The sequence below is a fragment of the Salmo salar genome, chromosome 06 (assembly GCF_965601325.2).
Source record: "Salmo salar chromosome 06, fSalSal1, whole genome shotgun sequence".
Classification (NCBI taxonomy): Eukaryota; Metazoa; Chordata; class Actinopteri; order Salmoniformes; family Salmonidae; genus Salmo; species Salmo salar.
In genome coordinates, this window is record NC_138296.1 from 64,837,105 (window position 1) to 64,889,627 (window position 52,523).

At 43.4% G+C, this 52,523-nt stretch overlaps 2 protein-coding genes across 18 annotated transcripts; one reads left to right on the plus strand and one right to left on the minus strand.

Moving 5' to 3' along the window:
- Window positions 1-23,200: 23,200 nt before the first annotated feature.
- On the plus strand, window positions 23,201-28,362 carry hddc2 (HD domain containing 2). The gene is made up of 6 exons (XM_014205108.2): window positions 23,201-23,309; window positions 23,473-23,594; window positions 23,792-23,894; window positions 23,997-24,065; window positions 27,584-27,722; window positions 27,834-28,362. The coding sequence occupies exons 1-6, from the start codon at window positions 23,238-23,240 to the stop codon at window positions 27,965-27,967; spliced, it is 639 nt and encodes a 212-aa protein (XP_014060583.1). The 5' UTR covers window positions 23,201-23,237; the 3' UTR covers window positions 27,968-28,362.
- A 6,964-nt stretch (window positions 28,363-35,326) lies between these two features.
- tpd52l1 (tpd52 like 1) lies at window positions 35,327-50,415 on the minus strand. Of its 17 annotated transcripts, none has more exons than XM_014204718.3 (11): window positions 50,262-50,402; window positions 48,834-48,896; window positions 48,067-48,093; window positions 42,683-42,798; window positions 41,791-41,939; window positions 40,028-40,129; window positions 38,706-38,720; window positions 38,112-38,126; window positions 37,876-37,914; window positions 37,318-37,378; window positions 35,327-36,678 (listed from the first exon to the last, which is right to left on the minus strand). In XM_014204718.3, the coding sequence occupies exons 1-11, from the start codon at window positions 50,278-50,280 to the stop codon at window positions 36,547-36,549; spliced, it is 738 nt and encodes a 245-aa protein (XP_014060193.1). In that variant the 5' UTR covers window positions 50,281-50,402; the 3' UTR covers window positions 35,327-36,546.
- Window positions 50,416-52,523: the final 2,108 nt, after the last annotated feature.

Here is a 52,523-nt window from a genome sequence, read left to right on the forward strand (position 1 = left end):
CCAGTGTAGATTTGGCCTTGTGTTTTAGGTTATTGTCCTGCTGAAAGGTGAATTCATCTCCCAGTGTCTGGTGGAATGCAGACTGAACCAGATTTTTGCCTGTGCTTACCTCCATTCCGTTTATTTTTTATCCTGAAAAACTCCCCAGTCCTTAGCGATTTTAAGCATACCCATAACATGATCCAGCGAACACTATGCTTGAAAATATGGAGAGTGGTACTCAGTAATGTGTTGTATTGTATTTGCGCCAAACATAACACTGTATTCAGGACAAAAAGTGAATTGCTTTTGCCACATTTTTTGCAGTATTACTTTAGTGCCTTGTTGCAAACAAGATGCATGTTTTGGAAAATGTATTATTCTGTACAGGCTTCCTTCTTTTCACTCTGTCAATCAGGTGAGTATTGTGGAGTAACTACAATGTTGTTGATCCATCCTCAGTTTTCTCCTATCACAGCCATTAAACTCTGTAAGTGTTTTAAAGTCGCCATTGGCCTCCATCCAAAGTGTAAATAATAACAACACCATGCTCAAAGGGATATTCAATGTCTGCTTTTTTACCCATCTACCAATAGATGCCCTTCTTTGCGAGGCATTGGAAAACCTTGATCTTTGTAGTTCAATCTGTGTTTGAAATTCACTGCTCGACTGAGGGACCTTACAGATAATTGTATGTGTGGGGTACAGAGATGAGGTAGTCATTCAAAAATCATTCAATAATCACTATTATTGCACACAGAGTAAGCCCATGCACCCAGAGTATTGCACACAGACTGAGTTTGTGCACAGATTGAGTCCACTTGTTCAGCACATTTTGACTCCTGACCTTGCAGTATTTAGGCTTGCCAACACAAAGAGGTTGAATACTTATTGACTCAATACATTTCAGCTTTAAATGTTTAAATAATTTTGAAAGATGTAGAAAAAAAAGATCAACATTTAATCAATTTTAAATTCAGGCTGTAACACAAAAACATGCAGAAAAAGTCAAGGGGTGTGAATACAAATGTAAAAAACATATCAAACATCCTTCCTCCCAATGAAGTTTCTATGTGAGAATTGCCAGAAAAATCTGAGATACCCCCCCCAAAAAATTGCACACATATTGAGCCAGTGTGTTTGAGCCCACTAAGTCAGCTTGCTGACTCCTGTTTGTTTATTCTGACTGCTAGGCAGACAGTGTGTTGCCTTGGCCCCTCAGTGAAGCCTGGCTCCCACTATGGCTTATGCTATTGTACCACAAACGCAATGTCCTCTATTCTCACTCTTCCCATGTAATGACGTCTGTAGAGGACAGGTCTTGAGAATGAGAGAGAAAAGAGGATGAGAAGAGAGGGAGAAAATGAAGAACAGAATGAGAGGGAGGCACAGTGTGAGAAAAGAGGGGGAGTAGAGAGAGAAGAGGTGTGGAGCTGGCAAGGGGTTAAGTGCGATGGGTTGGGAGGAGGAGGGGGGGGGGGTCATCATGTGAGAGGTTCTGCCTGTGTTTGCTGTCCTCCAGGACGCCCTCTCCCCCAACTCTCTCCTCTCCACAGGACCATTCTCATGGCTCCCCAGCCTGAGACTCCCAGGGAGCGGGGCCGTCCGTCAGTGACTTAAGCTGCCCCTCCACCCAAATCACAGAGGCCTTTTTGTGACAGGGGCCCACGCCTGTCACTAGCATTCGCTCCCCTCGGACACGGTGCAGCGGCAGCCCACTGAGGTCGTCCCCGGAGCATGGATCAGGTGACGTTCCCACTGCAGCTCACTCCACGGCTTGCTGCGCTCCCTGCACGAACAACAGCAATGTCTCTGGAGACACACTTGCTTTCTCCCACAACACACTCTCTCTTTCTCTCTCTTTTTGAAAAACAGACACACATGCAAGCAGACAGAGACTGGCTTAAACATAACACACACACACACACACACACACACACACACACACAAACACTGCAAGCTCCTTTTCTAAATGAGAAAATAGAAAGTATATTTAGAAAATCTCCTCATCAAAAAGTATATATTTATTGGAATCTGTGTCTCCAGCCATCCAGATCCTTAACATGTCTGGGAATCTTTCAAACATGTTTTTAATCTGCCTCTGAATGACAGTAAATGTAGCCAAATTAACTAAATCAGAGACCCCGCTATCTTGATTGACTTCCTATCTATTAAGTTTTTTCTGGCTTCTTATTCTGTGACATTCTCCCATGTTCATGTGAATGGGTAGTGGCGAGGCGGCCAGGCGCTATCTTAGGGTAAGCCCTTTGAGCCAGGACCCTGGGGGACAAATGGGACGGGTAATGCCATCCCCATGGGCACCCAACCAGAACCAGACCCTCCCTGTACATGAGAACACTGCTCCTTCTCCCTGTAGTGTAGGCTATCAGAATACCTTACTGTCTGGTGGTTATTACAGTACATGGCCATCAGAGGAGGCTGGTGGGAGGAGCTATAGGAGGACTGGCTCATTGTAATGGCTGGAATGGAATAAATGGAACCCCCCCCCAGTAGAGCAATGTTTTCATGTCCTGGCCTCATGGGGTGCAGAGAGGCTATGAGATGCCCTTTGGTCCAGATGATCATTTATTAGATACAGCTGCCCTCTCACATCTCCCATCTGCATTAGTTCCACAGCTGACCGACCTATAGATACAGTAGCTGCACACCGTAGCGTTGCTGGAACCAGGCCAGCAGCACACAAACACCCATGTAGAATGACTAGACTAGGCCATGGTATTACTACTGTACTCTTCACACCAATGACACTGAACTGTACCTCACCAACCCAATGCCCCAACCAGGCCTCTGTCAGGCCTCCAGGTATTCATGGACACATTGGCCCTATGGTGAAAAGCATGCAAGTCCCATTTACATATGCTGACTCATGGTGTTCCATGCCATTTTGAACGTTTCATAACTTCGCTTGGCACTACATCACTGTTGCCCGTTGCCATGGCACTCGGGCTGAGGCTGGGGCCTGGGGCCGGAGCAGCACAATGGCCCTCTAAGTGAGCACGCTCAGAGCCCTTCCCGCTGTTGTGCAGGGTGATCCCCTCGGCTGATACCAGGCGACCCCTCCACCTTCTCTCACCGCTATCAAGATCTGGAAGCGTTTCCACGGCACTTCGGTTCCCACATGGCTTTGACACACACTTCCTCTGTTCCAATGAGACCTACGCCCCTACAGCCACAGCATACAGCCACAACATACACAGCATACAGCCACAGGCCAGGCCAGGGAAATGGGGGAATGCCAACCTGACCAGCGGGAAAGGTTACATGTTGCAGTACATTTGGGTGCATGTCTATGCTATGGCAAATGGCAGAGGAATTGCCCAAGACATTGCTCTGAGAGAGACTGACTGTCAAGAAGGTCCATAGATTTGTGTTTGCAATTAGTGCAAGAGACAAATCATTAATGAGAGACTAGAGAAAATGTAATCCTATTCATTAGTTTTAGAATATGTCCCTTGATATTGGAAATGGTTTTGTTGTGGAGTTTCAATTCTCATTTCCCATACTAGCAGATTGATTCCTTGTGTGGGTGAGTGGCTGATAGAAGAAACACAATTTGAATGGATCTGAAAGAAATGGTTTGGAGAATCTTGAAAGGAGCATGGTCTTGTGGGTGAGGGAGAGACAGAGAGAATAACATAATATATATTTTTTTCATTGATGTTGCTTGTTTTGATCTGAAAAAGTATTTCAAAGTGCTACAATAGAGAAATTAAGACATTAATTTTGCCTATCAAAATGTCAGTGTTGCAATCAAATCTCTAAACATTAAAGTAACTGTCCAACAAAAATCAAATTTTTTAAAACCTCATATTCTTGTTGCTCATACCCAAATAATGTTAATGACTCGTCATTTACTTGTAGTTGTGGCCAAAGCATAAATTACAGAAAAACCACTCAGTCAAACAAACCCTTTCAAAAAATGCTTGAAATTTGCTTTGATGATGACATAATTCTCTTTGGCCGAGACAAGCCCGTGTGTGATTGGTCCAACAGCTTTTTATTTTTTTTTCAAATTCTCCGCTGGGGAGGATCCTTCTTGAGACTTGGGAGACATGGTCTCAGGAGGGCACACATAAAAGGAAAATAGAGCTCTTTGGCCAAGCACATATCAAAATCCACAAAGAAATGGTTAATTGGCAACAAAATCAGTCTCCGGACTTGAAACCCATTGAAGACATGTGGTTTGAATTGGAAAGGGCAGTCCATAATCGAGGGATATCAAGGATCTGGAAGGATTCTGTATGGAGGAATGGTCTAAGATCCCTCCCAGTATGTTTTGCAACTCGTAAAACATAGACACAACTCCAGAGTGCACAGTCCACTGCACCAAGGTCTGCACCCTCGTCAGCCAGCGCCGCGACTAGCAATAGTTAAGGCGACTCTCGCTCCAATTGTGGAGCCACAACCGGTTGCTGCCATGGGGCCTGTTCTGGTTGCCGTTGCGGAGTCGTCCTAGTGGGGATCCTCTGCTAGTCGAGGCAGACACTCGGGTTCGACTGTCTGCTGCCCTGGAACCACAAAGTCTCCACCTCCCTCTCCCGCTCCTGACCTGGAGCCCAATCCAGCGGTGGATGCTTCGCCTGCTCCTAAGATGGAGCCACAGCCTGCAGCTACTGCAGATGTCAAGTACAGCCAGGACATTGGGGCCTCTCCACCCCTGCCTGCCAGCACCATGCGAGTTCCAGCCCCGAGGGTCCAGGGCTTTCAGACCTCGCCTCAGGGGACCCGCTAGACATCACCCCGGGTGACCCAGTAGAAGTCCCCCTGATGTTTCCCCTGACCTAGATGTCCAGTTCCCTGCCACCACGACAAGGTCACAGTTCCTTTCTTTCCTGGTAGGTTCAGAGTTACCTTCCCTCCAGGTAGGGTCGAGTTCCATACCCTCCCGGTAGGGTCAGAGTTCCCTTCCTTCCTGGTAAAGTCAGTGTTTGAATTTCCTGGCTACCTGGAAGGTGTAAAGTGTCCAGCCTTTGAGTGTCCTGCCCCTCAAGTTGGTCCAGTGTATCTTGCCCCCGTGGCCTTCAGCCTCCTGCCCTACTAGGTCACAGGTAACCTGCGCTAGGCCCTCAGTCCCTAGCACCAGGTCATCAGTTGTTCTAGCTGTTCTAGGTCCACAGTCTCCTAGTATCCCCTAAGTTTGCTGCTCCGACAGGCACTAGGTATCCTACTAAGCTAGGCCACACTTTTTCTTTGCCATCAGGTTTGCAGTCTCCTGCCGTACACGGATCGCAGCCCCCTGCCTTATTGGGTATGCTGCTTCCTATCCTGCCGGACTTAGAGCTCCCTGCCAAGTTAGGTCCTAAATTAGCTGCCCTGTTTGCAGGTCTGCAGCCTCCTGCCAGGCTAGGCCACAAGTTACCTGTGTTAGGTTCTCAGTCCTTAGCCTTTTTTGGCTCTCAGTCCCTAGCACTCGGTCCTCAATCTCCAGTTGTACTAGGTCTGCTGTCTCTAGCACCAGTCAGCCTTCAGTCCCTAGCCCAGGTGGGTCATCAAGCTCCTGCCCACCTAGGCACAGAGTTACCAGTTCCTCCATTAGGTCCGGGGCTCCACCGCTCTCCTAACTCTCAGTCATTGCCCCTGTCAGGTCCAGAGTAAATTTCCTGTCAGGTCCAGAATTATTTTTCCTGTCAGGCCCAAGTTAACACCACTAGGCTCCCAGTCTTCAGCCATCCTAGGTGTGCTGTCCCCCAGCCGCCAGGTTCTCTGCCCCACTAGGCCTGCAGCTTCTGCCCTCAGTTGGTCAGCAGCCCCCAGCCTCAGTAGGCAAGCAGTCAGCTCCCTTAGTGTTACACGGCAAACCTCCTGCCCTAGTTCTAGGCCCTTGGCCTCCTGTCCTGCTAGGCTCTGAGTTATCTGCTCCTCTAAGTCTGCAGTCCATGCCCCTAGCCAGTTCGCAGCCCCCAGCCTCAGCCAGTCATCCGTCCTAGCGCCAGGCAGCTTGAGTCACACTCTTCTGTCTTACTTGGGTACAAGCCTCCAGCCTTAGTAGTACGTTCTGCCCTGTCAAGTCCCATGCCCTGTCAGTTTCCTACCCTGATAGGCCCTCAGCCCCCTGACCTGGGTAACCCACCGTTCCCTGATATGGGAGGCCTGCTGTCACCTGTTCTGGAGGGGCGCCCACCTCCTGCACTGGAAGACCCTCCGGCACTCACACCTAGGGAACCACCTGATTTGTCTCTGGGGCCCAGCCGGCCCCCACAAGATGCTGTGTCAGCTGGACTTTGTAGGAACCCCACCAAGTCATACCTTAAGATCCAAGCCTCCCCAGCTTACAGAGCCCTGTCTACCCCAGCACAGGGGTTACCACCAGAAAAAAAGGTAATCTCCTTCAGTCATGACAGGAGAGCCACCCACAGCCGTGGCCAGTGTGCCTCACCTCCCCACTGGGGTAAACATGCCACTCCCTTCAGCTTCAGCTGTGGTCAGGAGACTACATTTAGTCCCTTGCACCCCTCTCAGTGCCCATTGGTGGGCCCCAGTGGCCCTACAGCCGTGCCGTAGAGACATTTACCACACCCGTGGCCCTGCATAGGGCGGCTAGATGCTGTGCCCTTTGACCGTGTACCTTCCTCACAGGGCGGGCACATACAGCACCCTTGTCTTTGGTGGTGACCAAGTGTTCAGTACGGCCCTCAACATCATGTTCTGACTGGACAGCACTATTGGTCAGATCTTAGTGAATTAGTTCAATGTACAAGCAGGTGAGGGTATTCACTGCCGACCGCTCAGACGAGCTCCAGCTAGCTGTTTTTTCATGGCCCTAGTTCTCGCCGTATTTAGTGACCAACAGTTTTTTTCAAAAAGGTATTGAAAACAGCGGTTGTTTGGAAATTAAATAATGAGACAGAGTCATTTATGCGAGTAACCAGTCTTGTTCAGCCCATTGCGATACACATGGGTATATCAAGCACACAGGTAAAAACACTGGTGTTGGGAGTATTTAACATTTGCATTGCTTCCTGTTTGGGGTTTTAGGCTGGGTTTCTGTACAGCACTTTGAGATATCAGCTGATGTACAAAGGGCTATATAAATAAATTTGATTTGATTTGATTTACCAACAGATCTTACACCAATAACATCTTCCCTTTTATAAAATAGGACAGGAGCTGTCAATTCACTAACAAAACAAACCTAGTAATAATGTCTAACATGAACAGTTTTTTTCCATGTATAAAATAAACAACACATTTTGATAGTCTTTTCACTTTTCCATTTTTGTTTCTTATTTTAAATATATATTTTTTTCTCTGTCTGTCAACAAACCATAATAGAAAACCTACAGATTAAATATTTTACGTGGCTGGGACAGCCGCCCATAGCGTGAAAAGACGGGGCTTTTCTGTGAGGACTGCGGGATCATGCACATGTGTGTCACCTGACTGTCTGAGGGGAGTATTAATGGGCAATGGAGCGTCCACCCTGTGTTCCCTGGCTTTTCGCCCAGTGCCTCAGGCAACCCCTATAACCATCAGGGTTCTGAGTATGTGCTGGCTCAGCAATCCAAAGGTCAACCCTGTTCCGACAATACAGTGATCCCTTCACTTCGACCAAATAGGAGTGTGGTCCGACTTTCTGCATACAGGATCTGAGTCTCCAGAGGCCCGTCCAGTACCCTGGTAGTGGCTTCATCTGCACCGCTTCACCCAACCCTGAGCTCAGGTAAATCCTTTGCTGATTTGTCATTGATAAATTGTCTTCTGTGATGAAGCTTTTCCAGCATGTCTGTCACCACACAGAGCTCCAGGAGAGTGTTGGCTACTGGCAGAGCTGCTTTTAAGCGCCGTGCCATGAGGCGCTGGGCCGGGCTGCTATTCATGCCTTCCATTGGGGTATTGCGCCACTGCAGGACTGTTTTCAAGGCATCCTTTCACTCTCGCAGAGATTTTTTGCATTGGGTGTTGTGGCGATGAGGTGACGTGCTCAAATGCCCATTCTGCAGCAAATTTACAGAACTCAAAGCAGGATTATTGGGGTCCATTATCTGAGATTACCCAATCTGGATGTCCATGGTGGGCAAACCGAGCCTTGCAGCGATTGATCATTGTCTCTGCTGTGAGGTCGGGGAGGAGGTAAATCTCGTAGAAGTCTGAGTAATGATCGACAAACAGAAGAAATGATTTGCCACTGTGCTGAAAGAGATCTATCTGACAGGGGTGCATTGGTAGCTCGTGGGACATCATTGTCTCGCTCTGTTGCTCAATGGTGTATTAATTGCAGATTGTGCATTTACTGACATAGTTTTTTATATCACTCTGTATACCTAGCCAATACAGTGTGTCACGTGCTTGTCTGTAACAGGCCTCACCTCCAACGTGACTTGAGTGCACACACGGCAACATCTTAGGGCGCAGGGACCGGGGAATAACGACTCTCTGACCCTTGAATATTACCTAATTTTGAACACTGAGCTTCTCTTTGACTGGCCAATATTCTCTGACGGCTAGAGCAGTTTCTTCCTTGCAGTCGGGCCAGCCCATCAGAATCACAGACAGACCTCAATGCCTGAAGGTGCTCGTCCCCGTATGTGTGCTGTCTGATTTGTACAAGGCACTGGTTCGTAACATTGAGGTAGTCAGCCTGGTGGATGTGTTCAACATCCACTTGCTCTGTTCGTAAGCTGCACATTGTGTATTGTTCATTCATGGAGCGTGTATGTGTGCCTGATGCAGAAGCACTCCTGAGCGTGTCACTCACATACATCTCCAGCCCTGGATTATACACCGCCTTGAGGTTGTAGCTTTGTATAGCCAGTAGCATGCTCTACAGGTGTTTCGGGGCGTTCAGGAGAGGCTTGCTGAATACAGCAATAAGAGGCTTGTGATCTGTCTCTGCGGTAATGTTGTCACGCCCGTACAGGTAGTGGTGGAAGCGTTGGCATGCAAACACAATGCTGAGGCACTCCTCCTCTATCTGGGCATAGTTCTGCTGTTTGAGTGAGTGTCCTAGAGGCAAATGCCACAGGCTGGCCCTCCACCATGAGGCCACAGCCCAGTCCATATTGGCTCGCGTCACTCTGAATCGTGACAGGTTTTGACACCAGCAGCTTGTGCTGTTTCCACTGATACACCTCTGGAGCCAAGGAGACCCCAAACAGGAGCTGCTTCAATCACCTTTTCCTGCCCCAGGGTGTCCAAAAGGTGGTCATGTCGTTGCTGGGCTCGTCGAGCTTGCACTGCAGGAAGGCATTTCTGGTGTTCACGAGCATGAAGACTCTTGTAGAGCTTGTAGAGAACATCCTCCAACGTGGGCATAATGTAATGTGAACGTCGCAGAGACCGGTTGAGTGTTTAGGATAAATGCGTTTCCGTAGCTTGTCTGGTTTCTTGACGATAACCATATTACTTATCCAGTCTGTAGGCTCGGTGACGGATGTGATGTGGCCATCTACTTCGTATTTGTCAAGCTGAGTTTTCGCAGCTGCTTTCATGGCCACTGGTACATTGCGGGGTGCACACTGGACAGGCTGGATTGCTGCGTCCAACTCAAAGTGGACTTCGCCGGGAACTGACTCGACCGGTGTGTTGAAGACCTCATGGTATTTGCTCAGCAGTGTCTCTTTGCTCAGGGGCCCAGCCTGGACTTTTGTCTATAGTGTTAAGGTCTGCTGGGATGGTGAAGTTAATAAGCCCGAGGCTTTTGCATGTGGACCCTGACAGTAATGGCTGTTGACTAGTCTCAACTATTTCAAACTCAAGGGTGTGTTTCTGGCAACGCACAACACACTCTGTCACAAACAGGCCTAAAGTGATCATCAACTGGCCTGAATAGCTGGCATTGCTTGTAGAGAGACAAACCACTTTTTTTCCTTTGGCCCTCACTGCCCCTATGCACTCACTAGCATATACATCATTCTCAATGCTGTTGTTCCGTTCATCTGTGTTTGTTTCAATTGAGTGCACTTTACCCTCCTTTCTCTTGCTTTTCATGCAGACCCTCACAAAGTGATTAGCTGTACCAGAGGATTTGCACATTTTACCATAGGCTGGGCAGTGTTCTTTTCCACATCCATGAGAAATGCCACACTATCTGCACGTATTGGGGCTGTCTATTGCAGAGTTGGCTGTAATATTAGCATTAGCATTAGCTGTGGCAAAGCTGATTTTCTTTACTGTAGCATTGACATTGTCCATATGCTGCCTTCCTAGCTCCATGGACCTTATCCGTACATCAGTAAGCTCTGCTGCACGGCATATCTCCACTGCCAAGACCAGTCTCAGGTCACGTTCTCTCAGCAAACGTCTGCGCTTGCCCTCATCATCTATACCGAGCACTATCTTATCTCTGATCAGTTCATTTTTTTAAAAGCACCATATTCACATGTAGTTGCCTTTTCCCTTAGCCTGATGACAAAGCTGTCAACGGACTCCCCGTCCACCTGTTTGCAACACCAGAAAACATAATGCTCGTGGATAACATTCTTTGCTCGCTTAAAGTAATGTTCAAGAGCATCAAGAATAGCTTTTGCTGTTACCTTGCTGAGCTGCTTTTAGGTTCAGGTTGTGTTTGTGTACGTGTCGGCATTCAGCTATCATTATAGTTCTCAAAGTGGCAGCTACTATATCATCATCCTTTTCCAGAAGTCCCGTGGCTAGTGCATAGTCCTCCCATTCACCTCTGAACGTATCCCAGTTCATGCTCCAAACTCTGCTGAGCTTCATTACGGTGGGAGGGGAAATGTTCACTGCCATGTCTATCCGATGCTAACAACACTGAAGCTAACTGCTAAATAGCAAACTTACTGTAGCTAAGGTTAATTCCGGTTAAAGGAAGCATTTTACACCCAATAACTTTGACCCCTAAATTTGAGACAAAATATTATTACTTGTTAATACAATCTCTACCTCTGAGCAATCATATTAGTATAAAATAAAAATGAACAACCAATATAGCTCAGGATTTGAGTGATTTATTTTATACAGTAATTTTTGCTCATCTTCATCACGTGTGTCAATAATTTCAGACCCCACTGTAGGTAGCAGCACTGGCTAGCTAGCTAGCTAGCTTCATGACTATCTAGCTAGCTAGCTAACAACAACAATATCAGGAATATAGTGACAAATGACTCACGCTTGTGAAATAATCTGTCTGCATTTATTGCTGTTATAGTAAAGTGCCCTAGTAGTTCCATCATGCGCCTCCAAATCCTGACCGACTCCATACTATTTGACTTGACAGGCTTGGGAAGTCTGCCCCAGTGCTCCCACATGAGAGCTAATTTGAACATCCAAGTGTATGCACGTCTAATTGACTGAACTATCAAAGTCAGCTGTTTTTGACATGCATATATCCAAAGTATTTCTAACAAGCCAAGCAGGGTCACAGAGAAAAGCAGCTTTTTAACATCCTTCATTCTATTTTTTTTGGAACAACATCTATTTAATTAGTATTCTAATACATTTTAGGTAATATTTCATAAAAAATCTGGAACACTAGACAGATATTTTACGAGATAAAAAATGTCTGCCAACAAAAAACATTTGAAGTTAACACAACAAACACTGGTAAAAAAAAGAAGGGAATTGACAAAGAGAAAGAGGGAGGGGAGCAGTCAGTGTCATAGGAATACATCCGTATTAGAGAGTGAGAGAAAGCTCACAGAAAAACGGAGCTCGCTGCTCATGCCAATGATTTAGTGCTATCATTCATCAGGCGAGAGAGGGCAGGCGAGAGGGGGTGGTGGGTGTCTGAGGGGGATGTAGAGACTTGACATGGAGCTTGAATACGTAATGTGGTCCTGCATGGCTCAGTTGGTAGAGCATGGTACTTGGACTGCCAGGGTTGTAGGTTTGATTCCCGGGACCACCAATACGTAAAATGTATGCACGCATGACTATAAGTCGCTTTGGATAAAAGTGTCTGCTAAATGGCATACAGTGAGCTCCAAAAGTACTGGGACAGAGACACATTTTGTTGTTGTTTTGGCTCTGTATTCCAAACAATGCAATGACTATGAGGTTAAATGCAGACGGTCAGCTTTAATTTGAGGGTATTTTCATCCATATCAGGTGAACCGTTTAGAATTCACAGCACTTTTTGTACATAGTCCCCCCATTCTAGGGGACCAAAAGTATTTCATTACAAGTTCACTTACATGTGTATTAAAGTAGTATAAAGTTAAGTATTTCATAGAACTGACTACATCAAGCTTGTGACTACAAATTTGTTGGATGCATTTTCTGTTTGTTTTGGTTGTGTTTCAGATTATTCTGTGCTCAATAGAAATGAATGGTAAGGGCGCCATGTACAAAACGTAATTTAGAAATGGTTCACCTGATATGGATGAAAATACCCTCAAATTAAAGTTGACAGTCTGCACATTAACCTCATAGTCATTGTATCATATCAAATCCAAAGTGCTGGAGTACAGAGCCAAAACAACAACACAAATGTCACTATCCCAATACTTTTGGAGCTCACTGTATATTATTATAATAAATAGAGTGCTGTCGGAAACGGTGATGGGGCTGAGCAGGCAGGCAGGTTGGGAAGTCATGCCGCTGGGCTGCCGGTGCCGGGTGCACGGGGCGGCGAGCGAGCAAGGAAGCGGCGGGTGCTGAGAGCCAAGGGGGAAAGGCTGCATCTGGCCTCTAATGAGCCTTTCAGGACCAGCGACGTTCTCATCAGCTCTGTTTGTTTTCACAGGCTGCTCCGTGTTGACTCACACATTGTTTTCCTTGGTCGGTCTCACCATCATTCTCAGGCTCTGGGCCCTTTTATTTATTAAGTGACTGCCCTTTTTTCTCGTCTGGGGCGGCGTGGACGGGCCGGGTTCTAAATATAACATATTTTCCTTCTCTCTTTCACTGCGACCATGCAGGGCCCCTGGCTCACAGCGGCCGGCAAAGCAGCACAGCACAGAGGGGAGCTGGGGGCCGTTTCCCATTGCTTTAACCTCCCCCTGGCTCTCCTCCAATGAGAGCAACGCCGACAGGATATAGTACACACACACTTCCTCCATGTTTTGTTTGTGTGTGTGTGTGTTTGTGTGAGAGATAGAGAGTTTGGCTTCCACAATATAGACAATGCATCATACTGTAATTCTTCTGTTATAAAGAAGACAACTAACTGATTTACTGTATTTTTGAGAACTATCATACTAAAGATCAGTATTCCTTCCATGAGGATAAATCTTCATATTATTTTGAATGAATATTTTTAAACCAGCAATCCATAAAATAATATTTATACTGAAGTGTTACAAATCAGAGGTGTGGACTCGTCACAAATATGATGACTTGCAACTCGACTTTGACTTTAACACCAATGACTCGTGACTTGACTTGGACTTGAGCCTTTTGGCCGACCTGACTTGATAGCCTCCCCAAGCCCAAATATAAAAAATGATGCTATTAAAAAATGTGTGCAGTGCATCAACTCTTCATTTAACGGATTACAGTTTGAATCGGACAGCAGCCAATCAAATTGTGCCAGCTGAGAAAAAGTTGTGCATGGCAGTGCAGAGGCACGTCGGCGAGTGAATTCAGATGGAGCCCTTGGAAAGATGATACCCAAAATTATTATTTTTGGATATAAAGACGAAAAACAGATTGCAACTTGCAAAACATGCAGGAAGAAAATTACAGACGAAGGCGCAACAATTTCCAACTTTGTTCGACATTTGAAGCTGCACAAAGAATGGTAAGTCGTGGCTAATATAGCCGACAGCTATAAAATGTATAACTTTGCTAGTGTAACATGTAGGCTAACGTAACGTTAAATCAATGAGCCTCCACACAGTCAGTCAGTGCGGGAACGTGATCATTGCACCCAAGATTGCCTAAATCCTGCCTGATGTTACTGCTGTTCCTAAAACCATTGACATACGTTAGCCTACTGTAACCACACAGAGAGTGTGTGTGTGTGTGTGTTAAGGTTGGCCGATTGTGTACAAGCCTACATCGCCCGATTGTGCCCCATAGCGATCCTCGATCACTATTGGGGGGGGGGGGGTTGTCATGGCTACCCATGTAAAACGTTTATTTGGAAAGTAATAAATATATAGATATTTTTAAAATCACTCTTGCAATATTACTCTTGCTAAAAATATAAAATGGTATTACATTTAGTGAAGAGCACATTATGACTTTAGGACTCGAAACTCAAAGTTTAGTACTTGAGACTTGCCTTGATACTTGTCAGTCTTGACTTGAGACTTGACTCGGATTTGCCTGTCTTGACTTGGGACCTGACTTGGGACTTGAGTGCTAAGACTTGAGACTTACAAAACAATGACTTGGTCCCACCTCTGTTACAAATCATACACATGTATTTTGGAGGGACTGCATGTCAGCTTATGAAATAAAGCTTAATGTTTTTCCTAATATGGTATAATTATGACACCCACTTATATCTCCATGCCTGCTTCCTATCATAGCAAACATTGCTGAGATTACTGCAGTATACCTGGTTACTATATGTCATCAGTGGTCCTTTATCATACAGTTACAATGAACGTCAGGTCCATTATCATCAACAGTTAGTTTCTGAGCAGAGCAAATATAGACAGTTACAGACTAAGACTGTGAACTATCACCTGGCACATAACTCGAATTCTTGAAATATCTTTACGCTAATCCAAATGTGACTATCATGTACTTAGCGACCCTGTCTTTCTTTGATGTCCCCACAGGGTTTTTAAATAGCAAGTTGGTGGAGTTATGATCGTTATGTAAGGGGAATTTTCCCACTTCCATTTGATCTCTTATTTAATTAAATAAATGTGGTTACACCCACAGACTGTGAAACGATAACGTATACAGCAGTGCACCCAAATGAAAAGCTTTGTTATCAATTAAGATAAGTCTTGATCATTTGAATGACCTAATTTAGGTGAATTCAAAGGAAAAGCTGGAGCACGTAGACACACTGACAACAACGTTTTCACAAATATTGTAGAGATGCTTATCTGGAAGACTTTCTCATGACTTTATCCTTTAAATAGCATGTATGGTTTTATATTCAGTATAATTAACATATTGACAGTGATGACTTGCAACAGTCATTTCCTGTACTAATTCTGACACAAGATGGTTGTCTTTCTGGAAGGTTCTCCCATCTCCACAGAGGAACTTTAGAGCTCTGTCAGAGTGACCATCAGGTTCTTGGTCATCACGTTGACCAAGGCCCTTCTCCCTCGATTGCAACTATTAAATGATCCAGTTTGGTAAAACTCCTGCTTCCAACACCGTTGTCACCTCAGCAGTGGATATTAACTGGGGTCATCTATTTAGCACGGTTTGAAAAAATAACAAGCCTGTGACTTGTGATCTTTAAATCGTGCTTTTGGTGGACATGTTATGACTTTCACTGCCATAACTCCTGAGCAGTGATCCTGAAATGCTAACGCTAGTTGTTTTGTTTTTGTGGCTCACGGCAGGAGCTCCTTTTGATGGTGACAGATGGAACGCCACAACAGTTTGAAAAGATGAAAGTTGTCCCTGCGACCCTATAATAGACCCTGAATACCCATTCAGGTTGTCTGCACAGGGGGCTCCGGCGCTGTTCCACACTTTGTTATCGAAGGCTGCTGTTCAAATGTGAGAGAGAGACTTCAGACGTTGTCTGATTCAAAGGTTGCAGTCGCCGGCAGCAGCGGCCCATTGGGCACACACCATCACATGCTCGTAGGCTAAATCGTCATGACCTGAGATTTCACCCGCCCTGACTTCCAGCTCCTTTTCCCAGGCTACTCTGACTGACTGGCAGTCCAGTCCCAGCTCTAATACCCATAGTCCCCACACTGAGTCCCCCTTCTTTTTTCCAATCTCTCAAATGTTACCCAACCAGCTTTGTTCTTTTAAAACTACAAAAAGAGCAAGAGAAAACAGTACAAGCAGATAGATTAGCCTGTTACGCAACGGGGCCGGTGGCAGTAGCCAGCCAGCCAGTCAGCCAGCTAGGCAGGCCGTGGGTACGTACGGCAGACAGTGGCGCTCTGTGTGTGCAGCCTGGGAGGAGGCATGGTGGCAAGGGGTGGCAAGGGCTCTCTCTCAGCGACCCAGAGGGCTGGCACTGTGATGGGAACAGGGTGATCTGGTGGAGCTGGAGCCGTGGGAGCAGAAGCCTCCTGGCGCTATGCTCGGCTCCCTCTCTGTCCCTTTATCTGAGACGCAGAGCTGAGAAGTGGGTCACCCACGGCCAACAGAGGTAGAGTTAGTTACAGACAGGCCAGCCTATGTTTTTACGTACCTTTGTGGGGGGTTTTTGGCCCTCAGAGTTGAACATCAACATTCAGGTGTAAAGTTTTATACAGTACACATCATCAAATAATTAGCATTTTGTATCAATTTCAAAATGGATAAATCCTCTGAAATTAAAGAACACTGGATATGCTTAGAGAGACATGAGAATATTAGAAATAAGAATCAACAAGTTTCAAAACAACACATCAACAACAAAAGTCACAGTCATTTTGAAACGGCTGTAAACAGAACATCCATCACACTGTACTGAAATGCCACAAACAGACTCCGTAAATCCTTTTGTTCTGAGGCCCATTGGTGTGATGGTGTTGGGGTGGGTGTTGCTCCCTCCGAGGTATTCAGTGGCACAGGCACAGCCCACTGTGACGCATCGCACCCCACAGAGCAGCTGAAAGGGCTGCCTCGTAAGACCAAACGCAGGGTTAAATGTCCTGTCACACCGCCAATAAATCTAAAAACAATCACTCTCCCCATTCAGTTACCAGTGAATAACAACTCCTAACGACGCCTGGATAGAAACAACAACTTGTTTTCAGTTTCTGATGGATGATTATACATGTCTATACTCCTTCTTGGAAAATACAGGGTTAAAAAAAGATATACAGTGTATTTGGAAAGTATTCAGACACCTTGACTTTTACCACATTTTGTTACGTTACAGCCTTATTCTAAAATTGCTTAAAAAAAATCAATAAATAAACATCAATCTACACACAATACCCCATAATGACAAAGCGAAAACCGGTTTTTAAAAATGTTTGCCAGTTTATAAAAAAAATAAAAACACATATCTTATTTAAAATAAGTATTCACACCCTTTGCTATGAGACTCGAAATTGAGCTCAGGTGCATCCTGTTTCCATTGATCACCCTTGAGATGTTTCTACAACTTGATTGGAGTCCACCTGTGGTAAATTCAATTGATTGGACATGATTTGGAAAGGATCACACCTGTCTATATAAGGTCCACAGTTGACAGTGCATGTCAGAGCAAAAACCAAGCAATGAGGTCGAAGGAATTGTCCATAGAGGTCCGAGACAGGATTGTGTCGAGGCACAGATCTTGGGAAGGGTACCAAAACATTTCTGCATCATTGAAGGTCCCCAAGAACACCTCCATCATTCTTCAGTTGAAGAAGTTTGGAACCACCAAGACTCTTCATAGAGCTGACCGCTTGGCCAAACTGAGCATTCGGGGGAGAGGGGTCTTGGTCAGGGAGGTGACCAAGAACCCGATGGTCACTGACAGCGCTCCAAGAGTTCCTCTGTGGAGATGGGAGAACCTTCCAGAAGGACAACCATCTCTGCAGCACTCTACCAATCAGGCCTTCATGGTAGAGTGGCCAGATGGGAGCCAATCCTCATTAAAAGGCACATGATTTTGCCAAAAGGCACCTAAAGACTCTCAGACCATGAGAAACAAGATTATCTGATGAAACCAAGATTGAACTCTGGCCTGAATGCCAAGTATCACATCTGGAGGAAACCTGGCACCATCCCTACGGTGAAGCATGGTGGTGGCAGCATCATGCTGTGGCTACTGGGAGACTAGTCATGATTGAGGGAAAGATGAACGGAGCTAAGTACAGAGAGATCCTTCATGAAAACCTGCTTCAGAGTGCTCAGGACCTCAGACTGGGGCGAAGGTTCACCTTCCAACAGGACAACAACCCTAAGCACACAGCCAAGACAACGCAGGAGTGGCTTCGGGAATGTCCTTGAGTGGCCCAGCCAGCGCCCAGACTTGAACCCGATCGAACATCTCTGGAGAGACCTGAAAATAGCTGCGCAGCGACACTCCCCATCCAACCTGACAGAGCTTGAGAGGATCTGGAGAGAAGAACGGAAGAAACTCCCTAAATATAGTTGTGCCAAGCTTGTAGCGTCATACCTAAGAAGACTTGAGGCTGTAATCACTGCCAAAGTTGCTTCGACAAAGTACTGAGTAAAGGCTCTGAATACTTATGTAAATGTTACATTTCAGTTTTTTTTAAATAAATGTACAAAACAATTCTAAAAACCTGTTTTTGCTTTGTCATTATGGGGTATTGTGTGTAGATGGATGAGGGGGAAAAAACGATTTAATCCATTTTAGAATAAGGCTGTAATATAACAAAATGTGGAAAAAGTCAAGGGGTCTGAATACTTTCCGAATGCACTGTACGTATCTGTTATCATAACTTTTTGATAACAAATCTATCCTTATTTGCCAACAATGTATTCTCAAATGCATAAATACAACATTTTATGGACATTGCAAGTTCCACCTCCCTCCTCTTTTCGTAAGCGAACTAAGCTGTGCTTTGGGCCTCCTCAATGAGCCTAACATACTCAGCCTCTCAAAGTCTCTAAATCAAAGGAGAGGAGCCATGAATTACAATGTCCCTTTCTTCCTCCTCTCACAGAGAAGAGAGGAAAGCCATGTGTGAGCCCCCAGTCAGTCCTCTTCTCCTCTCCTCTCCCAGAAAAATACAGATTTCCCCGTCTTTCCCTGTGAACTCTGTTTATGACCGGCCCGAGGTCGCTCACTTCAAGGCAGTGCTTTGCTCTTTTGAGGTGCAGTGAGCAGTGTTGCTGGGTCTCATGTTTCACCTGCCCTGGCCCTAACCTCTCCCCATTCACATGGCCTGCAGGGACACAACCCTCCTCTGTCTGACAGACTCTCCACACAAAGAACTGACAAGGCAGTGCAAGTGATGCTATTTGCCATCATGGTTTTCCACAGCAGCGTTGTTGTTGCTGGTCGCTGACTGGAAGGAAGCTGCGCTCTGGCAAACAGCATGTTCTGACACCCAGAAAGAGCAGTTTGGGGATTCCAGGGCCTGGGATGTATTACCTGTTGCCGAGGTAACCCAAGCTAAAAGGATGCACACTACTTTATTGAATTCTTCATGAGGCCCTCCTGGCCAGAAGTCTTGTCTATAGCCTGTTAGTCAGGCATATCTAAGTATGCTTAACATGCCAAATATCACATCAATAGATCAAGACCAGACACAACCTGCATTTCTGACATTCTCTGGTTTAATCAACCTTTAATACCACCTTTAGGTTGTGAGAACAGAAAATAAATAAATAAACACAAATTTAAAATATAAGTTGATCCAATTGGTACTGAAATTCCTCACAAAATAAAATGAATAAAATGCCACGATCATAAACTAAATCAAATAGGAAAAAGATTTGTGAAACTCTGAAGTGTGTTACTAATTGTGTCTTCTCCCTGAGTTTAGGGGCCTGCTCTTTACTATGTCACTCAACAACAGTGGCTGGATCAGTAAGCAGTGATATAGATAGCAGAGTAGCCAGCCAGGGAGGAGGACATGGGGGATACAATAATAGCCTGGTGCAGAGAGCAAGTCCTCGGTGGTCTTCAACACGCCCAGCTGAGTGATGCTCGCTCGGAAGACCACACGCGTGCGCTCTTCATAGACACCCCCCCGCACGCCAAACGCAAGGCGGTACGGCATTCTCACGAGAAACTAGTCTGCTGTGTCCCAACGTCCAGACAGCCTCTATGTCACCACCACTCTCACCGAGAGGATTCTCAGAGAGCTAACAAGAGATCTGCAAAATCCCCCAAAAGATTTCCCAGACCATTATTAGTGTCAGGTCCTAAATTTAGAGCCACTAGGGTCAAACTGAGGAGTCAAAGGTTAGGAGGATGTCTTAAAAGCCCCAAACCGTAACACAGCCAAAAAGCTCAAAATAGAGGATGGGACAACGCATTAAGAGATAAGCAGTCTGTAGCTAGCCTTGCTGTCCCTCTGGTCAACTGGCTGGGTCTATTTTCTATCCCACAGAGTAGAGAATGGATGGGAGGAAGGAAATCCTTGTTTCCTGTAAATAAAGGGAGGAGTGCAGCAGCTATCATTGTTTTGACAACATGATCAGCGTGGATGTTGTTCTTGTCTGACAGTCGTCACATTGACCTGTGAAGGTAGTCTTTCTCTACATACCCTGGGGTCAATTGGAAACATCCACCCGTTGGTTTATGAGATTCTTAGCAAAACTCTAGGCAGATGTATGGCTTCTTGACTAACAGGAATGCAGGCAATGTTTGAATGATTTCACTGAGAAGGGTTTTGTCTGACCTGGGAACTTGTTCCATCTTGAAGATGAAACCACACTCAGGGGGAACAAATGGCACTCTGTCAGCAGCTTAGAAATCCAACGGTAATGACTCAGAAAGGTGAACAAAATAGTCTGCTTAGGGGCTAATGACCATGAAAACTTTTTAAGCATTATTTCTCAGGCTCATTCCAATGTTGGGAACAATTACAGATATGAGCTGACTATAGTCTATCATTTCAAACATAGTCATTACTATACAAGAGAAACAGAGTTGTCTGATACATCAATTACTGCTGCTCTACAATCCACATAAAAGCTGACGTTGACGGTCACATCATCCATTAAACCCATTTGACCCTCAGTCGTGCCCCAGAGAGAGCCCCTTCCAGGCTGGGTCTGTATTGTCTACCATGCCCCCAAATAGAGTGTCTGCCTGGAGGAAACCGTGTGGGGAGGAAGTGTGGTGGCACAGGTAAATGAGGAAATGAGACTGTCCGTGTCTCCCTGACAGGACACACACACCCTGGATATAGCATTACAACCCAGAAGGGAGGAAAAGACCCATATCCTTTGCCATCATCATGATGAAATATAGGCTCACAGCTGCTTGGTTGTAAAGATCCTGAGAGGCACAACTTAGGGATGGCGACATTTTGTGGGGTATTCTATGTCCAAGTGTCGTGGGTTAAATATTTGGCAACAATTTTGAACACAAAAATCACAATATCCCAACAGATATCTCACCTGTCTCCCCCTTCTCTCTTTGTAGCTCTGATATGTAATGTCTTGATGTTTGGTTTGGAATAAGAAGCCAGTGATGTAATGTGACTGGAATCCTAATGTTCCTGTAACAGACACATTGTATGCCTCATCATACGTGCCAAGGCCACAACTTCTAAAGACACAGGGGAAACGAATTTAGCAGCTACAGAAGGACAGTCAAAATACTCTACACTTTGTAAATATTTTGAAATTATGAACACACTATCGGTAATTTCTACAAAATGAATCTGACTCTATCAAACAGATAATTCCTTTAGAAACTTTGTTTCTCATGCGCTTAGTTATTACACATTTGGGGAAACTATGTGTATAGGTCAGACGTCATAATGCAAAGTTAAAGGCATTTTTCTAACATGAGAGAGATTCCTGATATATTGTTTAGAAGATTCATTTCCTGGGCATTAAGCCAAACTTAATGGGCCAGTGTAGTCCAAAACATGATTTTTCTCTGTTTTATATATATTTCCACATTATGTGAAATTGTGAAAATGATAATAATGCCCTTTTAGTGTAAGAGCTGTTTGAAAAGATGGAGTTTTGGCCTGCCTGATGACATCACCATGCGGTAAATTAGTTAATAGACCATAAGAAAGAGAGTTTCAAACTTCTCTGCCAATAACAGCTAAGAATAAAATGTTGCTGATTTTTGACCATTTTATGTAGAGAAAGAAAATCATATGAAGGTACTTAATTGTTACCCAGAAATGATTTGATATTGAGATAAAAACAGCTGCATAGAGTACCACCGTAGGAGTCATAATACCCATAAAACCTAGTGGGAAATTAATTACATTTCTAACATATAAAAAGCAGAATAACACATTTTTTAAATGTTAACAAAGTGATTTTTATGAGCAATAGAATGCCCCCCCCCCCCCCCCCCCCCCCAAAGGATACATTACAATTGGACTCTTTTACGCTGTAAATTGAAGGTGTGGAGGTGTCATAATACCCATAAAACGTATGGCTGTCAAACGGAAATGATTCCAATCGTTTGTCCCATAGGGGATTTTCGAAACACTTCAAATAAGGGCTGTGTTTCATCTAGGTTTACCCTGGCAGGACGTTTTGAGAACCGTGTAAATCTCTCTAGGACAATAGCAATATATTTGTATTTACCCCACAAAAACGAAATGCTAATTAGCTGCTAATGTGGCTATCATAAAGAACTACAAGTGCCATGATGATCTGGACGAGACTGCCGAAGCGAGGCAAATGTAAGAATCTCTGGATTGAGCTAAATGTAGCAATTAATAAATTGGCTAAATTTCTTTAAATTGACAATTCTGTTAACTGTCTTGAGAACATTTTAAATTGACACAATACCTGTTAGCAAAGGTGTCAGCTAGAGATGATGTGCAGGAGCTTGCAGGGATTTGTAGTTTTGCATGATGTCTACTTTGATGTTAATTAGCATTTTCGAATCTCAGAGTAAATAGAGACGAATATTATAAATAAAGTCACTTTGTTCGAGAGAAATTTACATGGTTATAGAAATGTCACTCCAGGGTAAGCCTACACGAATCACAGCCCTTATTTTAAGTGCTTCTAAAATCCCCTATAGGAAAAATGAATAGTGGAAAAACGATTGGAACCATTTCCTTGTTTGACAGCCATACGGTTTATGGGTATTATGACACCTCCACCATGGGGCTCTATTGGACCTTCAATTTACAGCTTAAAATAGTCAAATTGTAATGTATCATATGGGGGGCATTATATTGCTTATAAAAATCACTTTGTTAACATTTAAAAAACGTTATTATTATTTTTTTTCACCTTTATTTAACCAGGTAAGCTAGTTGAGAACAAGTTCTCATTTACAACTGCGACCTGGCCAAGATAAAGCAAAGCAGTGCGACAGAAACAACAACAGAGTTACACATGGAATAAACAAGCGTACAGTCAATAACACAATAGAAAAAAAAGTCTATATACAGTGTGTGCAAATGGCATGATGCATTATGCCTTTTATGTGTTAGAAATCTAATTAATTTTCAAATAAACAATCTATACATAATGTCAACTTGTATACTAGGCTTAATAAGACACCAGTTCTGCCAGTGCTGGGTTCATGGTTTGTGCATTGCCTTGTTTATGATGCCATCTATTGGCAGAATTTGAGCATTGCACACATTTCTGGCCATGCTTTTATTTACTACCGGTTCGACAAGATACAAATGGCCGCCTCCATAAACTCCGACAGCATGAAAAATATGTTGCAATTTATGAAACTTATTGGGCAACTGAAAGTAAGCCATTGATTACGTTAAGGTTTATTTAACGACACTATACATGTGATAAAGCACAATTTCAACCCATGTTTGTTTACATGACGTCAATGAATAGTATTATTAACCCTACCTTTTTTTATGGCTGCTTTTTGTCAACAATTTCTTTACCTCCATCCTGCAGCGCGTGCCACGGACGGGCTGGGTGTACAGGAACGTGAAACAGCCGGAGAGTGTGTCTGACCACATGTACAGAATGTCCATGATGGCTCTGACGATAGCAGATCACAACGTCAATAAAGACAGGTAAAGTTGGTCTGTACACTAGATCATGTTCAAACTTCAAACATCGCAGCTGTAATATAATTTGTTATAAACGTTGCATTACTTTATTTGACTTTTTCATGCTTAATTACTAGGTAAAGCCTATAATGAAGTATTATATTTGATTCAGGTCTTTATGGAATCATTTTTGTAATGAATTACCTACATTTCTCTCGTAGGTGCATGAAGTTGGCCTTGGTTCATGACATGGCAGAATGCATTGTGGGTGATATTACACCTGCAGACAACGTTAGTAAAGCAGAGAAACACAAAAGGGAAGAGGTAGGTTATTCTTACAAACCTTCCATGGTGTCAAAATGTAGGATATTGTAGATTTGTAAATTCCTCAGAAATATCAGCCAATGACAATCTGTCCTTTCTCAGGAAGCAATGAGGCACCTCACTGGTCTTCTCCAGGAGGGCTTGAGGAAAGAGATCTATGAACTCTGGGAGGTCAGTCACAGCTGTTTTCCACTTTGCTCCATCACCTTTATGTGCCTGTAGTATGTGTTTGTTTCTTCTCATTTCTCCAATCAACCAGCGGTTAAATTGGTCATTTGAGGTGGTGGAGCGCTATCCCTCCACAGCCCTAATGCTAGCCTCAACCCAAATCCTACCCCTACCTTCATGTCCACACCCCAGCGCAACCCTAGAACCTAAAACGGTTCTTCGGCTGTCACCATAGGCGAACCCTTTGAAGAACCATTTTTGGTTCCAGGTAGAACCGTTTTGGGTTCCATGTAGAACCCTTTCCACAGAGAGTTCTATATGGAACCCAAAACGGTTCTATCAGGAACCAAAAAAGGGTTCTCCAATGGGACAGCTGAAGAATCCTTTTGGAACCCTTTTTTCTAAGTTATACCTTCATGTCCAGACCCCGGCTCAACCCTAACCCTAGCCTCAACCACAACCCTTACGCTAATCTCGTTCCCAGACACTTATGCGCAAATAGTCTGGTGGACTAACGCATCGAACTTGGCCTTCGTTATCATTAGTAAATACAGAGAGCTATGAGAATCTCCCGGTGCATAGGCATTGGCGCAATCATCTCCCACAACACCTTCCTCCTAACCCTTCCTTGTACGTGTCTTGTGCACCTCAGTTTACATTCCGCCTTGGAGACATGTGATTCACTAAAATTAAATGATGACCAACATTTTTCTCAGTAGGTCACGCCCACAGAATTCTATCGTCACTCCCACTAAGGCCGTTGAATTGTTGATAACCCAGGCTTATAAGCGCAATAGCCTGGGGACAAGGTTACCCTAACCTTAAAGTGGAACTGACAGCATTTTAGCAACATGCAATCATATTTTGGGGGGTTTTGTTTTTTTTTTTAAATTGGGGGGTATTTTACCCCTTTTTTCTCCCCAATTTCGTGATATCCAATTGCAATCCAATAACGATCTTGTCTCATCGCTGCAACTCCCCAACGTGCTTTGGAGAGGCAAAGGTCGAGTCATGTGTCCTCCGATACATGACCCGCCAAACCGCGCTTCTTAACACACGCCCGCTTAACCCGGAAGCCAGCCACACCAATGTGTTGGAGGAAACACCGTTCAACTGATGACCGAAGTCAGCCTGCAGGTGCCCAGCCCGGCACAAGGAGTCGCTAGAGCGCGATCAGCCAAGTTAAGCCCCACCGACCAAATCCTCCCCTAACCCAGACGACGCTGGGCCAATTGTGTGCCACCCTATGGGACTTCCGGTTACGGCCGGTTGAACAGCCTGGGAACGAACACAGGTTTGTAGTGACGCCTCAAGCACTGAGATGCAGTGCCTTAGACCGCTGCGCTACTCGGGAGGCCCATCAACATGAAATCTTATTAAAATGTGTTCATATACACCCCCAGGAAAAATATTACTCTTTTTCTTATCTTTTTTTTCTGACAAGCGAGCACTTAGATATGGTCATTTCCACATTTTCATAAATTCTTAGAAAGGGAAAGGGGGTGGATACCTAATCAGTTGTCCAACTGAATGTATTCAACTGAAATGTGTCTTCCGCATTTAACCCAACCCCTCTGATTCAGAGAGGTGCGGGGGGGGCTGCCTTAATTGACATCCACGTCTTTGGAGCCCGGGGAACAGTGGGTTAACTGCCTTGCTCAAGGGCAGAACGGCAGATTTTTACCTTGTCAGCTCAATGTTTGGAAATGACGTATACGAAGACATTTGTGAAAATTCTATAGCAATAAATATACAGTGAGGGGAAAAAAGTATTTGATCCCCTGCTGATTTTGTATGTTTGCCCACTGACAAAGAAATGATCCGTCTATAATTTTAATGGTAGGTTTATTTGAAAAGTGAGAGACAGAATAACAACTAAAAAATCCAGAAAAACGCATGTCAAAAATTTTATAAAGTGATTTGCATTTTAATGAGGGAAGTAAGTATTTGACCCCCTCTGCAAAACATGACTTAGTACTTGGTGGCAAACCCCTTGTTGGCAATCACAACAGCAGTCAAGCACCCAAGCTAACTGGCTAAAGTTGGCTAGCTTGCTAACTACTTCCAGACACAAATGAGAAAACACCTCTGTGACCATTTACTCGCCCTAGCAGAGCTGGTTAGGCTGTTTACATGTTATCAAGAGCGTTCGTGACTGTTACCTTTTTTGCCTACGTTTACTGACACCGGTCATATTCAGTTGGTGTTGCGCATTTGTAAATTCATCAGTTATTCTGGCACACTCAGATGAGAGTGATCTGAAATTGGATTAGATGGCCAGAGTGAATTTACGAACGCAAGAGAAATGCTAACTAGATAACAGTCGTTCAAGTTCAGCATAGCTAGCTAGCAAAGCGATTCACATTTTTTTCTAGCTAACCAAATGACACCAAAAAAAGATATGAGGGGAAAAAGTCAGTTACTCACTCACTCCTCCAAACACATGACTTGATCATTGTCCTTGCTAGTTTGATTTTAGTAAAATTCCCAGCCTTTGAAACTGAAACAGTGCTTCCCGAATGGGTGGAGGCAGCAAAAAATGTTCTACGTTAGGCCAGCTGTGATTTACAACCTGATAGCAATATTTTTTGGACTACCAAGAAATGTATTGGTGAATTATATAAATCAAAAAACATGAGCTGGCGCACACCCAGAAACATTTGTTTGTGTGGAGATGCTGACTAATGGCGAATAAACTATAAACTATCAAAATAAAGAAAGTCGCACACTGAATATATAAACTCCCAGCAATTGAATGGGTATTTACCAACGTTTCCGCATCAGTGATGCCACAGGGATTCCGAAACGTTGGTAAATACCCATTCAATTGCTGGGAGTTTATATATTCAGTGTGCGACTTTATTTTGATAGTTTATGAATTATATTAATCATGCATTGAACTGCATCAATCTATTCTGACAACAATGCCTTAGTGTCCGTCATGGAATTTTGAGTAAAATAGAGCCTATTTGTAAAACCTCTTATAAACTTGGTTTTGTAGCATAAACCCGGGAATTTGATATATTTGAATGATATTATGATTGTCTGTTTGTTTCATATCTGCAAAGTAGTTAAAACGCTGTCAGTTCCACTTTAACCCTAGCTTCATGTCCACAACCTGGCTCAACCCTAACCTTCAACCACAACTCTAACCCTAACCCTAGCTTCCCTACAGTGGAGGCTGCTGAGGGGAGGACGGCTCATAATAATGGCTGGAACGGAGTAAACGGAATGGCATCAAACACATCGAAAACATGTGTTTGATGTATTTGATACCATTCCACTCATTCCGCACCAGCCATTAACGTGAATCCGTCCTCCCCAATTCAGGTGCTTGCCTAACCCTAGCTTCCATAACCCTTACCCTAATTGGCATAATCCGAACCTTGGTTTATCCTACTTTTATGATTCTACTTTTTATCCTACTTTTCTCTTTAACTGAAGGTGCAGGAGCGCAGCTCCGGGAAGCTCCAGCTCAATTAAACCACTGCTCAAACCCCTCCCACACTGTGTGTCCCCAGGAGTACGAGAGCCAGACGAGCGCTGAGGCTAAGCTGGTGAAAGAGTTTGACCTGCTAGAGATGATTCTGCAGGCCCATGAGTACGAGGAGCTGGAGGGGAAACCAGGCAGGCTACAGGAGTTCTTTGATTCCACACAAGGTAGGTACTATCTCTCATTTAACCTGGTAGTTAGGGCTGATGATCGGCTCTATGGGCTATATAAAGGTGGTGTAATTATCTTTTTTTATTTTTTATCTCCATCCACCTCAGGCCGATTCCACCACCCAGAGGTAATCCAGTTTGTGAAGAATCTAAATGAAGAGAGAGCTGGTCACTTGGCAGCTGGAGGCGATGGGTCGTCTGGGAGCTCGGAGTCCAAGAAACCAAGAACAGACTCCTCCTGACTTCAACATTTCCACTGAATGATGCTACACTCAGCTTGTGTCAATGACGTTGCAGTAGCCACTGTTCTAACTCATCCTCACATGACATGATGTGGTAGAATGTTGTCATGGAAACCTGGTTCTGGTTGGTGAGTTGTGGAATAATTTAGCAAAAGATGGGCTATCCTTGAAAACAAATGTGTGCCCTGTTTTACTCCCAAAGTGCTCATTTTATTTTACATAGATGGACAAGACTTTGAAAGTAATTTGTTTATAATGAACGTTTCTGGATGTGCACATACTTCGCCTGTACAATTCCTGTGATGCATCAGAAGATGCACCTATATTTTTTTGTTTTGAGTTGTTTGACCTCTTAAGCTGTGAGGCTTCATTAAAACCATTGGTTATAACTATTACTTATGACTACAACATTATTTCTTTGAGAGAATTCCCATAGGCCTACATGTTCTAATCAATAGAAACTGCAAATACCTTGGGCTCTATTATACCAAACCTATCGCAATGGTCAGTCTAGACACTGGGTGGTTTTATGCACCTCTAAAGCATGGCTAAAATAATGTAGGCCTGCCTGCAATATATAGATACACTATATATACAAAAGTATGTGGACATCCCTTCAAATTAGTGGATTTGGCTATTTCAGCCACACCCGTTGCTGACAGGTGTATAACATTGAGCACACAGCCATGCAATCTCCATAGGAAAAACATTGGCAGTAGAATGGCCTTACTGAAGAGCTCAGTGACTTTCAACGTGGCACCGTCAATGGATGCCACCTTTCCAACCAGTCAGTTTGTCAAATTTCTGCCCTGCTAGAGCTGCCCCGGTCAACTGTAAGTGCTGTTAATGTGAAGTGGAACCATCTAGGAGCAACAACGGCTCAGCCGTGAAGTGGTAGGCCACACAAGCTCACAGAACGGGACCGGCGAGTGCTGAAGCGCATAGCGCATAAAAATCGTCTCTACTCGGTTCCAACACTACTGAGTTCCAAACTGCCTGGAAGCAACGTCAGCACAAGAACTGTTGTAATTACATTTTATTAGTCACATGCACTGAATACAACAGGTGAAATGCTTACTTACAAGCCCCTAACCAACAATGCTGTTTAAAAAAAAGAATAAGAAATAAAAGGAACAAGTCATTAAAGAGCAGCAGTAAAATAACAATAGCGAGACTATATACAGGGGCTACCGGTACAGAGTCAATGTGCGGGGGCACCAGTTAGTTATTAAAGTGACTATGCATAGATAATAACAGAGAGTACATCGGAATCAAAAGAGGGGGTGGGGTGGGGGAGTGGGCAATGCAAATAGCCTGGGTAGCCATTTGATTAGATGTTGGTGGAGTAGAGGACCTTGTGCATTTCAGGTAAAATAATAACCTAATGTTTATATCCCAGGACAAATTAGCTAGCAACAGCAAGCTAGCTAAATAGGACAAATTAGCTAGCAAGTGCAAGCTAACTAGCTAAATTGCCATAAATGTTTAATGCTTTTTGACCTGTCCCCAAATTAATGTTATTGGTTCAGAGTTTGTTTTGATATTTTAACCTGCGTGTCGTGATCACGTTTGGTGTAGGGGGACAAAATAAATGTATGCATGATGGCGCACGATGGCGCACGCGCGCAGCCAGTTTGGGTTCCGTGTAAGGCTGCATGATGAGACTAATGATGATTTTAAAAAAGTTGCATGAAAATCATGAGCTCTGCTTTATTTTTTTGCACAGGCTTTACACACTTCATCAGTCTCTTGACAAGCAATCGATAATGCCTCGAATTTTATGGCTCTCTGTCACATGATTGGGTCTTTCTCACAGCTACAAGTGAAGACAGACACATCGGGGAGGCAACTGAGCGAGTCCCTATCCAATTCCAAGGAATATATTGAAGATATTGGAAGAACTGTCCACATTGACTTTTCGTCAGCCAACAAGATGAGTAGGCCTAACGAACAGCAAAAGCACTAGCCTGTCAATCTACTATCCCCCATAGTACAAAAGTTGATTTGTTCTATTCTGTGTGAGAAATAAATATTCCAAACATAGTCTGGGACAGTTGTGGGATGCGATAGATCTCATATTAATACAACCTCTGGCATCAAAAAATGTTTTTTAAGTAATGAGGCTGATGCAACAAATCACAAAGTTTAGCTTAAAATGTTGATAAACTATTAGGCTATTTCTTCACATTACATGCCCAGAAATGCGCACACAGCAGTAGGCTATAAGTGTGAATGTTCCATTAGCAGGAAAACATCATTCTCAAAAGTGACTGCAAATGTGACTATGCATGTAATGCTTTTATTATAAAGGTGCATTTTTATGGTGAAAGTTGTCTTCTCCAAACTTGAAACTCACACGCTGCATATGTATGCCAGTTAGGCTCTACACCAGCTGTAAAGCGGATTAATGTGCTTAATTTTAAGAAGTTATTCGGGCACTTTAGTTGTGATACAAACGTTGGATTATATTTTGGATTTTTAATACATTCTAAGGCTGCATGATGCGACTAATGAGGATTTGAAAAATGTTGCATGAAAGGCATGAGCTCTGCTTTGTTTTTGTGCAAGCTGCACAGACTTCACCAGTCTCTCATTCACAATTTGCCTCGAATTTCCCAGCTGCAAATATATCATCCACAAGTGATAGCCTAATATTGTTACCCTACAGACTATTCTTGATTAAATCTTGTCTTTACATATACTAAATAATATATGTGTGAAATTTGTTTTGATTTAGAATGGACCATTATCATGCACCTGTCTCGAAACAGGGGCATGGGAAAAAAATACATGTCATCTATGCACTTACATCGCGAATGGAGGACGCTATTCCCATGGTTCATTTTCATGCCATCCTGTTGTAAAGAGAAGCAATGTGCCTAATATTAGGAAAGTTGAGAAATAAATATAGTTGGCCTAGCCTATAGAAAGCTGATGGGATCCTCCTCTTTTTAATAGAGATCATCACTTTGTTTTCTCATGCAATTGCATAGCCTATAGAAATGTTGCGCAACATGAGCTCATGGGCTCTCATTAAGTGTTTTATGTTTCACGGAATCATGGCTGAATGATGACATGGATATTCAGCTAGCAGGATATACGCTGCACCGGCTAGAGGGAACAGCAAGACGAGGGGGAGCGGTCTGTGTATATTTGTAAACAACAGCTGGTGCATGAAATCGAACGAAGTCTCTAGATTTTGCTCGCCTGAAGTAGAGTATCTTATGATAAACTGTAGACCACACTATTTGCCAATAGTGTTTTCATCTATACTTTTGTGGCTGTTTATTTACCACCACAGACGGACGCTGGCACTAAGACCACACTCAGTCAGCTGTATAAGGAAATAAGCAAACAGGAAACCGCTCACCCAGAGGCGGCGCTCCTAGTGGCCGGGGACTTTAATGCAGGGAAACTTAAATCAGTTTTACCTAATTTCTATCAACATGTTAAATGTATAACCAGAGGTAAGAAAATTCTAGATCACCTGTAATCCACACACAGAGATGCGTACAAAGCTCTCCCTCACCCTCCATTTGGTAAATCTGACCACAATTCTATCCTCCTGATTCCTGCTTACTAGCAAAAATGAAAGCAGGAAGCACCAGTGACTCCGTCTATAAAAAAGTGGTCAGATGAAGCAGATGCTAAACAACTGGACTGTTTTGCTATCACAGACTGGAACATGTTCCGGGATTCTTCCGATTGCATTGAGGAGTACACCACATCAATCACTGGCTTTATCAATAAGTGCATCGAGGACATCCCCCCCACAGTGACTGTACGTACATACCCCAACCAGAAGTCATGGATTGCAGGCAACATTCGCACTGAGCTAAAGGGTAGAGCTGCCGCTTTCAAGGAGCGGGACTCTAACCTGGAAGCTTATAAGAAATAATGCTATGCCCTCCGATGAACCATCAAACAGGCAAAGCGTCAATACAGGGCTAAGATTGAATCGTACTACACCGGCTCTGGCGCTCGTCTTACGTGGCATGGCTTGCAAACTATTACAGACTACAAAGGGAAGCACAGCTGCGAGCTGCCCAGTGACACGAGCCTACCAGATGAGCTAAATCACTTCTATGCTCTCTTCGAGGCAAGTAACACTGAAGCATGCATGAGGGCATCAGCGGTTCCGAATGACTGTGTGATCATGCTCTCCGTAGCCGACGTGAGTAAGACCTTTAAACATGTCAACATTCACAAGTCCGCGGGGCCAGATGGATTACCAGGACGTGTCCTCCGGGCATGTGTTGACCAACTGGCAGGTGTCTTCACTGACATTTTCAACATGTCCCTGATTGAGTCTGTAATACCAACATGTTTCAAGCAGACCACCAAAAGTCCTGTGCCTAAGAACACTAAGGCAACCTGCCTAAATGACTACAGACCTGTAGCACTCACGTCCGTAGCCATGAAGTGCTTTAAAAGGCTGGTCATACTCACATCAACACCATTATACCAGAAACCCTAGACCTACTCCAATTTGCATACCGCCCTTTCCCACCTGGACAAAAGGAACACCTACGTGAGAATGCTATTCATTGACTACAGCTCAGCATTCAACACCATAGTACACTCAAAGCTCATCACTAAGCTAAGGATCCTGGGACTAAACACCCCCCTCTGCAACTGGATCCTAGACTTCCTGATGGGCCGGGTAGGTAGCAACACATCTGCCACGCTGATGCTCAACACTGGAGCCCCTCAGGGGTGCGTGCTCAGTCCCCTCCTGTACTCCTTGTTCACCCACGACTGCGTGGCCAGGTACGACTCCAACACCATCATTAAGTTTGCAGAGGACACAACAGTGGTAGGCCTGATCACCGACAACGACGAGACAGCCTATAGGGAGGAGGTCAGAAACCTGGCCAGGGGGTGCCAGAATAACAACCCATCCCTCAACGTAACAAAGACAAGGAGATGATTGTGGACTACAGGAAAAGGAGGACCAAGCACGCCCCCATTCTCATCGACAGGGCTGTAGTGGAGCAGGTTGAAAGCTTCAAGTTCCTCGGTGTCCACATCACCAACAAACTAGAATGGTCCAAACACACCAAGACAGTTGTAAAGAGGGCACGACAAAGCCTATTCCCTCTCAGGAAACTAAAAAGATTTGGCATGGGTCCTCAGATCCTCAAAAGGTTCTACAGCTGCAACATCGAGAGCATCCTGACTGGTCGCATCACTGCCCGGTATGGCAACTGCTCGGCGGAAGGACGGCCCTACAAATTGTCAAAGACCCCACTCACCCCAGTCATAGACTGTTCTCTCTGCTACTGCATGGCAAGAAGTACCGGAGCACCAAGTCTAGGACCAAAAGGCTTCTCAACACCTTTTACCCCCAAGCCATAAGACTCCTGAACATCTAATCAAATGGCTACACTGACTATTTGCATTGTGTGTCCCCCACCCAAACCCTCTACACTGCTGCTACTCTCTGTTTACCATATATGCATAGTCCCTTTAACTATACATTCATCTACATAATACCTCAATTAGCCCGACAACCGGTGCCCCCACACATTGGCTACCCAAACTATCTGCATTGTGTCCCGCCACCCATCACCAGCCAACCTCTCTTTTACGTTACTGCTACTCTCTGTTTATCATGATGCATAGTCACTTAACCATACCTACATGTACATACTACCTCAGTTAGCCCGACTAACCGGTGCCTGTATATAGCCTCACTACTGTTATTATTCACTGTCTTTTTACTGTTGTGTTTTATTTCCTTACTTATCTATTGTTCACCTAATACCTATTTTTTACTTAAAAATTGCACTGTTGGTTAGGGCTTGTAAGTAAGCATTTCACTGTAAGGTGAAACACCTGTTGTATTTGGAGCACGTGACAAATAAACTTTGATTTGAAATGTTACGCAACATGAGTTCATGGGCTCTCATGAAGGGTTTTATTTGATTTTGGATTAACTTTGCATTGATGTCAGAGTGATTAGAGTGACAATAGAGTGCTGGCAGTTAGCATGTTTGGTGGGCTACTAATGACCATCAGAGCTTGGAGAAGCCTAATTACCGTGACTAAATGGTCACATGGAATTTGACTGCCATCATGACTCGTGATCGCCGGTGTGGCGGTAGTAAGGTGTCAACTGTAAAGTTTGGTGGAGAAGGAATAATGGTCTGGGGCTGTTTTTCATGGTTCGACCTTAGGCCTCTTAGTTCCAGTGAAGGGGAATCTTAACACTACAGCAGCATACAATTACATTCTAGACAATTCTGTGCTTCCAACTTTGTGGCAACAGTTTGGGGAAAGACCTTTCTTGTTTCAGCATGACAATGCCCCCATGCACAAAGTGAAGTCCATACAGAAATGGTTTGTCGCGATTGGTGTGGAAGAACTTGACTGGCCTGCACAGAGCCTTGAACTCAACCCCATTGAACACCTTTGGGATGAATTGGAATGCCGACTGTGAGCCAGGCCTAATCGCCCAACATCAGCGCCCAACCTAACTAATGCACTTGTGGCTGAATGGAAGCAAGTCCCCGCAGCAATGTTCCAACATCTAGTGGAAAGCCTTCCCAGAAGAGTGTAGGCTGTTATAGCAGCAAAGGGGGGGACCAACTCCATAATAATGCCCATGATTTTGGAAGGAGATGTTTGACAAGCAGGTGTCCACATACTTTTGGTCATGTAGTGTAAAAAGGGAAAGTCAGCTCACTGTTTTGCTCCTATCGAACTTCATAATTTAATAAAGCTTTGGCGATTAAGATTTATTTGAAGCTGTCTCACCAGCCAAACACGGTCTTTATGGACGGTCTTACTTGATTACATTGGGCAGGACAAAAAGAAAACAGCCTTAATTGAAAGGAGGGGAGGCTATGCTTGCTTTTTAATAAAATAAAACAAAATGGGGGAAAAACATTAGTGTTTTATGTTTCTAAATATGAAGTATACATGCACCAAATCACATCTTGTTCCATGCACATATGGGCAATGTGCGTCACGGCTGTATAGGCTGCGTTTCCGCTGTCAAAATTCATGCCATAACCAACTGTGTTACCGCTTAAACCAGATTTTGGTTGGTCTTAAATAGGTCTGGATAATGCCAGTGGCCAGTTTTTACATGACGAACTAACATGCGTTTGACACTAGTGCTGCCTTAACGCTAGCCGAAAATAGCGTCTCACATGTTCTGTACAAAGGCATTAGTTTCTGTACTTGAGTCAATTGGAAGCTATTTGTCAATTACAGTACATTTCAAAATGTGTTTGGGCTGTCTTAATACAATTTATGTGTGCTTGAGTGTTTTGTTTTTAGTAGATTAGTACCATGTAATTTAACTTATAGTATTTATTTCAATGTCATAACATACGACAAAACAACATCAGATTGGTTTGCAACAAATTGTTTAATAATGATACTGCAGAAAACACAGTTTATTCATAGTGTGTTATAATCTTTCTGGGATACAGTTTTGTTTTAAAAAAAGCATAAGTTGCTAGACTACATTTAAGTCATACTTACAGTAGTGAATGCATACATTTTCATACTTTTTCCCCCCCTTACTAGTCCCCTGTGAGAATCGAACCAACAACCCTGGCATTGCAACCGCCATGCTCTACCTACCGAGCTACACAGGACTGCACAGGGACTATAACAACTGTTATTACCTTTGGGTATGACAACCGTCACATTCAGGAGAGGGCAACTCTGCTGTTGACAAAACGTAGTCAAAATGTCTGAAAACATTATCACCTAAATGTCTGACAAACATCTAGTCACAATTAAGTTAAAAACCACAGCAACCAAGAAAAATCTACTTGAACAATAAACACGAGGAGAAAATCATATGACAGAAGTGAATTCTGTAAATAGAAAACCAGCTGTTTGGTCCATTATTGAAGATTAGCAGTAATAAACAGAAGAAATAACCACATTTAAAAATAGACATTTAATCCCACAGTGTGTCAAAGCATCTACACTGCCTGACTGCTGTGATAATAAGCATAATTTAGGTCCTGATTTAGGAGACCCGATCAAGGCTCAAATGCAAACAGTGCACGGTTGGAATAAAGGAGATATTAGTGTGATTCATTGGGATGACAGTGAATTCAGTAGATTTTCAGCACGAGGCCTTACTTTGGTCCCCATTTACAGTGCAGTATAGGCCTACAAATCCAGTACTTGCAATTTCAAGTATTAGTATCAAATACAATTCCCTCCCCCAATAGTATTATGTGACTGTCCACTCTTGGAAAGTAGTGTCATCATGAAAATGTTGTTTTAGTATTGGGAAGAAAGTCACTACTTCTTGTTTATCAAATACATTGATATAAACAGAACACATGTATTTGTATTTAAATACAAAAGGTAATAGCTGTATTCATAGTAATAAAATATCAAGGGCAGGAGTGCTTTACAGATTGGAAACACAAAGGCTAAGAAGCCATTAGATAATACACATTTGTGTTGGTACTTGATGTGGCTTTGGATAGATAGGCCTACTGTTTGTCATGCTCTCCTCATCAGGTAATGTAATGTGGCCTCTGGGCCAGTGAGGGGCAGTAGAGTGCTAACCCTGGTCTGGGGAGGTTGTTTCAGGCTCTGGTCTAGCAGGTCCGCTCATGATCACTGCTCTCAGACAGGTTGTTGCTGGGGGTTTCTTGGGCACTGGCGTGGGCGGCTGAAGACAACACCTCCTCAAAACTCCCTCCACCTCCTTGGCTTCCTACCTTGGTCTGCTCCAAATCCAAAAACAACCACAGAAATGCATAGGCACACAAACGCACACACACACACGCACACGCACACACACACACACACACACACACACACACACACACACACACACACACACACACACACACACACACACACACACACACACACACAAAACAACATTTTAATATAGGCTATTGTCGAGAATCTGTTTGAACTTTCAGCAGGGTTGTTAGAAACACCAGAGATTACGACATCAGGCTCAAATGCGCACATTCAAAGTGGAGCAATTGTTCTCCTGAGGGTAGTGTTTAACCTCAATTAGCTGAGGTGTAAAAATAGCCAAAAGTTTTCCTGAGCTAAAGGAAGTGAAGCTTAACAAGAAAGACCTCCATAATGTTTACTCCCTTATATTGAGTTTACTTAGGCCGGGATTCAATCCGATTGTTCTTTGTCCGCAATGGCGCCATTTAAAGGTAAATTCAGATTGAGCCGAGACATGCAGCATTTACCGTGAATGTGTTCTACGCAAACCCGGGAACATTGCCTTTAGTACGCGCATTGCGGACAAAGCACGCTCGGATTGAATCCCGGCCTTACTTCAACATTACGTAAATCTCTGTCATTGCTTTGACAGCAACATGTGTTATGTTTCACATTACCTTTATGTTGGAAACGGTGCTTTCAACCTTCTCCTCAAAGGACTTGAAACTGGGCGAGTTCCTAATGGGATGAAAATCAGTTCAGTTTCATGCAATACTATTACTTTATTATACAACATGTATGTTTATATATATCTGAGCCACCATACTGTACCTGTACTTTTGTGTACACTTATTAAAGCTTCCTGTATTTACAGTGCTCTGCTAAAGCTACCGTTACTTACAGTGCTTTGTTAACAAAACACTGGGAGAAGTCCTGTATGCTCAGTGTTATAGAAAGGTCACTTTTTCTAGTGTTACGATGCCACACGTCGCTCTTTGGATAAACAGGTCAGATAGCTAGAAATGTATTAATCTTCTCCTGATGACTGCAGCAGGATATGCCAATGTTACAATCAAAAAGCCTCACATATAAATTCTGAACCAATACCAATTCTACTCACAATGCTTACAAACACTCAGCCTTTAAGACAATGAGAATGGGTGGGTGGCTAAGGATGGGGATCTAGTGGAGGATTAAGTCTATCACTACACACAAAGTAGGCTACACACAATTACCTCATAACGGGCATGCTCATTGAGTGGCGAATAGAGTAGCTGTCCCAAGAGAGCATGGCCCAGGTAAGAGAGGAGTTAAATCATTAACATGAATTTACAGAAAGCAGAAATCACACATGCACGCGCACACACACACACAATCACGCAGGCACACACACACACACAGCAAGCACTCCCTCTAGTCTACAGTAATTCAGCAGGGCAACTTTCTAGACATTTCTATAATGTAGATTTACCCATCATCTGATTGCCTTAAAAAAACAACAAAATATTTTAGAGGAATCTAATGGCTTATATTGTAATATGATATATGTTCTTAGACAACTTTGTCATGCCGTATCGCCTAAAGTGATGACTCATTCAAATGTATATGACTAACAACTTCTACAGAGAACTAGTAATGCTACATCTACAGAAGGTACAAAAGAGAAAGACAAATGATCTAAACTGTAACTATACTGAACTACCCACAAGTAAAACATGCTATGGTCAACAACAGTCAAAGTCATGCATGCCTACTGGTCAGTTTGCTACAGATCTGAGGAGTTCACTAAGAGGTTTATGTTTATACACATCCACTGTAGGTTATAATGTGACTGCACTGGAACTAACTGTGTGTCTGACTAATCAAATCAAGGGATTCCTGGAATTAATCCCATTCAGTTGGTTGTCATCTTCTTACCATTATATCTTAATCACACTCATATTTACGTAAGCAATGGCCTTTGTCGGTCTTCTGACTAGTTTCAGTGCAGTCACTGCAAACTTGTCTATCTGACTCTAAATCAGAGGTATAATACAACCAATAACACTAAAACACAATTTCTTACCCAAGTGAATTTGATCTTTGGATGCATAGAAAAAGATGAAGAAACAAACACATTTAAGACATTTGTCCTGACAGTATCGCGTGTCCTACCAACACTTTACATCAGGCTACTTCATTTTGAAATCACGGCAGAGTTGAATTAAACGTCTATTCAAGAAAAGCCAAATTCAAAGATCCAGTGCGCGCACACACACTTCAAACACACATTTAACCAATCATCAAAGCTCTGGTTATCATGCCATATACTGTATCCTTACAGTACTGTATACACTATGCATTAGAATGTAAAAAACCTGCGGTCTGTAGTGTAAGGGAGTCACCCAAGTAAAGCCCACTGCAAACTTCACCCCCAGGGCAACATACTGTACCTTGCTCTCCATGGTTCCTCATAGCTAAATATTTGGTTTGGCATATTTCAACCGATGTAAGTCAGCCAGGGCACACCTTTTTTTTTTACATTTCACTGGGCAACATAGTGAACAGGGTTTATGAAATTAACGTGTTCTACTGTATTTTCAATTCACACGAATAGTCCACACAGGGATAAACTAATTGGCATGCACACACACATGCACACTAGGTGGCATACCTTCTGGGATACATTAACTCAAGGCCAAACATGCTGCAATATATAAAAGGAATATCTATTTGTCTCTCTGGATTATTGTTCAACATGATTTTATACATAACATTGGTTAGTTAATACACTTTTGTTATTATCATGCAATAATGATGACGACGTCTACAACACACACTAAATGACATGGACAGGCATAACAGTAAATCACCGTTTTTCTTTGTCATGGCTAGTCTGAGTATTGCATTACTAGTGACACCGGGGCCAGCTGTCTATGATATGATAGCTCCCCAGTGGCTGAGTGTGCCCCTGCAAAGCCAGCATACAGGCCAGCAATGGATCTCCATTGTGCTACCCTGCCCAGTCAGATCTCTGGGTCTTCAGGGCAGAGAGTGGTCAGCAGACACCCAGAGGGTTACTGATCCCCCCCCCCCCCCCCCCCCCCTCCACTCCACCCCAGGCTGCATCCAATCTGGCCTGCAGAAAGCTGCTTACTCTGGGCTTATGCAACACAAACATGCCCCCTGCAACAGACTGTCTGGGTCAACCCCAGCAACAATTAGGATTGGGCACACGACAGACCGGCTGCAGAAAAGTGGAGACGAGGGTGGTCATTCTGACTGGAGGCCCCCTTGTATTCTGTCTCAATAGCTGTAGGCTAAAAGATGTAGTCGTAGTGTAAGGCTTCAGTTGATTGGATAGGAAATATGTTGATGTTGTTGTTATAGGCACCAGTGACACCGTACCTCATATCCCCAAACTTCCTGCTGATGGCTGTTCCCAATGTGGTGAAAGCTGCTGATGTCTTCTGCCCTGCCGTGCTCAACGTCTCCGACGTCTTTTTGTACCTGGACAAATGAAAAGTCAAGACAGTAATTATCAAAACAGACACAGGACAGGAAACCACAGGACAGCCACTCTTGTTCTCTTCTTGTCCCTGTCCGGAGCACTGTTCACTCCACACACACAGATTAGTTTCATAGTCAGAGTCGGAGCAAGGGTGTAACTGATACTCCAGCTCAGTATCACAATCAGTCAGGGATTCATACATCTATAAAAACAGGATGAGGGAAGCATGAAACAGATAACAAAGACTCAGTGTTTCCCCATGTTTTCACTCCTATTGATGCTGCAGAATCTCTGGGAAACAGAGGAGCGCATCGCTTTGATTATTTGTACAGCTTATACCACTGTTAGGGCACTGGCCTACAAAGAGAAGCCATTGATTTTCCTCTTTATTCTCTAGTTCTAAAAGCCTGCTAGTCTGCAGAGTGCCTGGCTTCCAACCTCTCACATCCCCAGCCCCTAGAGCCTGATTACCTCTCAGTGCATTACACACAGACTGCATGGAAACCTAAGAAACTCCTGCACTTCCCTGAGCACCAGCCCATGCCATCACCTTATCGGATTTGAGTCCTGCTATTTCAAGACAAAGAGCTTACTGCATTTGTGAGATGCATTAAGTGCAATGCGTTAATCTGGCTAACGCTTTTGCTGTGGGAGGTAATTCTGAGAAGAATGTGGTCCTCCAGCTCACTTAAGTACTGAGTCTAACTAGTGTGGCGCCTGAAGTGAGAAAGACCAGAGAGAGGAGAGGGAAAAGAAAAGAGAGAAGAAGCCTGAGAAATATTGTCACCTAACATCAACATCAACTGATGCCAACAACAAACCACACTGACAATAGATACAGCTCGGCCGTTATGGCGGAGTTGCTGACCTCCTTTACACTTGGCCCCGTTGCCTTGGTTTTGCATTGGTGTTGAGACTGGAGATTGAGGAGGTGTGTCGTGGCATTTACACAGTGGAGGCCCATTCCTCTCCTCTCCCTCCAGCCAATGATCTCTCAGCACCACCAGATCTGCTTGACCCTAGCGGTTTGCAGTTCCCCCTCACCATGGTAACGGTGATTGGAGAAGGGTGCTCTGCCCATTTCAGCGCCTAGTTAAAGCGTGACTCTGGTAACTGAATAACTAGGGACATACAAGGTCACTCTGGAGACACAGGCAGAGATGGAGGACTGAAATCTAGGCCTATTGTATAGCTGTTCACTGAAAATGGCTATATATACAGTACTGACCTATATGAGCCTGAAGCTGCTGTTTGTTTTTACTGGCTTGCTCCCGTGGATAGATGTGTCCTGGGCCAGGCAGACAGTCAGGCAGCACTGTGCTGCTTTAGATGTCACACCACCATTAGGCCGCTTGCTCCCTGTCATTATCTGCCTCAATGAGCCTGATCAGACCGGATCCATACATTCATCACTCTGTGACGCCCATAAAGGCAATCTCTGGTGACAGGAGCAAAACATCTAGAGGGCGCGAGTGCTATTTCTCTCTTTCCTTCCCAAATGCCAAACGTATGCACTTTCTCTGAGACAGCCTTTGAATGGCAACAATAGGAGTCTAGTTTAGATTCCCCCTCCCCCTGGCTTCATGCACACTGGCGTGTAACATATTTTATACCTACCACTCAAGCGTAATACACACACTGAATGATGTTGGGTACTTACGCAGTGGAAGTCTGCATGTCGTACCAGCTCCTGTTGAAGTTCTGTTTGAGCTCACTGAGTGGTGTTATCCCCAGTTTGGCTTTGAGGTCTGAGTGGTGTTTCTCTTTGGAGGCCAACACTTGCCTCAGGGTGGAGATTTCTTCCTCTAACTAGAGGGATAAACATAGAAAGACAGGAGAGAGAGAGAGAGAGAGAGAGAGAGAGAGAGAGAGAGAGAGAGAGAGAGAAATTAAGACATGAGAGATATAGAGTATGAGAGTGATGCTAATTTCCATTAGGGCTTAAGCATTCCAAATGAATTCTCTATAAAGCAAATAAGGTAACATATGGACAAAATGTGTTATATCCCAGTCCTTATCAGCAAATAAAGTATATTTCTTGGATGAAGCTTACTATGCTACGAATGGCTACAAAAGTCAATTTCAGCTACATATACGTACGTGTTGGTAATATAATAATAATATAGTGGTAAACTGAGGGAACTGAAGTACAGAACACTGGCTCTTCCATAACACAGTAAAGTGTATTTGGCCTGAGGTCAACACCAGGGGAAACAACAGTGACGAGGAGTAACAACTGTAAACCCAAATCCCAATTGGTGCTGACTCATAATATGCAAAGGAGCTCTGCTGCAAGAGCTGCCAAGATTTACATAACTCATAATGCCCTCTACTTCCGCTCCTATTTCCAGTTAAGATCTCTCTCCCATTGTCCAACACAGTTTGCCTATGTGAGATAGATCAGTGTACCAACTTCTTAACCATCTCTCCCCTCGAAGGTTGAACAGAATGTATCCATCTCCAAGATAGCGCTTCCTGAATCCAACACGATCAACATACCAAGCTAAACATTGAAAAACAGAGCGGTGAAAAGTGCTGATGAGAGGTTCTACCTTAGTGAGTTCACTCAATATTTCCTCCCTCTCCTCATCGGTCACAGTGTTGTAGAGGTCCACTTCTGACACCATTTCTTCATCTACTTCTGTTAGAGGCTCTGGGTCCAGCAAACCTGAGGAGAGATAGACGATTAAAACACAAAACAACCCCCAAAAGTTAGAATACTCCAGACTTACAGTACCACTCATTCAAGGGTTATTCTTAAATTTTTTACATTGTAGAATAATAGTGAAGAAATCAAAACTATGAAATAACACATATGGAATCATGTAGTAACCATTCTCTCCACCAGCTTCATGAGGTAGTCACCTGGAATGCATTTAAATTAACAGGTGTGCCATGTTAAAAGTTAATTTGAGGAATTTATTTCCTACTTAATGCATTTCAGACAATCAATTGTGCTGTGACAGGGTAGGGGTGGTATACAGAAGATAGCCCTATTTGGTAAAAGACCAAGTCAATATTACGGCAAGAAAAGCTTAAATAAGCAAAGAGAAACGACAGTCCATCATTACTTGAAGACACCTTTGAAAGTTTCTTCAAGTGCAGTCGCAAAAACCACCAAGCGCTCTGATGAAACTGGCTCTCATGAGGACCGCCACAGTAAAGGAAGACTCAGAGTTACCTCTGCTGCATAGGATAAGTTCATTATAGTTACCAGCCTCAGAAATTGCAGCCCAAATAAATGCTTCACAGAGTTCAAGTAACAGACACATCTCAACATCAACTGCTCAGAGGAGACTGCGTGAATCAGACCTTCATGGTCGAATTCCTGCAAAGAAACCACTACTAAAAGGACACCAATAATAAGAAGAGACTTGCTTGGGTCAAGAAACACGAGCAAAGGACATTAGACCGGTGGAAATATGTCCTTTGGTCTGATGAGTCCGAATTTGAGATATTTGGTTCCAACCGCTGTGTCTTTGTGAAACGCAGAGTACTGTAGGTGAACGGATGATCTCCGCATGTGTGGTTCCCACCGAGAAGCGTGGAGGATGAGGTGTGATGGTGCTTTGCTGGTGACTGTCTGTGATTTATTTAGAATTCAAGGCACACTTAACCAGCATGGCTACCACGGCATTCTGCAGCGATATGCCATCCCATTTGTTTTTCAACAAGACAATGACCCAACACACCTCCAGGCTGTGTAAGGGCTATTTGATCAAGCAGGAGAGTGATGGAGTGCTGCATCAGATGACCTGGCCTCCACAATCACCCGACCTCAACCCAATTGAGATGGTTTTGGATGAGTTGGACTGCAGAGTAAAGGAAAAGCAGCCAACAAGTGCTCAGCATATGTGGGAACTCCTTCAAGACTGTTGGAAAAGCATTCCAGGTGAAGCTGGTTGAAAGAATACCAAGAGTGTGCAAAGCTGGCATTAAGGCAAAGGGTGGCTACATTGAAGAATCTCAAATATAAAATATATTTTGATTTGTTTAACACTTTTCTTGGTTACTACATGATTCCATGTGTTATATCATAGTTTTGATGTCTTCACAATTATTCTACAATGTAGAAAATAATTAAAATAAAAATAAAAAACCTTGAATGAGTAGGTGTGTCCAAATTTTGGACTGGTACTGTACATACACTGAGTGTACAAACATTTTCCTAATATTGAGTTGCACCCCCTTTTGCCCTCAGAAAAACCTCAATTTGTCGGGCATGGTCTCGAAAAGTTTCCACAGGGATGTTGGCCCATGTTGACTCTATTGCTTCCAACAGTTGTGTTAAGTAGGCTGGATGTCAATTGGGTGGTGGCACATTCTTAATACACACGGGAAACTGTTAAGTGTGAAAAACCCAGCAGCTCTTGAAACACTCAAACCGGTGCACCTGGCACCTACTACCACACCCCGTTCAAAGGCACTTAAATATTTTGTCTTGCCCATTCACCCTCTGAATGGCACATATACACAATCCATGTCTCAAAGCGTACAAATCCTTCTTTAACTTGTCTCCTCCCCTTCATCGACACTGATTGAAGTGGATTTAACAAGTGACATCAATAAGGGATTATACCCTCCCCCTGGTGAGTTTGTCATGGAAAGAGGAGGTGTTCCTAATGTTTTGTACACTCATTGTATAGTGGAGAGACAATCACATAAAGTATGTTTTTGCAAATAACAAAGAAACTCAGGCACCCATTCAAATCGTCTAACTCGAAGAGATGATTCAGGCTACGGCAAGACATACCCCCCAATCTGTTGCCATCGTAACACGACCACAGTACGGCCAGAATTAACCTGAACGCCACCCTCCATCACTGTGACAATGGCAATATTCCCACAGACACTGACTGTAATTATCTACACTAGAGCTTCCATTTCCAATCCTCTGTTTATTTTTATACATGTAAAGCTAAGATATATTCTGGATAGTTTAAGGAAAAGTCATGCTTATCCCCTTCCATAAGGCCACCAGTTGTCTGTTAGAGTAACCGTCCTGTATGTTGTCTCTACTTAAAACATGAATTAATTAATGTGTATAACTAAATAGGAGCACAAATCTATTGCTTATTGTTTTTTATTACATTGTTTTCTTTTCTTATTTGATTTTATATATAAACAAAAATATTTAGGGGGGGTATATCTATTGCTTATGGAACCTAATGGTGATCTAATTACATGACAATATGTGTGTGTGCATGCGTTCGTTCGTGCGTGTGTTTCCAGTTACAATACAAGCTTAACCAGACAAACAACTTCCTGGTATGTGAAGCACTGAGTGTCTGATCAATATCTGACTGATGAAGTAATGGCCAAAGCCCCGGCATGGTGTACCCTCAGCAGATTAGATCAGCCATTAATCAAGTGAATTTGAACTAAAATGTTTATTGCTTAAACATAACATGCCATCTAAACCGAAGGGATGTTATTGAGCAGTAACCAGTGTCATAAGATGACCGTAGGTAGGGGATGTTGTTGTCAAGACAACGAGGCCAACAAACAAGCAGGAGTCACATCTTTGAGGCCTGGCCTCTCATTACATCCAGCAGATGATTGGAGTGGCGTGGCACAGAGCTTGTGATGCAGTTTGGCCACATAACCCAATCACTTTCTCATCAGAAGCCTTTGGAGCGGATCCCTTCGCTTGGAGCCCCACCATGTACACAGTATACATTCTAGCACTCTTCTACTGCATCACTCTCTTCTCTATTGTCATCTTGCCAGGCCTCAGTGACTCTAATAGTAGACGTATTTTAAGAGTAAAAAATATATAATAATAACCTGCACTTGTCTTTTCCTACTAGCACTGTGCTGATAGCTATTTTATTGAGGAAAAATGTACTTACAACGATTGTGATATGTGGTTGTCTCACCTGGCTATCTTAAGATGAATGTACTAATTGTAAGTCGCTCTGGATAGGAGCGTCTGCTAAATGACTAAAATGTAAAAGTTAATTACTCTACGACTTTATCCTATTTTTCTAGAATGGGACTATTTCAGTTTGAACAACTGTTTCTATGTTTTCACTGTGATGGGTTATGAGTACGTTGCTTAGCAACTTCCCATGCAGACGAGCAAGCCTTATCATTATCATTGATTGAATCCTTGTGTTGTCCTTAAGACACTTCAATCCTTCAACACCGGGCTGACTCATTTTAAAATCAGCAAACAATCTCTGTCTTTACCTTAGAGGACCACAGACAGTACACACACACTGGTACAAAAGTGATGTTGTTTGCGTTGCCAATGTGAGGTTCCATCCATCAGCACTGCTCCTGGGGCACTGAAAGAGGTCCCTACGATACATTAACATTGGCTCAGGTTCATAAAAAAAAAAAAATCGATATGGTAATCAATATCAAAGAGCATTAACAGGAAACCATGCAGGCTTGATTAAGAGTGGATTGATGGGCTCGTGACTTTCCTTTTTGACTTTGTGGCAACATGTCACCTGAACATCATATTATTGGTACACCGATGACTCTAAACCTCAACCCGGCCCCGCCCCTCCCACGCCTCAGTCTGATTCAATTAACCATCACATACATGGCTGAGGGAGAGAGAGAGAGAGAGACTCTGGCCAAGGAGTAAACACAGAACTACACCACAATCAGTAGGGGTTCAGTAACACTACATTAACTCTGAAAAGGACATCCGACCTCGTTCTCTCTCTCTGATTTGGGAATCTATTTCAGATAATCTGCGGCCCCATCCAAAAAAACGGCATTGTCACATTCGGAGTCAGTTGGTCTGGGTTGTCTGAAGGCGTTTGCCGAGTCTTGCCTGCGACGTTGTCCTGAAAGTAGGAGCCCCGCAGCTCAGTGACTGTGGCGTGACAACTCATCCTCACCCAACTCACACTCATCATATTCAGCAGCACAGGGGCCAGAGCTGGAGAAATACACTCTCTTTTTCACAGGCATCATTGTTTTACTCTACAACCCTTATCCACAGATACAGTCGTTAGCATTGACAGCTAGCCTAGTGTTGTTCACACGAAATCAGTCATCTGCGGTGAGACCTGAAATTAACCTAAATGCGAACTGAGAGGCCTGCCTCTCACATTGTGGCTGCTCTAGCCGTGCTAAAGTCTCTGTCATCCAAGGTAAACTATCTGGCTATAAGTGATGACATCACAGTGGGTGTCTCTCAAAGAAGAAAAACAGGTTGTCTTCCATTTTGATGACACATTTACTGATCCTCTCTCGCCTTGTACAGAGTAGCACTCTCATCTCATTATGGACTATTATCACCCCTCTAACTCAACGATGTTCAATGAGTTGACTCATGCAGTAAAATGACCTGCATTCTGTACTGACTGAGGAAACAAATCCTATAAGCTTAACAAAGTGTGTCAGACTCAGCAGGCAGCAAACACAACTGGGAAATGTTACTGGAAATTATCCCCAGTCCCCTTACCAATAATGAGATCGCTCATAACCATGGTAAATAAAATGTATAATTTAGTAAATAAACAGCTTAAGTTATCTGGAAATTAGTTCCCATTTTTGCTTCCATTTTAGGCCGTCGTCTTGGCCTGTTACGTCATTTCTGGCCTGGCTGTAGTAATCAGTGGGATTTTCCCCTCGGATTATCCAACTAGATTTACCAAAGTCCTTCACCTCAGCCACGGCAGAATTAAGCAGTGCGATATCTAGCGAAGTCAAAGATCCCATTTCAGATAGTCCTTTGACTGCAACTTCATCAAATGGTTGCACTCAAACTCATCGTTTGAATTAACACTGTCAGGGGTGTTTTTATCCAATTTGTGGAGGGGCCAAAGTGTGGTGAAAGTGAGTCAATCATTTATTCATTCATTCCCTCATAATAAAGATACATATTTAAACATGAATCAGGGATAGTGCATACTTCCACATCACATGAACATTTCTGTGAAGGGCAGTCAGCTAAACAGAGAAGCAAGCATACCTGTCCTGAGATGTCCTTGTCCCCTCTCTTCATTTGGTAGCAGAAACAAGGGGGAAAGATTACATTCCTTTAATGAAATTAGTAATAATTGATCAAATAGATAGGCCTATGCTACTTTGTCCAGGGAGGTCACATGTTCTAAACATATATTCTATGCTTATAACATGTTCATACCAAGAGAAGAAATGCTGTAAAACAAATGTCCCGAAACATTTCTATCACATACGCAGATGAAAAAAAAGTTTAAAATCAGAGGTGTTTCATGCTTTGCCTGATGAAGTTGACCCTTGTTAGGCAATTCATTTACAGATCCTTTGAGGTTCTATGCATACAGGGAACATTTAGTAACTGGAAACACCACAAGACCTAAAACATTCAGCTCAAACACAGCATGCAACTGATTGCAAGAGAACTGGAGTATTCTAAAATGGGAGTCTATCCATCTATGGGGCCAAGAAACATATCAAGAAGACATTAGCCCATTTTCTGGTTCAATTGTGCAGCATCAAGACAAATTAATGGACATAAATCCAAATCATTCTATTTATCTGCACATGCTATTACAATCCTGAAAGTATAATAAATATGCAATTGATGCTGCACAGGTTTACTGTTCCAATGTGGGCCAGAAATACTGCAACTACTGTAATACTACCAATAACAGGGGAAGTAGTCTAGTCTACTGATCAAAGGCCTGTCACCTTCAGGTTGCAGATGCACCTCAAACCCACTGGGCATAACCCACTCATCTGAATATGAGGTCTTACCCCATTCCCCTGCACCATCGCTCAGTACACTAGAGTAGTCGCTCAGTACACTAGAGTACAACTCTGATGACGATGCATTTGATGTCCATTAGGCAATGAATGGGGTGAAATACAAAATAGTAAGTTACACATAAACACAAGAACACACACACACACACACACGCACGCACGCACGCACGCACACACGCACACGCACACACACACACACACACACACGACTGGTGTATAGTGTAGGTTACAGTGTTCATTCAGGCTGACTGTAACCTGATAACCTGAGGTTGATAAAAACAATGCCTATACCTTGTTTGAACCAGAAAGTTGATTAGAATAGTATTCAACTGATAATCTACTGTGCACAAGTTAAGACAGCCATCTTGCTATTTGGATAATAGGGCCAACTACAAAGAAAGGCTCTCCAAAGCAGAATATCTATGGTCACAAGGTTTCAATTATTTGGTCAGATGGTCACTGTGGGAAGGGAAAATAGGTGGCCTTGAGCCAGTCATGGTTGGCAAAATGTATTTGAACCTAACAGAGGGACAGAGCAATACTAGATCCACATGAACTTGATCTTTTGTTACCATGCTGCAATGATGTTACACATAGAGCTCGCCACCTTGTAGTCCTAATACCGGAAAATATATTACCTCTGGTTCTTTCAGCCATTCCTATGGAGAAAACGAATGGGGAAAGAATAGGGTTGTGGGATAAATGTAGAAAATAAGGTCTGAGGTTAACACAGGCTAAGGAGACATACGTTTTGTTCTATGAGATAACAATATCTGTCAGTTAAAATGATCTTTATGAATTTGGCAGCCTTTATGTGCTTTATTAAATTACATAAATGCTTCAAAATTAAAAAAGTGATGTTAGCTGATGAAGACTATCTATCTCATTGAAGAAAACGTATAAGATCTCCTAAACCTGTGTTTACCACAGACCTTATTTTCGGCGTTTATCCCAAAACCTTACAAAAACTGCATTAATTTTCCCATAGGCTTTGTCCAACGAACCATGGCGGAGTTTAGTGCGTCCAAAAAGATGGCATTACTAATGCTCTCTATTGGACAGAAATGAAACGTTAACCACGTGTTCCATTAAGTAGACGCGTCATGTGATAACTGGTCGAAAATGGCTACTCTATTGATACACTTTTGTCTTTTGAGGTAGAATTTATTAAACGTTTACACTTAATTTCACCTACCAAGACTATCATCACATATTAAAGTTAAACGGCTTAATAAGGTTATTTCTATTTTTATTAAGGTTAAGGCTATCAACTATGAATTCAGTAACAACAGTTTTCGTTCATCTCTCTGCTATTTGTAAATAACAAATAGGCTAAATACACAATTAAATAAATGCAAAAAAATCCATAATGTGTAACATATTATTATACATTTTTCGAGAGTTTGAACGCTCACTCACCCTGTTGTCTGGTCTCCATTCGAAGCAGTATGATACAGTTGTCTACTTGAAGTAAATATGAATTGTTCTTCTGAAACAGCGCTTTAGACGTCGATACGGCAGCTCACTGCTGCGCTGTCACACGCCAATGTTTACACTAGTTCCTTCACTGTCCATTACGGCACCGCCTCCATGGGCGGGGCTTCCAACATACACCAATGTTTACACTAGATCCTTTACTGTCCATTACGGCACCGCCTCCATGGGCGGGGCTTCCAACATACACCAATGGCGGCGTGCTCAATTACAGTGTCGTGACGTTTTCAGAGTTCAAACACTCTTTCATGTCGAACTAGCCACCTGATTTAGACTGATGATGCCAAATATGCAATATGTTGAACGATATTTCTTGACAAAAAAACTCAAATGTAATGTTAAAATGCTGTCAGTTTCATGTACACTTAAATACATGATTGCCCAATGTTTCCGGAGTTTCATTACAGAATGTAACGACGCCACCTGCTGATACTTTGTGATTCTAGGCTTTGAGAATGTCTGACCAATTTACACCCTCGTCTGTCAGAGCAGGGTAAATACATCTCCTGTCGTAAATTAGTTACATGAGATGATAGACATGAATTTTGATTAAACAGATTCAACACTTACTCTGCCATTTCCTGGTTGCTAAAATTCTAATAGTTCACCTAATTTCAGTTTATGTGACAAAACAAGCAAGTGTTGAGAATCATTGTACCATCTAAACCGCTGTGAAATATATTTTCAATAACCAATAATATTGTATTTTATTTATTTACAATTATGGCCAGGTAAACATTTATCAGTAGACATGTTATTTATACTTTTGAAAATTATGCTGAATATACTCACTTTCTAAGAAGCAAAACATTTGATAGAAGATATAGACTCTCAAGATATCAGTCTTTCAGATGCAATGCACCATTCATGTTCAACTGGAACTCTTGATCATTCATTCTTTTTTGTTTTCATACATTTTTACAATAGAGCCAATTTGGACTTTGGCCTGCTAATTTCCTGCAATTCTACAAGTTTTGCCATATCATGTTCATATGATATCTGAGTGAGAGTAACTAACAAAATCAACGGGGCACCCTAGAGGTCAGGGCCCCTGGGCACGTGCCTTGATTACTACAAGGTTTAGATAGCTGGCTAGACTAACTTACCTAGCAATCTATAAAATCTTTGCTGACATGGGATAATTGAGTGACTGTCAGTGACTGGCATAACTGCTGATGCACTACCACATTTTGAAATGGCACGTTGTGTATTTTACTATCTACACTACATGACCAAAAGTATGTGGACACCTGCTCATTGAATATCTCATTCCAAAATCATGGGCATTAATATGGAGTTGGTCCCCCTTTGCTGCTATAACTGCCTCCACTCTTCTGGGAAGGCTTTCCACTAGATGTTGGAACATTGATGCGGAGACTTGCTTCCATTAAGCCACAAGAGCATTAGTGAGGTTGGGCACTGATTAGGCCTGGCTCGCAGTTGGCGATCCAATTCTTCCCAAAGGTGTTCCATGGGGTTGAGGTCAGGGCTCTGTGCAGGCCAGTCAAGTTATTCCACACCGATCTCGACAAACGATTTCTGTATGGACCTCGCTTTGTGCACGGGGGCATTGTCATGCTGAAACAGGAAAGGGTCTTCCCCAAAGTTGGATGCACAGAATCGTCTATAATGTCATTGAACGCTGTAGCATGAATATTTCCCTGCATTGGAACTAATGGGCCTAGTACGAACCACGAAAAATATTCCCAGACCATTATTCCTCCTCCACCAAAATGTACAGTTGGCACTATTCATAAGTGCCAACAGCTCTAAGCATCAACCTCTCCTTCCTTCTATCCCTCCCTTAAGCTCTCCCCTCCCCCATAATCGAAAACATTCCCTTTAAGTGAGATTCCTCTCCCTTACTGAACGGTTTGTCCTGTCTGAACTAGTTTCATTTCATTAGTGTTCTCCTGGCATCCGCCAAACCCAGATTTGTTCATCGGACTACCAGATGGTGAAGCCTGATTCATCACTCCAGAGAACGAGTTTCCACTGCTCCAGAGTCCAATGGCAGTGAACTTCACCACTCCAGCCGATGCTTGGGATTGCGCATGGCGATTTTAGGCTTATGTGCGGCTGCTCGGCCATGGAAACCATTTTCATGAAGCTCCTGACGAACAGTTATTGTGCTGACATTGCTTCCTGGAACGCGGGAGTGAGTGTTGCAACCGAGGACGGGCGATT

What these genes read in the sequence shown, in the direction of transcription:
- hddc2 (XM_014205108.2), top strand. Translation starts at nt 23,238, where the DNA reads ATGGCCGCCTCCATAAACTCCGACAGCATGAAAAATATGTTGCAATTT. An exon ending in AGAAACACAAAAGGGAAGAG is followed by an intron (nt 23,895 to 23,996) that starts GTAGGTTATTCT and finishes GTCCTTTCTCAG; the next exon opens with GAAGCAATGAGGCACCTCAC. An exon ending in GTTCTTTGATTCCACACAAG is followed by an intron (nt 27,723 to 27,833) that starts GTAGGTACTATC and finishes CATCCACCTCAG; the next exon opens with GCCGATTCCACCACCCAGAG.
- tpd52l1 (XM_014204718.3), bottom strand. An exon ending in GACATGCAGACTTCCACTGC is followed by an intron (nt 40,130 to 41,790) that starts GTAAGTACCCAA and finishes TCATTTGTCCAG; the next exon opens with GTACAAAAAGACGTCGGAGA. An exon ending in GCACCGTTTCCAACATAAAG is followed by an intron (nt 36,679 to 37,317) that starts GTAATGTGAAAC and finishes TTGGATTTGGAG; the next exon opens with CAGACCAAGGTAGGAAGCCA.